At 39.8% G+C, this 72,089-nt stretch overlaps 1 protein-coding gene, 1 long non-coding RNA gene and 1 pseudogene across 3 annotated transcripts; 2 read left to right on the top strand and 1 right to left on the bottom strand.

Annotated features, from left to right (window-relative positions):
- Positions 1–22,566: 22,566 nt before the first annotated feature.
- On the bottom strand, positions 22,567–31,540 carry LOC107794090 (phosphatidate phosphatase PAH1). 2 transcript variants are annotated; one of them, XM_016616550.2, is made up of 12 exons: positions 31,318–31,540; positions 31,138–31,215; positions 29,316–30,884; positions 28,587–29,197; positions 28,412–28,485; positions 27,965–28,049; positions 27,110–27,196; positions 25,497–25,569; positions 25,007–25,050; positions 23,278–23,406; positions 23,086–23,184; positions 22,567–22,835 (listed from the first exon to the last, which is right to left on the bottom strand). In XM_016616550.2, the coding sequence occupies exons 3-12, from the start codon at positions 30,721–30,723 to the stop codon at positions 22,776–22,778; spliced, it is 2,670 nt and encodes an 889-aa protein (XP_016472036.1). In that variant the 5' UTR covers positions 30,724–30,884; positions 31,138–31,215; positions 31,318–31,540; the 3' UTR covers positions 22,567–22,775. The 2 variants fall into 2 exon arrangements, with proteins under 2 accessions (XP_016472036.1, XP_016472051.1); XM_016616565.2 differs by having other exon boundaries at positions 28,587–29,185.
- LOC142165604 (U6 spliceosomal RNA) lies at positions 26,917–27,011 on the top strand (annotated as a pseudogene).
- A 6,097-nt stretch (positions 31,541–37,637) lies between the features above and the next one.
- LOC107794085 (uncharacterized) lies at positions 37,638–38,418 on the top strand. The gene is made up of 3 exons (XR_001649868.2): positions 37,638–37,813; positions 37,913–38,028; positions 38,176–38,418. It is a non-coding gene; the product is annotated as an uncharacterized LOC107794085 (long non-coding RNA).
- Positions 38,419–72,089: the final 33,671 nt, after the last annotated feature.

Here is a 72,089-nt window from a genome sequence, read left to right as displayed (position 1 = left end):
CCAATCCAAGCCTAAACCTTCCACGGACTTCTAAAATGCATTCCGATCACGCTCCTAAGTCCCAAATCACCTAACGGAGCTAACCAAATCATAAAAATTCCCATCCGATATCAAATACATATAAGTCAAATTTTGGTCAACCCTTTCAAATTTTAAGCTTTCAACTGAGACTGTTCTTCCAAATTCATTCTGATTAACCTGAAACCCAACACAAACGATTTACATAAGTCATAATACACCACACGGGGCAAGTCATGCCCGAGAACTGGCGGGCGAAATGCAAAAGCTCAAAGCGACCGGTCATCTCGTTACATCCTCCCTTACTTAAACATACGTTCATCCTCGAACGTGCTAAGAGTTGCTCCAAAAGCCAACCAATTGCTGAATAACTTCACCATGCACATGCCCGGGGGTGATCCCACGTCACCCTATCTCGCATAGGTTCGATAACACAATATAACGGAAATTTCACCATCCATCCTAGTCCATGAACTATGGAACCACATTTCCTTTTTTAAAATCATCGACACGATCAGAATTTCACATTTATACTATGAATAAGTCTGAACAAGCGGTAACAAACCATATATGCTATCTCCGGTGCAATCACATGATATACCACATAACTCAACACTTGTAGTGATAACTTCTAACCACAGCAATTGCACACAACATCCGCATACCGATAGAAAAACTCTTATCAACTAAAGTCTCATCCCAACACTTTCATATACTGCCAATGATCACTAAGACACGCGGTAAGCCATAACCATTTTCCAGATCAACCATTCATGAAGCCACTTCTTCCTTGGCAAATACCACAGCAAATTCCCGAACCGAAGCTCGATACTATCCTTCCAACATGCTGAAATCACATTCGTTCGTATTTATTAATAATCCCCAACGATCTCCTCTATTCTAACACATTACTCTGGTGACATGACACATCCATACAGGCCTAAGCCACAACTTACACAATACACGCATCAATACGCAACAGTCCGAACATACTCAAATCATGAAAATGACTCAAATGAAAGAGTTATACCTCAAGCTCACCGGTACCACCACAACACAAGGCTGAGAACCCGTCTCACATCATAGGAACAAAATACACAAGTCTAATCCGCAAGGTCATACCTCCACATAACTTCGCTACGATGTGTGATCCTATGCAATACTGCCCCACATGAACCACCTTAAGTCACTAGCTCGAAATTGACAACCATGCACAATTTGATATCTGGAACCAAAGCAATTCATCAGACTCACGGTGAAGTAAATAACATACACCATGCAAACCCGAAAGGACATAACCGATACGCTATTCACTGAGCAACACCCAATTACTCTTCCGCTCGACTTCCACTATGAGACCCCAATAGAACCGCACCACATGTACCTATAACCAACAAATCATAACATCTCGCAACACAGAAAGGTAACTCATGGATCTCCCCATATTACTAATAAGTTCAATAACAATTGAATCAATACACCCCTCAACAGTACAATTCAGAGCCAACCAAGCCGGCTCAAATTAGAACACGCATCCACATTGACCTGCAACGAGCTCCTTATAACAAAAATCCTGGAGTTGCTCTTCAACTCCTTTAACTCTGTTGGTGCCATACGATACAGTGCCCGACATCAAATCAATATCGAAATCAACAACCTTGCCCGACGACATGCCCAGCCACAAGAAACATATCCGAAAAGTCCCTCACCACCGGAACTAAATCAATGGCAGGAGCCTCTACACTAACATCCATCACGAAAGCCCAAATAAGGAAGACAATCCTTCCCAGCCGTCCGCTGGGCCTTCGAAATATAAAACCACTCCACTAGGGAATAATCCTACGGACCTCGCCACTTAATCCGTGGCATTTCCAGCATAGCCAACAATATCGCGTTAGTGCAATAGTCCAGAATGACACAATATGGAGACAACCAGTCTGAACCCAATATTACATCCAAAATCTAACATACCAAGCAACAAAAGATCCGCTCAGGTCTCCAAATCCCAATAGTCACTAAACAGTGCTGATACACAAGACTCGCAACCTCCATATAGCCTGAATATGAGAACTTCCCGTTTCCAACTCCATATGGCCCATGAATCCACATATTTGGTTCCAATTCCGCCGTCTGAATGCATACCATACCTCGAACACTCAATTATTCCATGAGAGATAATCTAGAATTCTTCTGTGCCACCAAGAAAACACGAGTATCAGCAGTCGTTCTAACCAGAAAATGCCACAATACTACCAAATTATCACCAACTTAATCACATTGCCCTTTCTGAAACATATGCCCTCGTCAAATCACCCCAAATTAGCAATACAATTTCCTTAGTCATTCGAAGACCCTTCCTCTAATTATCTAAAGCTCGTTCCTCTAATTATCTAAAACTCGTTCCTCTAATTATCTGAAACTACCCGTGCTGCCTAAGAATTATATGACTTTCCATTCAAAATTAAACTGCAACCTTACGCACACAATTCCCAATCATTTACAACATATTGCATAACCCATACCACTCTAGGATAACCACGAAAAATTCATATCCCTTCCGAACCGCAAGCCACTATGCATTCCACTAGCCAAGAACTTTCCATTGATCCCATCTAGCAAAGAACCACTATACATCCCATGCTCCTTATGCCCATAGAAAATATACATCTCCAACCAAGGTAGAAACCATCAAGGACTCTCCGAGTTCCCCTTGCACAAAGCAGACCTGCTAGGACTGAATCTTCTAACTCATTCAAGCTACGCAAGCCATCAAAACCTAAGAGCATTGCCGCGAAATACCTGTAGGAACTCATTACCCCGTACACACCCAAAGAACTAATCATATCTTTGCCATACTGATCCAGCCTACTATCAAGCTACCCCATCTATCTAAATTTCCTTCTGATTCATTTTCATCTTGATATTCTCTCTTAAATATTCCCAAAAGCACTACATTCGAAATACTTCGCTCTGAAGAACTTCCTGTGGATCTAAATCTGTTACCTCCTAATATTAATACATAGAATCCCACAATTAATATAGAAAACACCACAAGTCTTGATGTTTTCCAAGGAAAACTCAGTTCGTAACCACACATATAACTTGAAAATATCTAATTGTTATATGTAAAATTTTGAACACAATAGGACCATTCTCTAGAGGCATCCACTCTACTCAAACCGCAGTTAGATTGATTAAACGAACCGAATAACCTGTGCTTTATTTGCGCTCCGACACTGCAGAATGTGACCTCATTTTAATATAACCAAGCAACTTCTTACCCTATGCACCGAGCATTCCTTACCAACCACAACTCAAGTCATTCCCCGATTCTCGTACACTCATAAGGCATAACATAACCTTTATTGAAATTTCCTTTACACGAGCCATAACTGATTCACAAATACGCCTCAAACTGGAACCATTAGAGCACATAACCATGCAATCAACTATTCAATAGCGGACTCCCCCACTTGGCTCAAGGCCATAGATCAAAACACGCACCATAACTTATAACGCGTATACTTTGTTGCTTCCATGATACCATAGTGAGATTAGACTCAGTCATTCATAAGCTCTTGAAACACCAACCATCGGGTACTTTAACTCTATGCAATTCTCGCATTCACTCTCGTAACAGTTAAGCCCACTCTATCAAGTGACCCAAATTTAAATTTAAACACATATGTTTCACTTGTGAATGAGATCTTCTAACAGACAGCATAAGGATCACACAATCTCAGAACACCGCAGGAGACAACCCGCCTGCTTCGCCTCAATATAACATTTCTGTATACCTTCCACCGTCATACACATTACATAGTTACTTAATTCTTTTTTTTCCTGAGTCTGAACTCATACCGCAACATGAAATTTACTTCACTCCCCAACTAGGAGACATGAAAAGATTCTTCACGCGCCCATAACTCGGGGCTACACATCCAACCACAATGGAAATGAAACACTTAATAGTTCATCTATCATCCATCAGACTTTCCTCGTCACTTCTAAGTCATATAGATACCTCTCGCAGTACCAACATACTCATCACATAGTTGTCAGCCATCGCTTCTACTAATAGGGACAATACTGCACATATAAGTTCAAAATACTTGCTCACACAATCAGCACCTCGGTGCTCAAGCCATAGGCAAAGATCCAGCACCAAGTCCTCTAGACTGGCCCAACATCAAACTCACAAAGATCATATCTCGCCCATCGATCAGGGAATCACAAGCCATTAAGGCATATCTGATATTAAGCGCTCATTCGCACATACGAACGCGTGGAAGGAATTTAAGAGTTACTTTTCAAGCTGAATCAAGGACGCACGATAAGAATTCAAGAATGCAAAGTTTTCCTAAAGGTTCTGCAGCCTCTCGATGATAAATACAGACATCTCCGTATCGATCCGTGAGACTCTACTAAACCTACTCATGACTCGTGAGACCTGTGTAACCTAGGCTCTGATACCAACTTGTCACGACCCAATCCCCGAACCTAGTCGTGATGGCACCTCTCGTGAAGACAAGGCCAGCCAGACTAAGATGGAACACCTCTTTTAAATAGTTAATTATCATAAACGGTAATAACATATAATATAATATTCATAAATTGCATAATTTAATGATAATAACCTCAAGAACCATCCCGACACATGCCCAAACTGGGGTGTCACAAGTCATGAGCTACTACAGAATCTGCTATAGGTCTACAAAGTACGGAATCCGATACAACAGTCTAAAGAAAACATAAATGATAGAGGATAAGAGAGACAAGGGGTTGCGGACGTCAACAGCCACCTCGTAACTCCAAATCACTGCCTAGCTTGGAAGGAATCAGCGCTTAGGTACAAACTCTATTATGCCTGAATCTGCACACACGGTGCAGGGAGTAAAGTGAGTACTCCGACTCAGTGAGTAATAATTATAATAATGGTTGAAAGCATGAAAACACGTAAAGACACAAAGCAATTCCATATCAAGTAGTAAAATCACTTAAAGCAGTAAATCAGTGAAGAAATCAAATGATATTCCTTTTAAAACAAGTAAAACCGGTAATTTAACAGGTAAATAACAAGTAGAAATCCGCCTCTCGAGCACAGTATCAATCGCTCAGCATTGTATCAGCCCCTCGGGCTCACTCTCAGTACAGTATCAGCCCCTCAGGCTTAGTATCAATCACTCAGAACAGTATCAGCCCCTCGGGCTCACTCTCAGAACAGTATCAGCCCCTCGGGCTACCTCACAATCACTCATATCAGCCCCTCGGGCATAGCATCAATCACTCAGAACAATGGGTACCCGCGCTCACTGTGGGTGTGCAGACTCCGGAGGGGCCCCTTACGGCCCAAGCGCTATATCAAGCCACCTCGTGGCATCATCACTCAGCATATCCTCATATCACTCAAGCCACCGCATGACATATAAAGTATCTCAGGCCCTCGGCCTCATATCACTCATCCTCACATCACTCAAGCCAACGCGTGGCATAAATAATAACTCAGGACCTCAGTCTCATATCACTCAGCATATCCTCACATATGGCCGTCGGCCTCACTCAGTCCGGAAATCATCATAAGCCCCTTGGGCATTAGTAAAACAGTACTTCTCAGCCCAAAACATGATGTAGGAATATCATTTAAGTTTCAAATCTGAGTAAAACTGTCTGAGTTTGTAAAACAGTAGATATAAACAGGACTGAGTTCAAAAAATAAGTCAAGCAGTGAGGAAACAGTGATAAAAATCCCCGAAGGATTCAAATAGTTGGCACGAAGCCCAAATATGGCAATCAACCCAAATCATGATGATAACAATGAATTTCAGTCAAATATTCAGTAAAATCATCAATCGAGATGGACCAAGTCACAATCCCCAGTAGTGAAAGACCCCACGCTCATCATCCAGCGCGTATCTTGCCTCAATATAGCACTACGATGTGCAATCCAGGGTTTGAAACCCTCAGGACATCATTTACAATCATTACTCACCTCGAACTGGCTAATTCTCTAGCTCGCGATGCCTTTGCCCCTCGAATTGGCCTCCACGCACGTCGAATCTATCCAAATACAGAACGAATACGTCACAATATGCTAAGGGAACAAAGCCCAAGCAAAAACATTCGAAAAATATCAAAAATCCCGAAATTAGCAAAACTTGAGCCCCGGGCCCACGTCTCGAAATCCGGTAAAATTTACATTTTCAGAATCCTCATACCCTCGCGAGTCTAACCATACCAAAATTATCCAATTCCGATACCATTTGGTCCTTCAAATCATCATTTTACATTTTTGAAAGGTTTCACAATTTTCTTCCTAAATTCCATCCCAAATCATGAATTAAATGATGAATTCAGTGATAGATTCATGTATTCTAGTCAAATCTGAGTTTAAATCACTTACCCCGATGAATTTCTTGAAAAACCTTCGAAAAATTGCCAAAATCCGAGCTCTCTAGGTCAAAATATTAAATAAAACCCAAAACCTCATATTTATAGGGTACCCCTCAGGTTCCAGCCTCCGCACCAAAATGACCACGGTCCGCGCAAGCCAGTGCGGTCCGCACAAACACAACCGCGGCCGCACAGGCCTTCCTCTGTAGTGACAGGCTTTAGTATTTTGGCCATAACATTTGCTAAAGATGTCCATATGACAATATCTTTATCTTTCTGAAAACAAGACACGAAGGGCTACAACTTTGGTTTTTGAATCATCTCAAAATTCCTTATGAATCAAAAGATATGAGCTTCCGAAGTTGGACCGACGATCTGCAGATCTTCATGACCGCGGCCGCGGTCACTTTAACGCGGCCAGCGCTAACAATTCTGCCCCTATCCATTTTCTAAGTTATGAAATGTCCGTACTCGCTCAAAACTCACCTGAAACACACCCGGAGCCATCAGACCTCAACCCAAACATTCCAACACCTCCCATAACATCATTAACACCTAGTCGAGTTTTCGAATCACTCCGAACAACATCAAAACACAAAATCAACTTCGGATTCAAGCCTAAGAACTCTTAAATTACGCTTTCGATCAAAAAGTCTATCAAATCTCGTCTGAATGACCTGAAATTTTGCACGCACATCCCAAATGACACAATGAAACTACTGGAACTCTCGGAATTCCATTCTGACGCCTATATCAAAATCTCACCTATCGACTGGAAAGCGGCAAAATCTCAATTTCACCAATCCAATCCTAAACCTTCCACGGACTTCTAAAATGCATTCCGATCATGCTACTAAGTCCCAAATCACCTAACGGATCTAACCAAATCATAAAAATTCTCATCCGAGATCAAATACACTTAAGTCAAATTTTGGTCAACCCTTTCAAATTTTAAGCTTTTAACTGAGACTGTTCTTCAAAACTCATTCTGATTAACCTGAAACCCAACAAAAAAATTTATATAAGTCATAATATACCACACGGGGCAAGTCATTCCCGAGAACTGGCGGGCGAAATACAAAAGTTCAAAGCGACCGATCGGGACTTTACAGAAGTTTTAAGGATTTAAAGAAACTAATTAATGATTGATCACGAGGGTATCGGGTTTGTATGTTGGTTCCGAAGCCTGGTACAGGTCCGAAATAATATTTAAGACTTGACCGTAAAATTTGGTGCCAAATCGAGTAGTTTAAGGGCATTTTGGCCCATTAGTAGAAAATTAAGAACTTGAAGTTCAAAAGTTTGATTCAATTGGTTTTAGGGGTGATTCTTAGATTTAGCGTTCTTTCGGGCATTTTGAAGGTTTGAGTACATCTGTTTCGTGATTTTAGACTTGTCGGTATGTTCGGGTGGGGCCCGGGAGCCCCGAGCGTCAATCAGACGAGGCTCGAGTGAAATAAAATTTTTGAGAAGTGCTGAAGCTGCTGCTTCTGTCATAACCGCACCTGCGGTTGGTGGACCGCAGGCGCGGTCCATCTATCGCAGATGCGGCCTAGGGAAGGCTAGGCCAAACCACAGAAGCGGCTCTAGAACCGCAGAAGTGGCCTCAAGACTGCAAAAGCGGTCCCGGCCCTTTTAGTCCCTTTCGCAGATGCGGTCCTTTCTCGCAGATGTGGTCCCCTAACCGTAGATGCAGAAATCGCTGAAGCAGTGAGCTTCATTTAATACGTGTTCTAAGTCATTTTTACCACTTTTCACTCCTCCATTGGCGATTTTGGGAGCTTTTGAGAGAAGACTTCCACCTAGCATTGTGAGGTAAGATTATCCCACTAATTCCTAGTTTAATACTTGTGTCGTAGGTAGATTAAACACTAGAATTTAGGTAAAATCAAGGGGTTAGAGCAAAACCTAGGATTTTAATAAAAGCTAGATTTAACCACGAAATTTGTTATGGAATGAATTAGAAATCATATATTGTTGATCCTAGGTTTTAAGGAACAACTTCCTTCGAAAAGTTTCGGAATCCGGACACGTGGGCCTGGGGTCGGATTTTAGGATGTTTTAAAGGTTGGGAAATTGCTTAAATAGATAGAATTCTATCTTGTGAGTCTATATTGACTAGTTTCTACATCATTTAACTAGTTTGGGATCTTTCGGCTCCGAATTGAGGGCTTGGACTCGTTCTTGGTATTGGAAGTGCACTTTGGAGCGAGGTGAGTCTCCTTTCTAACCTTGTAAGATGGAATTATCCCCATATGTGTAATAATTGAAATAATTGCTATTATATGTGGGGGCTACACACACAGTAAGTGACAAGAATCCGTGCATAGCTACTATTATATTAAGTCCGGGTAGTCTAGGACCCAAAAGCATGCTCTATGTAATATTCTTGTAACTTGATGATAAATTCGGATTTGTATAAATTATGTTGATTAAGGTAAATGGGACTAGTAAAGGAATCTTATCTTGCTTGGTCTTGTAAAAGAGAATTTGAATATTCTTGTGAATAACTACTCCTCAGATATACATTATTTTCTGCTTGTTGATGAGTTTATTTATATTTGACCATGTCGCACATGTGATTCGCGAGCGGGGTGATAGATGCATCTATGGTTCGAGTCATTCGACCCTCGACAGTGCACAATTTACTTTTATCTTAGATCGGGCCGTACGTCCCTCGGTGTTACTTGCGCATGCTTTACTTAGTATTTCTCTGTGGACTGAACTTCATATATGCCTTGAAACGTAAATGGATACCCATGATATTATTTGGAAAAAGAAATGTTATTCCTTGCCATATAATGCTAATAAATTGTGCTATCCATGCTTATTATAAACTCTTTCTCATATTATTTGGACCTAGTAAGTATCAAGTCAACCTCTCATCTCTACTTCTTCAAGATTAGATGGGATACTTACTGGGTACATATTGTTTATGTACTCATACCACACTTCTGTACTTAATTGTACAGGATCTGAGGCAGGTATATCTAGCTATCAGTTTGGTGCACATCCCTGAGTGGAGTTCGAGACTTCTACGGTGAGCTGCTTCCCTTCCCGTGCTGTTCAGCAGCCTGAATGAGTCTCTCTTATGTATTTTTTTTGCTGTCTATTATGTTACGGACAGTAAAATAGTGTGATTCTTTTGTATATTCTACTAGTTGCCCATAGTTTGTGACACCAGGTCTTGGCACACACATTAGTAGACTGTATTATTTTTTGGGATTGTATGATTATTTTTGACTTAACTGATCATCTTTTATTTTAATTCAACTTAAAGAATCATTGCAACTATTTTGGGTAAAAGTAAATGAAAGTTTATTTAGTATTTTTCCGCGTTGGCTTACCCGACAAGGGTGTTGGGCGCCATCACGACCTATTATGTAAATGGTTCATGACAACATGGTATCAGAGCACTAGGTTCACGTAGGTCTCACAAGTCATGGGCAAACCTAATAGAGTTTTGTGGATCAGTACGGAGACGTCTATATTTATCTTCGAGAGGCTATAGGGTGTTAGAAAAACTACTCTTTATTCATTTCCTATTGTGCAGTGGTTGGTATACTAAATTTCCCTCTTTTATTCTCTCACAGATGGTGAGGACACGCACAGATGATGTTCTAGACCCGGGCGGAGCTGCTCCCCCCGTTGTTAAAGGCCAAGGCAGAAGCCGGGAGAGGGCATCGGCTCATGGTAGGGGACTAGGGCATCCCAGAGTTATCCCAGCAGTACCACCAGCAGATCCCATGGGAGATCCTATCATCGAGGAGCAGGGCGAGGTGCCCGCAGCTGAGCCTACCCCGGCGGACTTTATGACAGCACCAGGATTCTAGGAGGTCATGGGCCGTATGCTACGGTTCATGGATTCTATGACTCAGACTGGTTTATTTCCAACAGATCCAGCTATATCACAAGCAGGAAGGGGACCACATACCCTTATTGCTCAGGCTCCTGGACATGCAACTGCCGTGTATCAGACTCCGGGTGTGCTACCCGCAGATGGGGCCCAGACTGTTGCTGCGGTGGCGCCCTAGCTCAGACCAACTGTGGATGGTGACTCGCAGAAGTTATTAGATAGATGGACTAGACTTCACCCTCCTATCTTCGGGGGTGAGAGTCATGAGGATGCCCAGGATTTCATTGATAGGTGTAGGGACAGGCTGCACAACATGAGGAAATTGGAGTCGCATGGAGTTGACTTCACTACTTTTCAGCTGGAGGGCAGGGCCCGTAGATGGTAGCAGTCCTATATTCTTGGTAGGCCAGCAGGTTCTCCTCCCTTAACCTGGGGTCAGTTCACCCAGATCGGTATATTCCACCCTCAGAGAGGGAAGAGATACGGTATCAGTTTGAGCATCTTGAGCAGGGTCAGATGTCTGTGACCAATTATGAGGCGAGGTTCTCCGAGTTGTCTCGCCATACACTCATGATACTTCCCACATATGCAGAGAGGGTGCGGAGATTTTTTGCGGGGTTACACCTCGGTATTTGAGCTAGCATAGCCTGGGAGGTGGAGATGGGTATTGAGTATCAGCTAGTGGTAGAGATTGCTCGCAGGATCGAGGGGTATCGCCAGAGGGTTAGAGAGAAGATTGAGCAGGACAAGAGGGCCCAATTTTTAGGAGAGTTCATAGGTGCCTCAGCTAAGGGTAAAGGTCACTTCGGGAGGGGCCATCCCAGCAGGCCCCCATATTCAGCACCACCACCCCCTCCCTAAGGTGCTCTAGTGAGGCCTTATTTCAGTGCAATGACGGAGAGTTCTTACCGCCCACCAACTATTCAGGGTGCCTCTGGCGGGTATTCTGGTCATCAGGATTCTTCCAGTGCTCACTTCAGTGCCATGTCAGAGAGTTCATATCGCCTACCAGCCATCCAGGGCTCTTCCAATGGGTATTCGAGTCAGCAAGCTCAGACTTTAAGGCAGCAAGCTATGGTACCGAGAGTATGCTACAAGTGTGGAGATCCGGGTCACATGAAGAGGACCTACCCCAGATTTTGGGGCAAGGTAGTGCAACAGGGTCAGCAGCCTATGATTTCAGCACCGGCTGCCCCGCCACCAAGAGGTGGAGGGAAGACTGGTAGGGACCGTCCTAGAGGTGGAGGCCAGGCAGGGAGAGGTCAACTAGCTATTGCTCAGTCAGGTGGAGGCTAGCCAGCCGGCGCTCCAGCCAGATTCTACGCCCTTCCAGCCAGGCCAGATGCATTGGCCTCAGATGCCGTCATCACAAGTATTATTTCCGTCAGCGGTAGAGATGCTTCAGTATTATTTGATCCCGGGTCTACTTATTCATATGTATCATCTCTGTTTGCTCGTTTCTTGGTTATTTCTCCCGAGACTTTGGGCACTCCGGTTCATGTGTCCACTCATGTGGGTGATTCTGTGGTTGTAGATAGGATCTACCGATCCTGTGTGGTCACATTCTGTGGTTTTGAGACTAGAGCGGATCTCCTATTGCTTGACATGATCGACTTTGAGGTCATCCTGGGCATGGATTGGTTGTCTCCATATCATGCCATCCTAGATTGCCATTCCAAGACTGTTTCATTAGCGATTCCAGGGTTACCGAGGTTAGAGTGGAAGGGTTCCACAATTGATACATCTAGTCGGGTTATTTCTTTCCTGAAGGCTCAGCATATGGTCGAGAAGGGGTGTTTGGCTTATCTAGATTATGTTCGGGACACCACTGTAGAGTCTCCAACGATTGATTCAGTTCCGGTGGTTCGAGAGTTTGCCGATGTGATTCCTTCTGATCTTCCTGGCATGCCACCGGATCGTGATATTGATTTCTGTATCGATTTGGCTCTAGGCACTCAGCCTATACCTATTCCACCGTACCGATGGCTCCTAAGGAGTTGAAGGAGTTGAAGGAGCAGCTTGAGGAGTTGTTAGTGAAAGGGTTTGTTAGTCCTAGTGTATCACCTTGGGGTGCACCAGTGTTATTTGTGAAGAAGAAAGATGGGACTATGCGGATGTGCATTGATTACCGCCAGTTGAACAAAGTCACCATCAAGAACAAGTATTTGTTGCCTTGTATCGATGATTTGTTTGACCAGTTGCAGGGTGCTAGGGTGTTCTCTAAGATAGACTTGAGGTCAGGGTACCATCAGTTGAGGATTTGGGACTCGGATATTTCGAAGACTACATTCCGGACTAGATATGGCCATTAAGAGTTTTTGGTAATGTCATTTGGCTTGACTAATGCCCCAGCAACATTTATGGACTTGATGAACAGGGTATTCAGGCCTTATATTAATTCATTTGTCATCGTCTTCAATGATGACATCTTGATATACTCCCGTAGCTTGAGGGAGCATGAGCAGTATTTGAGAGCAGTGCTTTAAACTTTGCAAGAGAAGAAGCTATATGCTAAGTTCTCCAAGTGTGAGTTTTGGATGGAGTCAGTGGCCTCTTGGGGCATGTTGTGTCAGGAGAGGGTATTAAGGTAGATCCCAAGAAGATTGAGGCAGTTCAGAGTTGGCCACGTCCTACCTTAGTGACCGAGATCAAGAGTTTCTTGGGGCTAGCGGGTTATTACTGGCGATTCGTGCAGGGCTTTTCATCTATTGCATCACCTTTGACTAGATTGACCCAGAAGGGTGCTCCTTTCCGTTGGTCTAATGATTGTGAGGAGAGCTTCCAGAAGCTTAAGACAGCTTTGACTACAACACCAGTTCTTGTGTTGCCTTCCGGTTCAGGGATGTATACAGTATATTGCAATGCTTCGCACATTGGATTGGGGTGTGTATTGATGTAGGAGGGGCGAGTTGTTGCCTATGCTTCGTGCTAGCTGAAGGTTCATGAGAAGAATTATCCTGTGCACGATCTAGAGTTGGCCGCGATTGTTCATGCTCTTAAGATATTTAGGCATTATCTGTATAGGGTGTCATGTGAGGTTTATACTGATCATCGCAGCTTACAGCATTTGTTCAAACGGAGGGATCTTAATTTGAGGCAGCATAGGTGGCTTGAATTACTGAAGAATTATGACATCACTATTCTTTATCATCTGGGCAAGGCAAATATGGTCGCAGATGCCTTAAGCAGAAAGGCAGAAAGTATGGGTAGCTTGGCATTCATTCCAGCAGAGGAGAGGCCACTAGCCTTGGACATTCAGTCCTTGGCTAACGGACTTGTGAGGTTGGATATTTCAGAGCCCAACCAAGTTCTCGCGTGTGTGGTTGCCCAGTCTTCATTATTGGGGCAGATCAAGGTCCGACAGTTCGATGATCCACATTTGGCGGTTCTCATAGAGACGGTGCTTTAGGGAGGTGCCAAGGAGGTTACTATTAGTGAGGATGGTGTTTTGTGACTCCAGGGTCGTTTATGTGTTCCTAATGTTGATGGAATGAGGGAGAGAATTTTACAAGAGGCACACAGTTCGCAGTATTCTATTCATCCGGGAGCTACGAAGATGTATCGCGACTTGAGGCAGCATTATTGGTGGTGGGGGATGAAGAAAGACATAGTAGAGTATGTGGCTAGGTGTTCGAATTGCCAGCAGGTCAAGTATGAACACCAGAGGCCGGGTGGCCTACTTAAGCAAATGCCTATACCAGAGTGGAAGTGGGAACGCATATCATGGATTTCGTAGTTGGGTTGCCGCAGACATTGCGGAAGTTTAATTCAGTATGGGTCATTGTTGATAGGTTGACCAAGTCGGCCCATTTTATTCCAGTGGCAACTACTAATACAACAGAGAGGTACGCTCAGATTTACATTCGGGAGATAGTTCGGTTGCACGGTGTGCCTATTTCCATCATATCAGATAGGGGTTCTCACTTCACTTCCCATTTCTAGAGAGCCGTTCAGAGCGAGTTGGGGACCCGTGTAGAGCTCAGCACAGCATTCCATCCTCAGACCGACGGGCAGTCGGAGCGTACATTGCAGATTTTAGAGGGCATGCTCAGAGCATGTGTGATTGACTTTGGAGCGCAGTGGGATCAGTTCTTGCCCTTGGCGGAGTGTGCATACTACAACAGCTATCAGTCCAGCATAGAGATGGCTCCAAACGAGGCTTTCTATGGTCGTCGTTATCGTTCTCCTATCGGCTGGTTTGAGCCTGGTGAGGCTAAGTTATACGGTACAGATTTGGTATAAGATGCCTTGGATAAGGTAAAGTTGATCTAGGAGAGGCTTCACACAGCTCAGTCTAGACAGAAGAGTTACGCAGATCAGAAGGCACGTGATGTATCATTTATGGTTGGCGAGAAGGTCCTCTTGAAAGTCTCGCCAATGAAGGGTGTTATGAGATTCGGGAAGAAGGGAAAGCTGAGCCCAAGGTTTATTAGCCCATTTGAGGTGTTGAGGCGAGTTGGGGAGGTTTCTTACGAGCTGGCTTTACCCCCCAGCTTATCGGGATTTCATCCGGTTTTTCATGTATCGATGCTTCGGAAGTATCATGCTGACGTATCCCATGTGTTGGACTTCAGTACTATTCAGCTGGATGAGAGTTTGGGTTATGAGGAGGAGCCAGTTGCCATTATTGATAGACAGGATTGCTAGTTGAGGTCAACGAGGATTTTTGCGGTAAGGGTCCAATGGAGGGGCCAACCAGTCGAGGAGGCGACTTGGGAGTCCGAGGAGGACATGCAGAGCAGATATCCACATTTATTTGGCAGCTCGGGTACTTTTCTATGTCCATTCGAGGACGAATGTTTGTTTAAGAGGTGGAGAATGTAACGACCCGACTGGTCGTTTTACCTTTTAGAACCCTGTTCCCTTAAATAAAACTTCTCGCGCTTGCTTTAGCTAATTTATGACTTGCGAGGATGGTTAGTTTGAGATTTGGAAGAGTTTGGAGTGAAATATGCCCATTTGATTCCTTAGGATTTTCTTAAAAGACTAAGTTTGACTTTGGTCAATACTTTGAGAAAACTGACCCGAATTCATGATTTGATGGTCCCGAAGGGTCCTTAGGAAAATATGGGACCTAGGCGTATGCCCGGAATCGAATTCTGAGGTCCCTAGCCCGAGGAATGAATTTTCATTAGAAATTGTTAATTTGAAGTTTTAAGGATTTAAAGAAATTAATTAATGATTGATCACGTGGGTATCGGGCTCGTATGTTGGTTCCGAAGCTCGGTATAGGTCCGAAATAACATTTAAAACTTGTCCGCAAAATTTGGTGTCAATCCGAGTAGTTTAAGGGCATTTTGGCCCGTTAGAGGAAAATTAAGAACTTGAAGTTCATAAATTATTCAATTGGTTTTAGGGGGGTGATTCTTAGATTTAGCGTTGTTCCGGGCGTTCCGAAGGTTCGAGTAGGTCCGTTTCGTCATACTCCTATCATACTTCCCACCGAGAGAGAGGGTGAGGAGGTTCATTGATGGACTTATTCAGCCGATTCGTCTTCAGATGGCTAGGGAGACTGGGAGTGGGATATCTTTCCAGGAGGCGGCCAATGTGGCCCGGAGAGTTGATATGGTTCTTTCCAGGGAGGTGGTCATGGGTCAGACAAGAGGCCTCGTCATTCAGACAGATTCAGTGGTACCTCGTCACAAGGTAGAGATTCGTATGGTAGGGGCCATCCTCCTAGGCCTTTTCAGTCAGCACTTCAGGTTTCTCACGGTGCCTCAGGTGGCCGTGGTTGTCACATGCAGTATTCTGATCAACAACCCTACAGTGCACCACCAGCTCCTATCAGTGCATCGCCGCTCCAGAGTTTTCGGGGTGGTCATTCAAGTCGCCGGGGTTAGTCTCAGTTTCCTCAGCCGCAGCACTTAGGTGGATGTTTTGAGTGTGGAGAGTATGGTCATATCAGGAGGGCTTGTCCGAGAATTGTGGGTACCCAGTCATAGCAGTAGGGTTCCCGTGCTATGGTTCAGGCACCAGGTGTTCCACAGCCCGCCCAGCCAGCTAGAGGTGGGGGTAGAGGTGCTAAAGGTGGAGGTAGAGGTGGAGGCTAGCCAGCTGCAGGCCGTCCTAGAGATGTAGTCCAGGGTGGTGGGGCCTAGCCCCAATGTTATGCTTTTCCAGCTAGGCCTGAGGCTGGGGCTTCCGATGCAGTTATCACATGTATTTTTCTGGTTTGTAGCAGAGATGCTTCAGTTTTATTTGATCCGGGATCTACGTACTACTATGTGTCATCTTATTTTGCACTGTATCTGGTCATGCCTAGTGATTCTCTGAGTGCCCTTGTTTATGTGTCTACACCGATGGGTAATTCTATTATGGTATATTGAGTACATTTCTCTTGTATAGTCGTGATTGGGGGTCTTGAGACTCGTGTAGATTTGTTTCTTCTGGACATGGTTGATTTCGATGTCATATTGGGGATAGACTGGTTATCACCTTACCACGCTATCTTGGACTTTCATACCAAGACCGTGACCTTAGCCTTGCCGAGTTTACCTCGTTTAGAGTGGAGAGGGACTTCTGGTCATTCTACCCATAGTGTTATCTCTTATGTGAAGTCTTGGTGTATGGTCGAGAAGGGGTGTTTGGCCTATTTGGCATATGTTTGTGATTCCAGTGCCGAGGTTCCTTCTATTGATTTTGTGCCTGTTGTTCGTGAGTTCCCTGAGGTATTTCCTTCGGACCTGCCAGGTATGCCACCCGACAAGGATATTAACTTCTGTATTGATTTGGCTCCGGGCACTCAGCCCATTTCTATTCCGTTGTATCATATGGCCCCGCCTGAGTTGAAAGAGTTGAAGGAGTAGTTGCAAGACTTGCTTGAGAAGGGTTTCATTAGACTTAGTATTTCGCCTTGGGGTGCGCCGATGTTGTTTGTTAAGAAGAAGGATGGATCGATGAGGATGTGTATTGATTACCGGTAGTTAAACAAGGTTACAATCAAGAATAAGTATCCATTGCCAAGGATTGATGATTTGTTTGATCAGCTTCAGGGTGCCAAGGTATTTTTGGAGATTGACTTGAGATCTGGCTATCATCAGTTGAGGATTAGGGCATCTGATATCCCTAAGACAGCTTTCCGAACTCGGTACGGGCATTATGAATTCTTGGTGATGTCATTCGGGTTGACAAATGCCCCAATAGCTTTTATGGATTTGATGAACCGAGTGTTCAGTCCTTACTTGGATTTGTTCGTGATAGTCTTCATTGATGATATTTTGATCTATTCCCGTAGCCGAGAGGAGCACGAGTAACATCTTAGGGTGGTTCTTCAGACCTTGAGGGATAGTCAGTTGTATGCTAAATTTTTGAAGTGTGAGTTCTGGTTGAGTTCAGTTGCATTCCTGGGTCATGTTGTATCAGCATAGGCTATTCAGGTTGATCCGAAGAAGATTGAGGCAGTCAAGAACTGGCCTAGACCAGCATCAGCTATAGATATCTGGAGTTTCTTAGCATTGGCGGGCTACTATTGTCGGTTTGTGGAGGGGTTTTCATCTATCGCAGCCCCGATGACCAGGTTGACCCAGAAGGGTGCCCAGTTCAGATGGTCAGACGCGTGTGAGGCGAGCTTTTAGAAGCTCAAGACAGCTTTGACTACGGCACCGGTGTTGGTTTTGCCTACAGGTTCAGGGCCTTATACAGTTTATTGTGATGCATCTCTTATTGGACTTGGTGCGATGTTGATACAGGATGGCAAGGTCATTGCCTATGCTTCGTGGCAGTTAAAGATTCATGAGAAGAACTGTCCAGTTCATGATTTGGAGTTGGCAGCCATCGTCCATGCGTTGAAGATTTAGAGGCATTATCTGTATGGCGTGGCACATGAGGTGTTCATGGATCACAAGAGTCTGCAGTATTTGTTCAAGCAAAAGGAGTTGAATTTGAGGCAAAGAAGGTGGTTGGAGTTGTTAAAGGACTATGATATCACAATCTTATATCATCCGGGAAAGGCCAATGTGGTGGCCGATGCTTTGAGTAGGAAGTCAGCCAGTATGGGCAGTCTTGCTTATATTCTAGTCGTTGAGAGACCGCTTACTTTGGATGTTCAGGCTTTGGCCAATCAGTTCGTGAGCTTGGATGTTTCTGAGACTAAACATGTGTTAGCTTGCACGGTCGCTCGTTCTTCTTTATTGGAGTGTATCCGTGATCGGCAGTATGATAATTCCCATTTGTGTGTCCTTAGAGACACGGTGCAGCACGTAGGTGCCAAGCAAGTTACCTTAGGTGATTATGGAGTTTTGAGATTGTAGGGTCGAGTTTTTGTGCCTAATATGGATGGACTCCGAGATTTGATTTTAGAGGAGGCCCATAGCTCCCGGTACTCTATTCACCCGGGCGCCGCAAAGATATATCAGGATCTGCGGCAGCATTATTGGTGGCGGATGATGAAGAAGGATATCATTGCATATTTGGCTCGGTGTTTGAATTGTCAGCAGGTTAAGTATGAGCATCAGAGGCCTGGTGGTTTGTTCCAGAAGATTGAGATTCCTGAGTGGAAGTGGGAGCGGATCACTATGGACTTTGTTGTCGGACTCCCACGAACTCAGAGGAAGTTCGATGCAGTACTGGTTATTGTTGATAGGATGACCAAGTCAGCGCATTTCATTCCTGTGGCAGTCTTCTATTCTTCCGAGAGGTTAGCTGAGATCTATATCCGGGAGATTGTTCGTCTTCATGGTGTGCCCGAGTCTATCATTTTGGACCGAGGTACGCAGTTTACCTCACATTTCTGGAGAGCAGTTCAGCGAGTACTGGGCACACGAGTTGAGTTGAGCACAACATTTCATCCTCAAACGGACGGGTAGTCCGAGCGGACTATTCAGATTTTGGAGGATATGCTCCGAGCTTGTGTCATCGACTTTGGAGGCCCGTGGGATCAGTTTTTGCCTTTAGCAGAGTTTGCCTACAACAACAGCTACCAGTCGAGTATCCAGATGGCTCCTTATGAGGCTTTATACGGTAGGCGGTGTCGGTCTCCGATTGGATGGTTTGAGCTGGGAGAGGCTCGGTTGTTGGGTACGGATCTGGTTTAGGATGACTTGGACAAGGCCAGAATTATTTAGGATAGGCTTCGTACAGCTCAGTCCAGGCAAAAGAGTTATGCCGACCGCAAGGTTCGTGATTTGGCATTCATGGTCGGTGAGCGGGTATTGCTTTGAGTGTCGCCTATGAAGGGCGTGATGAGATTTGGGAAGAAGGGCAAGCTTAGCCCTAGGTTCATTGGCCCGTTTGAGATTCTTGGTCGAGTGGGAAAGGTGGCTTATAGACTTACATTGCCGCCGAGCTTATCAGTCGTGCATCCAGTGTTTCATGTGTCCATGCTTCAAAAATATCATGGCGATCCATCCCACGTGTTAGATTTCAGCTCTGTTCAGTTGGATAAGGACTTGTCTTATGAGGAGGAGCCGGTAGCTATTCTAGACCGGCAGATCCGTCAGTTGAGATCGAAGAGCTTTCCCTCTGTTCGTGTTCAGTGGAGAGGTCAGCCTGCTGAGGCATCGACCTGGGAGTCCGAGTTCGATATGCGGAACCGTTATCCCTATCTTTTCCCCGACTCAGGTACTTCTTTCTTCTGTCCATTCGAGGACGAACGGTTGTTTTAGAGGTAGAGAATGTGATGACCCAAAAGGTCATCACCTGTTTTTAAAATGAATTGTGTGTTCTGAGGCCTTAAAAACCTCTTTCTGTCTCACCTCGATTTGTGTGCACAGTACGGGCGCGTAGCCGGAAGGCTGATATGTGAAAATATATGAAAAATGATAATTTTTGACTATAAAATGAATTAATTCGACTTCGGTCAACATTTTGGGTAAATGGACCCGGACCCGAAAATATGGGACTTAGGCATATGCCCGGAATTGGATTCCGAGATCCCAAGCCCGAGAAATGATTTTTTAAAGAAAATTATTTTCTGAAATTATTTATGAGATTTGGAAATGAATTGTGATTAGAACTCGATGGTATCGGACCCGTATTTTGGTTCCGGTGTCTAGTACAGGTCTTATATGTGATTTAAGCTAAGTCTGTGAAATTTGGTAAGAAACGGACTTGAAACGACGTGAATCAGATCATTTTTGGAAAAATTGGAAGTTTGAAGTTCTTAAGAAAATTTCATGATTTTGATGCTAAATTCATAGTTATTGATGTTATTTTAGAGATTTGAATGCACGAGCGAGTCCATATGATGTTTTTAGGTTAGTGTGCACGTTTGGTTTGGAGCCCCGACAGCTCGAGTGAGTTTTGGATAGGCCACAGGGTGGATTTTGGACTTGATGGATTGCAGGTTTTATAGCTGGTGTGTTCAGGCCTGCAGGCTTCGCATTGCGAGGGCCTTGTCGCAATTGCGAAATCAGCCCAGGCCAGCTCCATCTCGCAAATGCGATACACCCCTCTTGGGCCTGTTATCGCAAATGCGATCCTTTGTTCGCATTTCTCATCTCGCAAATGCGAGAACCTGTTCGCATTTCCCATACCTGCGACTTGCAATTTTTATACTTAGCCGAAAATCAACCATTTCTCGCATCTTTTTAAAACACAAACTCCCTAGGGCGATTTTTCAAGAACAACTCTTCTTCCAAATCGATTGTAAGTCAATTTTAACTCGTTTTTTTCAATCATTAACATCTTTTCACATGATTTCAACTCAAAATCAATGATTTTCATGGGGGAAATTGGGTGTTTCAGGTAGAACCTATGTTTTTCAAAAATTGGGGATTTGGACCTCGATTTGAGGTCCGATTTCAAAACAAATTATATATTTGGGTTCGTGGGGGAAGGGGTAATTGGGTTTTGGTTCGAACCTCGGGTTTTAACCATGCGGTCCCGGGGCGATTTTTGACTTTTTGGGTAAAACTTTGGAAAACTCATTTTTATGCATTGGGGTTGATTCATTTAGCGTTTATTGATGTAATTAAGAAACTTGTGGTTAGATACGAGCGAATTGGTGGTGGAATCAAGGGGTAAAGCGATAATTGAGACGTGAATTGTGTTCGTAGCATCGAGGTAAGTGTTTGGTCTAACCTTAGCTTGAGGGATTAGAAGTTGTGTCCTATTTGCTACTTGTTTCTTGTTGAGTACGACTTATAGGCATGGTGACGAGTATCTATACGTTGGTGTCGAGCATGACCGTGAGTCTTAAATTATGATTTATTATGTTCTTGAATAATACTACGGATGCTTAAATTGATGATTCTCTGTGTTGAGCAAGGATTATGATTTTTCTCGTGGAATTACTTATGATTGAGTATTGGTGTTAGCTGAGGTAGTTAGATGTTGGAACAAGTTTGGTTATAGCTGTTTCTCCCTTGCCGGGACGTATTTACTGATACTGTCGATTCCCTTGTCGGGATAGTGTAGTTCTTTATTGATCCCTTGCCGGGACTCTTGTTATGATTGTTGTTGATTATATATGTGGATCGGATTGCATGCCGCAACAATATTATATGTGGATCCGGTTGCACGCCGCAACTGTGATAAAAGATATGGATTGGGTTGCTCGCCGCAACAGCGTTATATATTGGGATCGGGTTGCGCGCCGCAATAATTTTTGATACAAAGTGGTTATAGATTGGATACAAGTTTCTTGTTGTTTTGCCGTGAATTCTAAGTTGTCCTTACGCCGTTACTCTTGATTTACTGTTGATATTGATATACTCCTGCAACACGTACCCCCCTCCCATCTTTACTTGTTTATTCCTGTTTTATTTTCCGTTGTATATTATATAACTGCACAGGTTCATTTGGTAGTCTGGTCCTAGCCTCGTCACTACTTCGCCGAGGTTAGGCTAAGCATTTACCAGCACATGGGGTCGGTTGTGCTGATACTACACTTTGCACTATGTGCAGATCCCAAAGCAGCTCTTGGACCATAGTATTTGGGTGGCTACCTTCAGTCCACGCGGAGATCCAAGGTAGACCTGCAGGCGTCCGCAGGCCCTGGCGTCTCCTCTATCCTTTATTTCCTGTTTCATTTCCTTGATTCAGAAACAGTGTACCTTTTATTTTCAAACTTTGTATTTAGCACTCTTAGATCATCCGTGGTACTGTGACACCAGTTCTGGGTGATTAAGGCTTAAACAGTTGTAATAGATTCATATTTAAGATATTTTACTATATTTCTTCCGCTTAATGAAATTTCCACTTTTTTTTCACATTATTGCTTTATCAATGCTAAAAAGGTATAAAAATGGATAAAGGTAATATGTTCAATAATTGGCTTGCCTATCTCACATTAGTAGGCGTCATCACGACTCCCAAGAGTGGGAAATCCGGGTCGTGACAGCAGTGAAGACAAGCAAATGATCTAAGAGAAATAGAAACAAAATTTTTATTCAGTGTTATGCTTTGAGTACAATATGAATTAATTATGACTACTTAACTGAAATTTTACACTTAAAAGAAACATGAATGGCAGTTCCCCTTCAAAGGAAACTGCAGTAGTTATACATATACCGACTAAACATGTCATCGGCCTCCCAAATCGACAAAGATCCATCGCAATGGGAAGAAATCTCTACAAGTTATCGACGTCTGCCAAGGGCATTTTCCAATAGTTCCACAAGTTAAAATCTTCCTGCAACAATGAAAATACAATATAATTGAGTCAAAGCTCCAAGAAAACCACCCCCTTTGTAGAATTAAGAATGTCCACCCCCGGGGAAGAAAAATAGTAAAGGAAAGAAAAAGACTATGCTTTAGTTCTAGAAATTCTTGAATAAGAAAGAAAATGTATATCTAAAGATAGGAAAACATGATAATATGAAAGTGCCGATGATGTTAGAATTACTACAAACGAACGAAAAAGATATTAGAGTCTTGCTTACCTGCTCAACCATAGATGTAGGAGGGAACATGTCATTAACTAGAGTGTGCAATGAAGTATAGGATTTCACGTCAATTTGGTGGTTAATCGCTACCTCCCCCTGTAAGTCCAATTCAGCTTGTTAAGCAAGAGTGTAACTTGACAAATTGTACATTCCATTTTTACAATAAAGCAAAGGAAAGAGATTGAGAACCTTTGGGTTTATTATAAAGATTTTGCCTTTCGGAATTCCAATTTTTCTGTAACTGAGCTCATCGGTGTCCCTATTCCCAAAACCCGCATAAAAAGGGTTGTAATCTGCTGGGAAAAGTGCTTTGATGTCCTGAAATGTAGAAGAATATATTAGAAGGTGGCAAACTATTAGAGAGATACAAGAGGATTGAATCCACTGTCGTTTGGTTTGTGGGATGAGGAATAACAATCTTGGGATAGACTACGGGAATATTTTATTCCCCGTTTGGTTGAACTTTTGATTCTGGGATTAGCAATCCTGAGATAATTTACCACAAATATGGTATTATATTTATCCCACTCAATGTAGGATAACAAAATAACAAAAAATGCCGTTCTCCAAAGCTCTTTTTGCAAAGTTCTTTAAAAAATTCAAGGTTAAAATTGAAAATAAATGTTCATCCCAATTTAACTAGTGTAAAACCAAACACATGTTTTATATTATAACCCGTAATTCCATTTTCAGTCAAATGAACCAAACATATACCAATAAAAATATATCCACTAAATAATTTCATCATTGTCTGTGTATACACTACCCTCCCCAGACCCCACTTGTGGGATTATGTTGGGTATGTTGTTGTTCTTGTTGTGGTAATTTCATCAGAATCTAATCCACGTATTACAACCCCAACAACTATAATCCCCGTATAAATTGTTCACCAACCAAATGACCCCTTCAGGACTAGGCAAAAATAAGACTTAAGGTCCATTTGGTGCAATATTTGACTCTCTGGAAAAAACAAGACTAAATCACAATACAGCAATGGGACATATCTTAGAAATAGTTTCAACTGGACGTGTGAGACTATAATGTTGTCATTACCCTCCGACTATGTTAGAGAGCAAAATGTCGCTTCTAAAGTTCCAACCTGCTATCTATAAAAGGTTAGGAGAAGGTTGGATCTGTTCCATCTTTTTTTCTTGTTCTTCTTCTATCTTTTTCACTTTCTGGAGTATTTTCCCCTTGATTTTTCTGCTACAAATTTGTCAATTGGGAAGTGTATTTTCTTTTTTCCCTTTTTAAAAGGAGTATCAGTTCAGGATAACCTGCACACGCCTCTATCCTGAACACGCCTCGATTGATCCACTACAAACATGCTACCTCCCACCAGCACATATACCAAATAACTCTGTCGATCAAAGCTTAGCCAGATGGGAAGAATTACCTAATGTTGCTTATGCTGGAATTCGAACCTTGATTTTCAAGATTACCACTCCAACTCTTAGACCATCTGGTGACAAATTAGGGGCTTACATGCGGTATCTCTTGGATTTTTCTTCTATTTGTCCATTATTTCTCCAATTTCTTTTTGTTTAACTTTTTAGCTTAAAAAGGTTAAACTTTTGAAGCAACTTGTTAAAGTAGTGGACATTTGTTGTAGTTTACCAGACAAAAAAACTGAATGATAAAATATTATTATGGATTTTTGCGCTTTAAAGAAATAAAATTTGTGTAAATGTATTTGGTGCAAAATTATAATCAATATTGTACCAAATATAGAATCAGATTAGACTAAAATGCTGATAAGTTATCAGATATTTGATCTCGAAACCAAACATTGGTCAAGGATTTCAAGTCAGCCCTAAATCCCCTAATTAAAATCCCATCTAAAGAAAATAATATCCACTTTATCCATTCATTCGTACCAAGATACACGTGAAAGAACTGTCAGTCTTGGAGTACTTACCTCTAAGCAGGCAATCTTGAATTCATGAGGAGCTCTTCTTATAACTGCCACGACATAGAAGAGAAAAGGTAAATTTTGTCAGAGATCAAATTTATGCCAATTCCTTCTTAAAGGGGGGAAACAAATTGCACAGAATCATGCATGCAAAGTGCGACTCAAAATCTGAAGAAGATGACATGGCACCAACAATAGATCAATGGTCTTAATATGGAATCAAAAACCAGAGCTCAATGGGAAATTGGGAACGGAGGCATATAGAACTGACAGAAAAACCCTAGTACCAAGACAACATGTGTTGCTTCAACTACTCTTTTTATCATATCAGTAGGAAAAAGTCAGTCGACTTGCTATGGGCAAAGAGCTGAAGTTTCCGGATAATTCTCATTGAAACCAAACATCAAGAAACATGTGTAATTCGCATGCACAGATAATGCATTTCGACTCAGACTAAGGCAAAAGATGGACTTATGCTAAATATGTACTTACTTACCTTCTCTGTACAACGAGGGAAATAAACCATCAGGTGAAATAACAACAGGTCCAGGTGGTAAGGATTTCCCATCCTGCAGATTGTTACACGTTTCTGGTCAGTGAAATCTGTTACACAATCAGAATTCTACAAGAACGGACAAACAAACAGAGGCCAGATCCAAGAATTCTTTAGGTGGTGTATATAATCACAAATAGCGGTTAGACAAAATGCATCCTCCAAACCTCCTTTCCCCATAAAAGAAAGAAAAAAAAACACATGGAAGGTCTGAGAACAAAGCACAGGAGTCGGAGAATAAGAAATGAAAAGAACAGGTAATTAAAGCTAAATCTTCACCCCAACACCATGAGTGCCCAAAACATGTAAATACGGCAGTACTCTATTAGTCAGTTGGCTTTGAGCAAATTCTGTTCAGATTATTTGATTTTCTGCTTGTAGATTGGCAAACCAATCAACAGATCTATTTGTGCCTCTCTTCCTCAGCTAATTCATTTGTAGCAACATGTTTTACACCCAAGCAGGAAATAAAGCCAAAACTTTAAAACTCAGAACAACTTGCATAAGAAAACGCTAGATATAAAAAGCGAGAAAGGCAAGTTGAGAACAAGGCTGCTTATAGTTGTTCAATTTCCCAAAACTATAGAAATCCACAAGAGTGAAAGGCTCTACTTCACAAAAATATCTAACGGAGATGATTTCCTGTTGTCTCTTATCTTTTTCTTTTTATAAATATAGCAACCTTAAAAATCAAGCTATGCATCATAGGTCCCAAGCCTGATAACAAAGTTTGGATAGTTCACGGTCGATGAAAAAATAGTTTGGAATTGATGAGTAGTTGATTGGATTTTGATTGATATAGCAACCATCAATTAAATGAAAATAATCGTCATTTTGAAGTTTCTAGCATAACCATGGATATAAGCTTATGGCATGTCCCACCTAACCAAATTTGGAAACAGCTTCTTGAAGCCGTTCTGAGGTAGTATATTTGCTAGGACCGGATACAAAAAAAAAAAAGGTTTATATGGTTCACAAGGCCATTGGTGTTTGAATCTCAGACTACCAAGGTCTAAAGACATTTCTAGATATGTTCATTTGATCTCATTATATTCTCGCCTTGAAGTGTGGAGAAGAGGCGAGAGAGACAGAGGTGGAGTGAGGAAAGTGGAGACAACAACTGAACCCCTAGTAAACTATGGATACCTACCCTCACCCCCTAATTTCAGTTTTCAGTTTTCTCATTTAAAAAAAAAAATTCTACTCGTTGGAAACCTCACTGGAAAACAATGTTTCCCTGCACCGAGAATCAAAACAAACCGAACCGGAAAACCAAAAAATTTGTATCACACAAACCAGAATTTTTGGTTTGGTCAGTTTTCTTGGTTTAAACCAAATAATGCACAGCCCTACATGTAACAGAGTGCCTTCGGGAACATCTTATAAAATAGTAACGATATAGAGAAGATCAGCATGGCCTGTGCGCAAGGATGACATCGAGAAATGGTCCTACATGTAACAGAATCCAGCCAAAATGCTCCCTAAAATCTTCTGTATGTTTTAGAAAACTAAAAATTAGTGTCCTCGGTATTTCATGTATATGGGACTATGTTTACCTGTTTGAGATTGAACAGAAAACTTTTGGTCAGATAAGCTTGAACAATTGCCCGTGCGCTGAGAAAGAGTAGCTGATACCCATTTTCCTGCAATTACAAGACAGCACATCCATTATAAAATATTGAAGAAATATAGTTCAACATCAATGAAAATGGAAGTGAGAGTTCATAAATATTTGGCCAGCTTCGTGTTAGTCAATCATAGTACTTCGTAGTTCAAAAATAGCAAACAAAGAACAAGGAACACGCAGGGAATGGAGATATAACAAGTCATACTGTATACATATTACTCTTCAACCCAACTTTTGTACATTGTATAATGTCCGGCATGTTGAATCAAATACTCCGCCATGAGGTATGTAACTTTGCCAGGTCTCACCTAAGCAAGTATCTTATATAGGAGTCTTGTCATCCTGTATGAATGGGTCTGCGGATTAGCCCGCGACACTTTGTCTAAAGTTATGGCAACTAGAATACAGGGCTCTTCTATCTAAATCTTAAAATTCTTCCATGCTCATTTATGAACACCTTGGTTTTCCCCAGTTTTCCTAAGGATAAACCCTATATGATATCATCAAAGTTTTTCCTCTCTTTTGAAGATATATACGTTAAATAGATTTCCTGCTCATCTCTGGCAGATATGTTTATCATATCACATTAAATGTCATAGGCATAGCTCCCCCGCAAACATCTTTCTCGTGCTGAAGCATCAAATCCAGAATTGCCACACTATTTGAATTGGAGGAAAGTATTGGTTGTACTTTGTCTTAAGGAATTTTATCAAAATACAAAAGAATTGATGTGATGACTTGAAGACGAAGAAACATTAAAATATAGGACAGAGAAAAGGAATACCTTGATTGCAGAGAAAAGTCTAGCGATTCCGGAGTGGGTCCAGTCCTTTCCAACCAAAGGCATGAACTGACCAAGAACATCAGACCTAGACATAAATATGAACTTTTTAAGTACGTTATAAAACATGTGCTCGTCCACTCTACAAACGATAGTTACATAGTACGCTACCAGAATGAGATAATGTTCCAACAAACGGTCCTATTCTCACAATTCCAACTTATAATATTATTTTATGCTCTCAAATCAGGTTTCTTTATAATGCTTTAAAATTTATTAAACGAGGGGGCAAAACACGCCCATATACAAGAAGTACACTATAAAGTAGAAAACCTTACAAAAAGATATTGTTTTCTCACATCAGCTTAAAGATGAGAAATTTGGACATCTGATCCTATAGAAGGCTAACAAAATTTTGCAGCTTGAGGTTTAGTGATCCAAAAAGCTTACTTGGTAATAGTCCCATCAACATCAGAAATTACAATCCGAGTATTCCACTTCCACAAATATATATGGGCTTCAACCTGTTTTAAAAAGTTCGTTCAGCATTGCGATACGAACCAAAACAATAAAAAGACTACTATTTTTTTAAGTAAACATATTTGGCACAAGCAACACAACAAACCTTTTGCTCCCCTAGGACTCGAGTGGAAAAAATGAAAGTCACCAAATTCTGCCCCTCCTTCAGTTTTAAAGAGTCGATTTGATCAGAAGAAGGGACATTTGTTCTCACAAGTTGCTTGCGAGGAGATTCCTTAGCTCCTCGTGGTGCTGCTGTTTGTTCTGTAGGCTGGTTCAGTGAGCTTGATTCAGAATCAACAAACACCTCTTCATTTGATGCATTGCTACTTGTGTGTTCAATTGTCTTAACTCTTCTAAATGGAATTGGCCAAAGCCTCCATCGTCGTCCAGAAGGAGTTGAAGGCAACCCACTATCATCCTCTCCTGTTTTTAGGTTCTTCTCCTGCTCCACGGGTATGAAATCAGTAGATTCAACTGGTAGTTCCGTATTATACGCAGCCATCCCGAGAACGATTGGAGCAGCTTTGTCCCACTGTAAATAGTTTCCTTGAATTCGGACAACTAAATTTGGATTAGTAATTATTGAATTTGCAGAACTTCTGAATTCCTCCTCAGAAATGCGATTTGCATCAAAGGCTTCTCTAGCAGCAATGGAACCCATTCCAGCATGAAGAAAGTTCCTACAAAGAGATATCTCTACTCCTGCAGATATCACTAACAAAATGCGTGAACATAGTGAGAAGTAGAGCTAAATCGAACAACTAAATGAGACACTATAATTTTAATCAAAAACAAGAGGCATGCCGGCTTGTGCTTGAATCAGTTTCTGTACCTTTAAGCAAAGCTGCAGTCTGATCCTCCAAATTGTCACATTCAGTGCATTCACCTGATCCTTGCTCGCCATTTTGTGTCTCCTCTACTGCTAGAGTTACATCAGTCTGTTCCTTTGTGTCTGAAGCATTATGATCCAAGTCCAAGTCACTTTTCTGAAGGGTTACAACTTCAGGCTGTAAATCTCGTGATAGAGAACTGCAGGGAAGGTCGGAATCAGGAGTTAACCCATTTTCAGCTTCACTAATTGCAGGAGGACTCATGTGAGACTTCACTTCTACACCTTCAACGACTCCCTGAATCTCCGACTGAGAAACGGTATCTGACCGATTAACCTCATCCTCCGCCTGCATGGCTAATGCTGATAGCTCTAAACAGCTCTTGAATACGTCGTCCTTCTTAATGCTGCATGATGTGCTCTCCACAGTGCTATTCATGCAAAGATCTGATTCTCGGTGCTTCAGGTTATTTTCTGGAGTTTGATCAAGGTGCTTCCCATCAACTTCAGAGACTTCTACCTTGTGCTCGACTGTCGTGCTCTCGTTTTTCAGGTCGCAAGTATCTGCCGAGGCAACTTTAGATGTGTTCAGATCGCTGAAATAATCGTCAGCCCATGTGCCATCGCCTGAATTGAACTCTGAGCTATCATCACAAAATTCAGTACCCTGACCAGGACCCAGATGAAACTGGGGTGTGTCTAATTCGACATCTTCCGTATTCCTTTCAGACGACGAGATGGGTGCTGTCAGTATATGACCATCAACGCTTACTAGAACAACTTCAGAACCCGAATCCTGTGATTCTAAAACATGCTCCATATTTTCTAAATTATCATATCTACTGGATCCGTATTCTGATAAATCATCAAGAGAAGGCTGCTCATCCGGAAACTCGTAATATCTTCGGTCAGCATCCGAATCTGTCCTATTTAATCGATCCATACCCAATGTCACACGTTCGTCTCGTAATGGCAAATCAGCTGCAGCATTATACTCATCCTCCTCATTTTTAGACAGCACATCGTCTTTTCTACTTTCTTTATCGTTAACATTACCAAGATTACTACCATCCCCTTCACCTTTCAGGCTATCGGACTCCTTGAAGCCACCATTTTCCTCATTCTCATTGTCTCCGGTGACCTCTTTGATAAAATAAGCTTCACCGGAGTTATCAAGATACATGTGAAAATTGGCTTCTTTGCCATTAACTTCTATTCTAACTACCTTTTCTGCCCCCTTAAGAACACCCTGAAACTTACCAAATCGAACGTACCAAGGCGTGCTCCTAAAAGTCCCATCATGCTGTTTCACCACAATTATATCAACTGCTCCACCAAAAGGGTGAAATGGGGTGGCAACTGAGTATACACCCTGTGTTATAAAGCTACTAACTTTACCTACAACATTCATCTGTTCAACTACCAATAGACTTATATTCCCCCAAAAATACAGAATAATCAACAATTTAACCAAAACCTAAATGTTATACTACAATCTAAGAAACTGTCAAAACCAAACAGCTTCAGAATGATCCAATTGAATTGATCCCACAGATTACCAATCAAGAATACCTGCATGCAACAGATAAAAAAGGAAAAAAAATGTGAACATGCAGAGTATTGCAAATGACAAATTCAAGATCATATAAGAAGAATTTTAAAACCATAAAGAACAAAACTTTACATCAAGCATCTTGAAATTACAAAAACCCAAATGAGAATTCAATCCATATAATGCATGAGAACCAAAGAAATTAAGACCCCCCCCCCCCCCTCCACCTCCCCCTTCCCCCCTCCAAATTAGCAGAATAAATCATATACTTACAGATAGAAAAAAGGTGTATTCTTGAAAATCTTGGAAGCTCCAACGATCGATGGATCAAAATGAAAGTTAATCTCAGAGCTGAAGAGGGTTGAGACAAAAAATAAATTAGAAAATAATATCAAGAATTTTCTCCATTCAATTTATTTGTCTATATTATGTTATATATACAAAAAAGAATACCAGGAATATTATGAGGGTATCTTCTTTTTTTCTTTGATTTTCCTCTCTCTAGAAAGTAGGTGACTTCTGTTGATTTTTCTAATATAAAATATTTGTTAAATACAGCAAAAATAAATTCTGGAACAAAAGGGGATAATGAAGAATTAAATGAATTTTGGATAACAGACACAGCCAGAGTCAATAAATTCCTTCCAACTTGCCCAAAATATTACTGTCACCTCTCAAATCTTTCCTAAATGCACAATGTGAATAAATAGGTATTGTCCTTTCAACTGAAGACTACTGTTATTCCATAATTACCCTTGGAATTTATTGTAAGATTGGGTTGGTGAGGAGGGTATTTTTGGAAATTCAGTAACTGTGGTGAGGAGGGTATTTTTGGAAATTCAGTAACTGTTCGGTTCCATGGTGAAACGAGGTAAAGACAATTATTGGACTCTGTTGCAGTTCGAATGTAAGTTGGGGCGTTGGGCCTTCATTTTTTTTCGTTTGTATTAATAAATATTTTTAAATTATTTATTTTTTATAAAGTTAATAGTACTACTTATGTTTTCTGGTTCTCAAGAAAGGGTTTCTAGGTTGAATAAGGAAAAAAGAAAATAAAGGACTTCTAGAACAAGATCCTAACTTCCTAAGAAGTATCGCCTTCTCATTTTTTTAATATATCTTATGAGAAGCCATCTCTTGGCCAATGCAAATTGGTTTTACAATTTAGACAATTTATTTAAATTAATTGCTCTTATTTTATGAGTATGAGGGTCGTCCAAAATAGCCTATTTGCCTTCCAAGGTAAGATTAAGGATGCATACACATTACTCTCCCAAATCCTACTTATGGAATTATATTGAATTTTTTTTATTGTTGTTGTAATTACTCTTATTTTATGTGATATATTTTTTATAGTTTATGTTAAAATATTATTTATTTAATTATTTGAAAAATATTTATTATTATTCTTATTCAAGTTTTACCTATAATAGCTTAAAAAATCAAATTTTCATCGGAACAGAGTGTATGAAAATACATGAATGAAATTGTCACCCACTCTTAATGTAATAATAAATAAAATTTTGATACTTTACATATATTTAGTTCATGTGTCAAAAATCTTTTTTTATTTTTGAAAATATCATGTCCAATCAAACATCGTCACATAAAAAGGAATAAAAAATATAACTCTATCAAAGTGATACGGGGTTATAATTTATAAAAGCAATTTTCATGCTCACTTACTGAAAAGATGCCATAGGCGAGAAAAAAAAAAGGACATATCGGGAGTGTTATAAAAATGGAAAAGAAAGAGGCGAAGTTAGTGGTTATAGCGGCTAAGATTATGGTATTTGGACGTCTGTATGAGGAACACGGCCGCAAAGGCAAGGGCAAGAAGTTGTACCTGTTGTCCAAGGTGAGGGAGAGGAAGGCCCATGACTTGCACCAAGTCAAGTGAATCAAAGACGAAGATGGCAAAGTATTGATGGATGAGGCACATATCCCGGTAAACAAATTAAGGTAGTGGCGGTGGAAGGGGCAATGCATTAGATGAGTAGGGACAGAGCAAAATCCCGGTAGAATTTTGGAAGAACGCAGCCCGAGGAGGTTTGGAGTGGCTCACTGAGTTGTTTAATGTTATTTTTAGGATGAAGAAGATGCCCAAATAATGGAGGTGGAGTATAATAGTTCCATTATATAAGAACAAGGGTGATATCTAAAATTACAATAACTATAATGGTATAAAGTTGTTGAGTCATACTATGAAGGTTTAGGAGAAGGTGGTGAAAGTCAGGGTCAGGAGGAGCGTGTCTATTTTCAAGAACTAATTCGAATTCATGTTGGGATATTCGACTATAGAAGCGATTCATCTGGTGAGGAGACTAGTGGAGCAGTATAGGGAAAGGAAGAAGGACTTGCATATGGTGTTCATAGACCTTGAAAAACGTACAATAAAGTTTAGAGGTTAGTGGCGTTTTGGTGGCGTACATTAGGGTGATTAAGGATATGTATGATGGTGCTAACACTTGGGTGAGGACTATGAGAGGTGACTCAGAGCACTTTCTTGTTGTGATAGGGATGCACCAGGGATTGGCTCTTAGCCTGTTTTTATTTGCCTCGGCGATGGATGCATTCTATTTGCCGATGATATTGCATGATCAACGAGAGTGAGGCGGGATTAACGCAAGGTTGGAGGTTTGGAAACAAACCTTGAAGTCTAAAGATTTCAAGCGGAGCAGGACCAAAATAAAATATTTGAAGTGCAAATTCAGTGACGGGACTCATGAAACAGACGTTGGATGTGAAGCTTGATACTCAAGTTATCCCCAAGAGAGGTAGCTTCAAGTATCTCGGGTCTATAGTCTAAGGTAACTGGAAAATTGACGTGGATGCCGCATATCATATTGGAGCGAGATGGATGAAATAGAGACTCAGATCCGGTATTTTATGTGATAAAAATGTGTCGTCAAGACTTAAGGGTAAATTTTACATAGTAGTTATTCAACCAATTATGTTGTAATAGGGATTGGTGTTGGTCAGTCAACAACTCCTATGTGCAAAAGATGAAAGTAACAGAAATAGGGATATTGAGATGCATGTGCGGGTGTACCAGGAGAGATAAGATTAGGAATGAAGCTATTCAGGACAAAGTGGGAGTGGCCTCCGTGGAGGATAAGATGCAGAAGGCAAGACTGAGATGGTTCATGCATGTTAAGAGGAGAAACGTTGATGCTCCCGTTAGGAGGTATGAGAGGTTGGCCATGGCGGGTTTGAGAAGAGGTCTAGGAAGACCAAAGAAGTACTGGGGAGGGGTGAGTCGGGACATGGCGCTATTTCGGTTTATTGGGGACATGACCCTTAATAGAAAGGTGTGCAAGTCGAGGATTAGGGTAGAAGGTTAGTATGTAGTTGAAAGTTCTCATTTTCTTACCAGTAGTTTTAGTAGCATTCATGTTCCTTCATATTCTTAGAACTTTATTATGTTATGTGGTGTAGTTTGCCTCTGATATTGTATTCCTTGTTGTTACTAATTGGCAATACTACTTATTCTTTTTCTTTCTCTCTTCCTTTTCTTTCCTTTTCTTCTACTCCTCCTCCCCCTCCTTCTTCTTCTTTTCACCCTTTTTGAGACGGGGGTCTATTGGAAACATCATCTCTATCTTCATTAGGTAGAGGTAAGATCTGCGTATACACTACCCTCTCCAGATCCCATATATAAGAATATACTGAATTTGTTATTGTTGTTACTGAACCTTAATCAAAGTTAATAGAGTTAAGTAACATGATAATCTTCGAAATACAAATTATTCAAACCTATATTCTGCTACTAAGCAGCACATTCACGCACTGATTAAAATAACAAATAGTCTTAAAATATTACCACTTGTTTTTTACAAAAGAGAAAACCCCTCAAAACTACTGTCTGTCTCTTTCACCATAAGCAATCAAGTTTGTATGTTTGTTTTCACGCAAAGCTCATGGAGTTAGCTATAGAAAGTTCATTTTGTTAACTTATTACTTTAAAGTTACCCCACGTTTCTAGTCACTGTGTTCTTAGAAATGACTGTTTCATAATTAAATATGGTTTAGGAATTTTGCATGAAAATAATTTTGATAGGGTTCATATTCTTAACTATTTTCTTCCTTAATTTCTTAAATGTTATCATCAATTTTCGTTCTCTGGGACAAGATGTGGGGATAAGTTGAATTAAATTGTTTTAGTGTTCTATGTTCTATTCGAGGTAACATAGATTCATCGAGGGATTTTATTTTATCATGAATTCATTAATTCTCAATAATTTATTATTTTTTCTTCCGCACTTTATTCTTACATGGAATAGGGTGGGAAAATATTAATAAAAATGATACTCAATATATTAATTTTTTATATAATTGTGATGTTCGAATCAGCTTACACGTAATACATATCTCGACTATTTTCTATCTTTTTTGTACTAATATGGTGTTTTCTTCATAAAAAGTCGAAATAGTATTTTTGGATTAGATCTCGTAAACAAGAAAGTCAGAAAATGTTCAAAAATGTGCAATGACAAGAAAGATTTATGGGATGTCTATGAAAATTAAGACAACTTGATTTTGGGGAGGTGATGTGTTTCAAGAAAATAACTATCCAGCTCATGTATAGTTGGGAGAGCACAAGTTCAACGTTATTTATTAGTCACCGTCTGTGTGTAATGTTTTAATCATGCATAAAAACAATACTTTTTGTTTGATTAAAACGGCTCTAACGATACTCTTCACATAATATGATATTGTGCGTTTTAAGCTAAATTCGCACGGTTTCCCCCAAAAGGCCTCATGCTATTAAGAGTATCCAACTCCTTATAAGTATTTTATTTTGTTGTTCTACTTTTCATATGGGACTTTGTTCACACAACCAATAATCTCGCTCTTGAGTTCCAAAATAGTTTTAAAAATTAATTCAAATTAGCTATAATGGATAACAATGGTGGCAATAGCTACCTAAATAGCTACAAATTCATTGCTACAAGTAAAATTTTGTAGCTAATCATAAGTTTTTGTCATACACCAATAGTTATTGTAGCAATAGTAACCTTTTAGCCACAATAAATTATTTAAAATAAAATATTATAGCTAAATGAATATTTTTGCTTCAAGTTCTAAAAAGTTGTGGCAGTAATTAGATGATATAGCCATAGTATAATTAAATTTCGTAGCTAATCATTAGTTTTTTTGCCAGGAGTTGAAACTTACTATAGCTATAGTAACCTTTTAGCCACAACAAAATATTTAAAATAAAATATTATAGCTAAATGAATATTTTTGCTTCAAGTTATATAAAATTGTGGCAATATAGGTTAAATCAGCCACAGATTTCTTGCTATAATAAAATTTCGTAGATCATTAATTTTTGTCATGAGTTGATACTTAATATAACAATAATAATCTTTTAGTCGCAATAAATTATTTAAAACAAAAATGATGCTAAATAAATGATTTTTCTTCAAGTTCTAAAAAGCCATGTCAGTAATTGGATTAATATCTACAATTATTTGTCATGATAAAATGATATAACTACGGATTTATTTGTATGATAAAATTTTATTAGTTTTTGCCATAAGGTAGATTTGCCGCAACAATGACAATCTTCTAGCCACATTTTATTTTATTGCAACTTGTTATTTTGGACATTAATTATGTAAATATGGTGTAAAATTCAAAATATACTAATATTTATAGAGAATTTATGTACGTATGGTACTTTACTAATTTTTTATAGGTACTTAGAGTAATTTCTTTATTTAAGTATTTATTTTTAAACAAGTCTTCATATATATATATATATATATATATATATATATATATATATATATATATATATATATATATATATATATATATATATATATATATATATATATATATTGATAATAATAAGGACCAATGTTTTACTATCTTGATAAGTTTTCAATTATCATAAACTAAATATACATTGAATATAAGAATTGGGAATTAAATATGATAAAGATCGTGTTTTCTCTTGTGACTATTATTTGATATTTTATAATGTTTAAATAATTCGATGTTATTAAATTTCACATAAACATTTTTTAAAGATTTTATATGGTTAATATAGGAGTGTATAACAATACTAACTAGCATTTCATAATTCATATAAAACAAAATATACTTGTAAGTTTCAATACAATTAAATAAGTATGTAACTAATTTTCATTAGATTTGAATATCTCAATATCAAATTTAAACGATATGTTTATATCTATGTACATTTATCACTAATTACCCTCACTTTAGATTAATAGAAAAGTTTTTTTATTTACTGTTCTAATGCTAGTTTAATAACTTAATAACTATCATTATCTAATTAAATTCTAAAATTAAGAAATTAATACGATTGAAATAGGAGTATATAACAAAACTAACAATATCGTATATGCGTGCTAGCTGCAATAAAAAAAAGCGCTAACGAGCAAGAAAACGGATGCGCTAAGGCGCAACTTCGCGTAGCTGCTGCGCCCTTGCTTCTTGCTTTCGAGTCGGAGCTTGCTGCGTAGTGAAGTGGTCCGTGAAGGTTAAATAAGACTTGTATATGACGAATAAAGTTGTAAAGAATAAAATATATTATAAAATATCTTTATTTCATGCAAGTTGATTTTTTTATTTTACTTAGTGTGAAGTATGTGTTTAATCTTTTGCATTTTTCATAGATAATTTTCTTGCTGGGCTTGTATTTGTTAATACTTACATTTCTCACATTTATATTAGGTAATAGTGCAAATATATAGTAATAGTAATAACAAAACGAAGAGCGTAAAGGTTTGGCCCAAACAAAAATCTAGAAAACCTAATAAAGCTATCATTCTTCTTCCCAGACGCCAACCCCCCTTCCTCCCCCTTTCTTCTTCTTCAACAATGTCTTTTCTCTTCACATGAACAGAGCAAACCAACTGATCAATCACCGCTTAGATAGCCAGTCGCCTTCTTTCTTTCCAGATATGTTTATGTATGTATCTTAGGATTTCTGAATCCCCATACACCTTTTTTATTTGAATTTTTTGATTTATATTAACAAATTAATAGATATTGTGTTGTATTGTGATAGATATTGAGTGGAACCTTGGAGATTACAATATAATGTTGGAAGGACCCACAGTTCTAGGGAAGATATTACAAAATTGAGATGAAAATCCTTTCCAAAGTTTTTTAAAAAGTATACAGGTTTGTTTTCTTATCGCTTTACGTTTTCCCCTCTTGTTATATGCTAAAGTTTCTCTTTTTGATCGTTCTTTTAGCATTTTACAAAGTAAACTTGCATCTTTGTATTGATGTCTTTTGTACTAATTATTGTTTATTTTGAATTTATAGGGTACATTTTAGTCTATTGAATGCAAGAAGAGCAAGGTTTCAGCCTTGAGTGAAATTACTTTATCCTTGACTGCAGAAGATCATACATTTGCAATCCTCGTATCAAATACTTAGCACTTAGTTTTGTTTTGACGTGGAACCTTTCTGAATTTTATAGATTATAGTTAAATTACCGCCTGTACATAGTTTGTATTTTACTCCTATTAGTTTGACAAGAATGCAAGGTTGACTTCTTTCTTATTATCTTGCTGCGTATTAGCTAGTCTTTGGAAGTGTGGATATTATCTACTTTAGATAGACAATTGTATATTTTAGAATTAATGTTTAAAACTATTTTGGAAGTCAGTTTCTGTAAAATAAGTGATAGTCAAAGTTTTTTATTGCGTGTTTCTATGAATTGATCAAAGATGTATGGATATGGAATATTTGAAAATTTTAAAAATATTTAGTGAGGTAAAAAAGGAAAATAGCAACACATATGACAGAAAAATTTATTATCTCTAATAAATTAATTTTTCATCAATAAAAATAAAATGTAATAAAAATCTAGTCACTAAATAAATATAATAAAAAAAGCTAATCATGAATATTTTAACGATTTATTGCTATAAAATTATGGGTTGGTAGCTAAATATAAATACTATAATACAAATCTAATATTGCTACATATTTGAATTTGTGGCTAAATAAATAACATCTTTTGCCACAGTATGCCCCTTTGTGGCTAAAGTATAAAAGATAGCTACAAATTTGATTTATCGTGGCAAAAGAATAAAATCATTAGCTATAAATATATATTGTTCGTGGCAAAAGTTTTATTAATATAGCCACATCAAAAAAGTTCTTGTAGCAATAAGTATTAATCCTTAGCCATGGAAAATTAAAGTTTGTAGCTAACTTTTAGCTACGCTACTTCTAGCTACGAATGCTACGGAAAAAAATATTTGTGGCTAAAGTGTTTAGCCACAGAAATTTTCATATTTAGCTACGAGGTGCTTCATAGCTATATATGCGTAATGTTGTAGTAAAATTTGGAGATTAACTGTGTGCAACCCATATGATCCGAGTATTTATGGTCATCGAAGCCTAAAGATTGTGTATGCGTCTTCAAAGCTACGGGTAAAGGTCGTAAACCCCGAAGACGAGCAAAGGCACTAAGTTAGGCCCCCAACGCCACACTCTGCCATCTCCATAGTTCTGCCACTGATACTAGTTGTTGGACTAAAATGGTCCAACGATACTCTTAACATGGTGTGATATTGTTCGCTTTGGGCCAAACACGCACGATTTTTCCCAAAAGGCATCAAACCATTAAGAGTATCAAACTCCTTATAAGTAGCTTATTTTTCTTTTCTACTTTCCATGTGAGACACACCCAACACTTTTGATGCGAAGTATCAACCACTTCTTGCACTTAGAAGCGGGATGCAGTGTTCCGGTATTGGATTTATTCAAATTTGTACTTTTCTTACGGAGCATAAATTTATATGTAAATTTATAATAACTAATAAATATAAAACTATAATTTTTAAGAATACAATATATTAAATATTAAAAATCTTAAATGTTAAACTCTTGAGATTCATACTGATACTTTTCTAAAAACTTATTCATGCCAACATATGATAGGATGTCTGGTCTGGTAGTTGTCAAAGTAGTTGTTAAAGGAGTCAATAAATAGTCATTTTTCCAATAGCATTAGCTTGTCATTCTTTAAATGTTTTAGTTGTGAAAATAGAAGGCAATGGTTAGAGTGATTAGAGGCAGAGTTAAAAGATTTTATTTTATGGATTTTTAATTTTTTAAATAATGACTTCAAATAATAATAACTGGATTCAACATTTAATAAGTTACTGAATTCGACCGAATTCGTAACCGAGCTTCTAGCTCGCCCCTTAGTGCGATCACATTAACTTCTCCCATAAGTTTTGTGATAAATATAAATTCCCTTATAGAAGAAGTATTTTTGATTATATTTATTACCATCTTATATTCTCTTCTGAGTTAAAATGCATGTCACAAGTTATTTATTCAAGAATTATAGGACTGAAGTACAAGTCAAATGATCACTGGTGGTGCAGCAACTATGGTGATCTAACCTATGTTCTACTAAGAAAATTGAAAACTCGATCCAAAGTGATGTGAAAAATAGGGCATATCTTATTTGAATCGACTTAGTATCAAAATTAAGGGGGAAAACTGGAAATATGTATCTTTTTAGTATTTAAGAAAAAAATGAATGGACCGAAGCTGAATCAAATAGACATACAATTTTATAAAAAGTAAACAACAAGTAACAACAACAATATATCCAGTAAAATCTTACTAGTGGGGTCTGGGGAGAGTATACACAGACTTTACCCATACCCCGAAATGGTAGAGAGGCCGTTTCCGGGAGACAATGTGAACACATCATAGACCGCTAACAGACCTAGACAAAACTCTATCAGACTACTCTGCACAAAGAGGGAAAAACTCTCGACTACCCCTAGCCTACAACCCTAATGCTTGACCTCCACAAGTTCCTATCAAGAGCCATGTCCTCGGAAATCTGAAGCCGCGACATGTCCTGCCTAATCACCTCGCCCCAATACTTCTTAGGCCGCCCTCTATCTCTTCTCGTACCTGCCAAAGCCAATCGTTCACACCTCCTAACCGGGGCATCTATGGTTCTCCTCTGCACATGCCAGAACCACCTAAGCCTCGTTTCCCGCATCTTGTCGTCCACGGAAGCAATGCCCACCCTCGACAAGTTCGACTACCCTGCACAAAGAGGGAAAAACTCTCGACTACCCCTAGCCTACAACCCTAATGCTTGACCTCCACAAGTTCCTATCAAGAGCCATGTCCTCGGAAATCTGAAGCCCCGACATGTCCTGCCTGATCACCTCGCCCCAATACTTCTTAGGCCACCATCTACCTCTTCTTATACCTGCCAAAGCCAATCGTTCACACCTCCTAACCGGGGCATCTATGGTTCTCCTCTGCACATGCCAGAACCACCTAAGCCTCGTTTCTCGCATCTTGTCGTCCACGGAAGCAATGCCCACCCTCTCCCGAATATCTTCATTCCTTCTTATCCAGTTTAGTATGCACGCACATCCATCTCAACATCCTCATTTCGGCTACTTTTATCTTCTGGATATGTGAATTAAAGAAGACACATGCAAGTAAGGGTGTACAAAAGAAACCGACAAACCGTATCAAATCAATAATCCGAGAAAAAAAAACCCGACTATGGTTTGATTTGATTTTATTTGATGTTGGAAAAAAAAATCGACCATAATTGATTTGGTTTGGTTTGGTTTTAACTAAAAGAAGTCAAACCGAAACCAAATCAACCCGATATTATATGTAAAAATTTTTTAAATATATTTAATACATAAAAGTAGTTATTGTAGTGTAAGTTATAAATATTTCTTAAGCTTTTTCCTTATTTTATCTTTTTATTTACTATTTCAAGTTTGGACTTACAATTTTTGAATGCTCCAATAAGTTGTATACTCCATAAATGTTAATAACTCAAATAAAATCAAAATCAAATTCAAATCAATATTAATGCTAACAAAAGCATTCAATCCAATTGTACTAGAAATAAAAATATTGTTGAATCTCAATTTTTTAGTTTTTCCATGGTATAGATAAAATGCATAACTTTTTTTTAGTGTTTAGTCATGTAAATAATAGTACTTATTAATCGTACTTATTTTAGAAACGTACTAATTTTAGATTATGTTCATTTTTACTATGGTTTATTAATATTTTATGCGATTTTATTATCTTTATTATTGTATAATTAGTATAACATCATTACTCATCTCATATTTTATGTTATTCCCTTGAAAAATACATTATAGTTTTGTCTTACTTGGATTAAAGAAATATTTAGAGCATAAGTTCTATATGTGTATTATGAAAACTTTATGAAAAAAACCTGAAAAAACTCGAAAATCCGAGAAAAATTGAGATTTGAAAATCCGACTTTTATTGGCTTGGTAATTGAAAATCCGAACCAACTCGACCTATATACACCCCTACACGCAAGATTATTTTATTTTTATGGATTACTTTTTAAATTTTTTACTTTAACTTTTTTATCATCTTTTTCTCATTTCCTCCTTTTGGGCTTTGACCTTTCCATTGGGCTTATATTAGGAAATTTGGGTTCTGGCAATTGTAATGATCTACTCTGGATTTTTTGTAGTGAAAAATCTGACCGTTAGTCATTTCCTTTGTTTATACGGAAAAGGGCCAGAACTGCCCCTATCGTATCAGCTTCATCCTATAGACGCCCCTCGTTCACCTATTTTGTTAAGACTAACCCTACCATTAAAAATCTAGCATATTCGTGCACTTAGTTCTAACTAACTGCTTATCAATAAAATAAATATTTTCTAACATTAAATGTGGCATACCCTAATCCATATTTCCTCACACCCATTACCCATCCAGACCGACCCAACCCAATAAAAATACTTTTACCCTCAAAACACCTAATTTTAGGTCATTTTTAACCTATTTCATAAACTCTACTGAAAAAAGCGATATGGTCGGCGATTTTGGAGTTTGACAGCTTGAGATTTTCTGCTATGATTTTGTATTGAAGTTGACAGATTCAAGTTGTTCTTTAAAGTTAAAGAATTTTCTCCATTCAAGTAAGACTTTATTGTTGTTTTCATGCTTAGGGTTTTTGGAATCTTCCATCTCGTGTTTCTTTGATGTTATGTGATGTTTCAGTAGTGTCTTCAATATTAATAGATGTCTTTATGTAATAGTTTTTTATTTCATGTGGCCCCGCTTAGATTATTGCCGTTTGAACTTAGGGTTTTATTTTGTTAATATCTAGTTTATTTATTCGTATGTGGTTGACGTTTTTTGTCGATTCCAGTTGTTTATTCAAAGATTTTGTCTTTGTTTACTCAGTTTTTGATTACCTGTGGTCCTGTCCCTTTACTGTGTTGGTCTGACTTAGGGGTTCAATAGTTGTTGATGCTTGATTTTTTATTTATATGGGGTCTATTTATTTGTGTAACGACCCGACCTGTTGTTTCGAGAGCTATAAGCCCGTTTCCCCATTTACTGCCCATTTTGTACTTTGTAGCTGTTATGTGATTTGTTGGGGTAGTTGGTTCGGGTCCGAAGGAATTTCGGAATGAATTGAGACACTTAAAGGTTGGAAGCTTAAGTTGAAATGGTTGACCGGATGTTGACTTGTGTATAAACGACTCCTGATTGGAGTTTTGATGGTTCTGTTAGCTCCGTTGGGTGATTTTGAACTTAGAAGCGTGTTCGAACTGTGATTTGGAGGTCCGTAGTTGAATTAGGCTTGAAATGGCGAAAGTTGGAAATTTGGAAGTTTGACCGAGAGTGGACTTTGTGGATACCGGGCTTGGATTAGAGTTCCGGGAGTTGGAGTAGGTCCGTGGTGTCTTTTGTGACTTGTGTACAAAATTTGGGGTCAATCCAACGTGATTTGATAGGTTTCGGCGTCGTTTGTAAAAGTTGGAATTCCTTAGTTTTAATAGGATTCAATTGGGGTGAAATTCGTGTTTTTGATGTGGTTTGAGGGCTCGACTAATAGCCAGTTTGGCAAGCTTTTTTTTGGCCAAAAGTGCTTTTTTTTTTCAAAAGCACTTTTGGCCAAAAATTGAGATGTTTGACCAAGCTTTTGGATGGAAAACGTGCTTTTGAGGAGAAGCAGAGCAGTTTTGGAGAAGCAGAAAAAAGTAGCTTCTCTCCAAAAGTACTTTTTTGAAAAGCACTTTTGAGAAAAATATACTTAGAAGCAATTTTTTAAAGCTTGGCCAAACACTAATTGCTGCTCAGAAGTGCTTTTCAAATTAATTAGTCAAACACAAACTGCTTCTCATCAAAATTACTTTTGAGAAAAGCACTTCTCAAAATAAGCTAATTTTTGCAGCTTGGCCAAATAGGCTATAAGTTTGTATCATGTTTTAGGACTTGTTGGTATGTTTGGTTGAGGTCTCGGGAGCCTCGGGTTGATTTCGGATGGTTAACGGATCAAAAATGGGACTTAGTACATTGCTGAACTGGGAGTCTTCTGGTATGATCGCACCTGCGATGGGTTGGCCGCATGTGCGACTAGAGTGGCGCATAAGTGAGGTTGTCTTGAGCTAGGGGATTTTTCGCAGGTGAACTCGCACCTCCGCGTGGAGGACCGCAGAAGCAGAAAAGAGCTTGGGGAGGCTAGTCCGCAGAAGCAGATGATTTGCGCAGATGCGCACCTGGTTGGTCAGCATTAGTGACTTCCGCAGATGCGGATGGTTGACCGCAGAAGCGGCTAAATAAGCCGCAGAAGCGAAAAGGCTGTGCAGAACATTTAAATTCACGGGTTCGCGTCTTTGCTTCATTTTAAACATTTCAAGCTCGGGATTGGGCAATTTTGTGAGGATTTTCGAGGAATTTCTTGAGGCAAGTCACTTGTGCTCATTTTTAATCAATAAACTTGTTTCCCTATTGAATTTCCCACCTAATTTGTGCGTATTTAAGGTGGAATTTAGGAGTTTGAGGCTAGGGATTTGGAGAGCTGAATTTGGGGATTTGGGTGGTGATATGGTGTCAGATTTTGGTAAATTTGGTATAGTTGGACTCGTGGTTGTATGGGCTTTCGGATTTTGTGAGTTTTATCGAATTTCGAGAAGTGGGCCTGGTGGTCGGCTTTTGAGAACTTTTGGCTTTTGATTTATAACTTAGTATTTCCTTATGGAATTGATTCTTTTAGCCCGTGTTGATTGTATCGAACTGTTTATGGCTAGATTCGAGGCATTTGGAGGGCGATCCACGAGGCAAGGGCGTGTTGGAGTAGGGATTTGCGTGGTTTGAGGTAAGTAACAGTTTTAAATTTTGTTCTGAGAGTATAAAACCCTGTATTATGTGTCTTGTGATTGATTTTGAGGTGACACACATGCTAGGTGACGGGTATGTGGGCGTGCACCGTAGGAATTATGACTTGGTCAATTCCTTGGAACTGCATAGCTGAAAAATCTATTGTTATCCGTACTTTCTCCATGTGTTATAGAAATTGAACTGCAAATCATATTTAGACTATGTGTTGGCACTATAGGGACCCCAGAGGCCGCGTACATGTTGAATTATCTGCTAAATTACTATTTTGTACTCAGTCACAGTTTTACTTGCATATCATATCTTAGTCTCTATTGTTCTTTGTTGATACATTATATCATTTCGGTGTGGTCTGATTTTCATGATCATTGAGAACCCGAGATACTGGAGAGGTTGATGATTGAGTGCGATCGAGGGCCTGATTGTGAGGATATTTATGGAATCGGGATACACGCCGCAACATGTTTCATTAATTTACGCCATGATTGGCTTGTTATAGCGCGTGGGCTGAAGGAGCCCCTCCGAAGTATGTACACACTCCCAGTGAGCGAAGGTACCTACTGAGTGCGAGTGCCGAGTGCAAGTGTCGAGCGACTGAGAGGAATGAGAGACTGTGAGGAATGAGTGACTGTGAGGTTGGAGTGTATGGGAGGACTGAGGGACTGTTGATCCGAGATTATGCACTTGATTTCATTACTGTTGCACTTTAGCTGGCACATATCAGTGTCATGTAGTTTCTAAGAGATATTATATCCTGTTTCAATTGAACTTGACATGAGTTAATTGTTTTGGCCTTAATTGTCGAACTTGAAAGCATGTTTATCTTCTTATGTTGAAATTACTGTAATTGAACTATAACTGTGAAGCTCGTCACTACTTTCAGTCCATTACTTAGTCTTGTTACTTATTGAGTTGGTTGGACTCACGCTACACCATCCACTTCGTGTGCAGATCTAGGTATTTCCGAACACTGTGGGTGTTGATTTCTTTGCACAACTTGATCGTTTGAAGATTCTAAGGATGTTGCCTGGCATTCGCAGACCTTGTCTCTCCTTCCCTATCTTTCCGCTTTATGTATTTAGTTTCAGACTATTATAGACAGCATTTCCAGACTTGTGTTGTATAGATGCTCATGTACTCATTGACACCCTCTTGTTGGGAATTTCAGTATTAGGTTTTGAATTTCTATCCAGTTTTTGAGAGTTTTTGATGATTTAAACTTGTGTTATTTTATTTTTCATTTAAAAGTGTTGGAAGTATTTTGAAGTGTTGACTTTCCAAGTAACACGTTAGGCACCATCACGACAGGCTAAGTTTTGGGTCGTGACAAGTTGGTATCAGAGCCTAGGTTACATAGGTCTCACGAGTCTTGAGCAGGTTTAGTAGAGTCTTGCAGATTGGTATAGAGACATCTGTACTTATCTTCGATAGGTTACCGAACCCTTAGGAAACTTCACATTTTTGTCGTGCAGATTTGTTGATTCTGGCAACTAAACTTCTATTATTCTATTCTCTCACATATGGTGAGGACACATGCTACCGGGCATGACGGGCAGCCACCAGTACCACCAGCTAGGGCCGGCAAGAGGCCGGGGTCGCGGTAGAGGCCGCGGTAAGGGAAGAGGTGCAGCTCGTACAATAGCTAGAGCAGCGCCTGCAAACCCACCAATTGCTCCAGCTCAGGAGCAGGTATCCGATACGGCTGAGCCAGTGAGGCCAGCTCACGCACCAGTTGTGCCCATTGTGTTTCCAGGCCTTCAGGAGGCTTTTGGATCATATTTTGACTATGTGCACCAGCCTTGCTCAAGCGGTCTCTGTTCTGGCCGCAACAGCCACTTCTCAGGTCAGGAGAGGTACTCAGACTCCCGCCACTCGTACTCCAGAGCAGGTGATGCAGGGACTCCAAACATCGGGGGTACTACCAGCCCAACCGGTTGTAGTTGCTCAATCCTAGGTGGGCCCCATTATGAATGATGATGAGCAGAGGAGAATAGAGAGATTTGGGAGGCTTCAGCCTCCATCATTTAGCAAGGCTGAGTAAGAGGATGCTCAGGGCTTCTTGGATAAGTGCTAACGGATTCCCGCACGGCGGGTATTCTGTAGACCAGTAGGGTCTCGTTCACTACTTTTCAATTTACTAGGGCTGCCTTCAGATAGTAGGAGGCATATGAGAGATGCAGACGGGTTGGTGCAGCACCACTTTCATGGTAGAAGTTCTCTGTTCTCTTCTTGGAGAAGTTCGTGCCGCAGTCTCGCAAGGAGGAGCTGCGTAGACAGTTTCAGCAGCTATGTCAAGAGGGCATGTCTGTGACCCAGTACGAGATGAGGTTTTCAGAGTTGGCTCGTCACATAGTTTGGTTGGTTCCTACTGATAGGGATAGCATTAGGAGGTTCATTGATGGCCTTACATATCAGTTGTGGTTGCTTATTACTCGGGAGAGGGTATATGGTACTACTTTCAATGAGGTGGTTGATATCCTTTGCCGTGTATTGATGATTGATTTGATCAGCTTCAGGGAGCAAGAGTGTTCTCTAAGATTTATTTGAGGTCTGGGTATCACCAATTGAAGATTAGGGACTCAGATATTCTAAAGACGGCATTCAGGACCCATTATGATCATTATGAGTTCCTTGTGATGTCTTTTGGGCTGACCAATGCCCTAGAAGCATTCATGCATCTGATAAATAACGTATTTCAGCCTTATCTTGACTCATTTGTTATAGTATTCATTGCTGATATCCTGGTGTACTCTTGTAGTTAGGAGGAGCATGCCCAGCATTTGAGGATTGTGTTGCAGCAGTTGAGTGAGGAGAAGCTTTATGCCAAGTTCTCCAAATGTGAGTGTTGGCTTAGCTCGGTGGCATTCTTGGGGCACGTGGTGTCTAGTGAGGGGATTCAGGTGGATCCAAAAAAGATAGAGGCAGTTCAGAGTTGGCCCAGACCATTCCCATCTACGGATATTCGGAGCTTTCTCGGCTTGGCCGGTTATTATCATCACTTCGTGTAGGGTTTCTCGTCTATTGCATAGCCTTTGACCAAATTGACCCAAAAGGGTGCTTCTTTAAGCTGGTTGGATAAATGTGAGGGGAGCTTTCAGAAGCTCAAGACTGCCTTGACCACAACTCCAGTTCTAGTTTTGCCTTCAACTTCAAGCTTTTATATAGTGTATTGTGATGCTTCTCAAATCAGTATTGGGTGTGTCTTGATGCAAGAGGGTAGAGTAATTGCTTATTCTTCGTTCTAGTTGAAGCCTCATGAGAAGAACTACCCCGTTTACGATTTGGAGTTGGCTGTCATCATTCATGCATTGAAGATTTGGAGACATTATCTCTATGGTGTATCTTGTGAGGTATTTACGGATCATCGAAGTCTCCAGCACTTGTTCAAACAAAAAGATCTAAATTTAAGGCAGTGAAGATGGTTGGAGCTGCTAAAGGATTATGATATTACTATTCTGTATCATCCCGAGAAGGCCAATGTGGTGGTCGATGCCTTGAGTTGAAAGGCTATGAGTATGGGTGGCCTTGCATTCATTCCTGTTGGTGAGAGACAACTTGTAGTTGATGTTCAGGCCTTGGCCAACCAGTTCGTGAGATTAGATGTTTCGGAGCCTAATCGGGTTCTAGCTTGTGTAGTTTTTTAGTCTTCCTTATATGATCGTGTCACGACCCTAAACCCGGATCTGATCGTGAGAACGCCTCTCGTGAAGACAAGGCCAACCGACACTTCCCATATCCAATTATTAACAGTTAAACCATAAGAAATAAATCTAAAGCATGATAAGATAATCCAAAATTAACAGATAATGGCATAATTCGCGAAAAATAACCCAACACAGCCCGATACAGGGTGTCACTAGTCATGAGCATCTAAACAATCCGGAATACTCCAAATCAAACTACAGAGTTTAATACAGAAAACCAAGAACATGAAGAAGTAAGATAGGGAAGAGCTTCGGGCTACGAACACCAACTTCTACCTAGAGACTCCTTGGATCCGCCAGAGCCGGAAATGATCAGCACTCGGGAGCGGGACCAGATACACCTGAATTTGCACACAGGGTACATGGAGTAAAGTGAGTACTCCAACTCAGTGAGTAATAATCATAAAAAAAGACTGAAAGCAGGAAATCACGTAAGGCACAAAAGCATGCTATAATAAAACAGTAAAACCATTAAAAACAGTAAACCAATGAAAGATAGGTAAAAATCCTTTAACTCAATTTAACTTCATGAAAAGCCTTTTTCAACAATTAAGCAGGTAATTGACAGTTAATTATGAAAATAAACACATAAAGGTTCGCCCATCGGACACAATATCAACAATTCCGCCCATCAGACAACATCTCAGAACAATACCAGTCCCTCAGACAATAACATAGAACAATACTAGCCCGTCGGGCTCAATCTCACATCACAATGGGTACCCACACTCACTGGGGGTGTACAGACTCCTGGAGGGGCCCCTTACGGCCCAAGCGCAATATCAAGCCACCTCGTGGCATCATCACTAGGCCCTCAGCCTCATATCAATCAAGCCACCTCATGGCGTACATATCTCAGGCCCTCGGCCTCATAATCAGTATTAAATGTATCCTCACAACATAGGCCCTCGGCCTTACTCAGTCAAAATCTTCACAAGATCTTCGGGCAACAGTAAAACAGTGATTCTCAGCCCAATTATCATTTAAAATATTATTTAAGTATTTAAAATAGAGTAAACATGCTTGAGTAAGAAAACAGTGAAATATATCATGACGGAGTTCAAGTATAAAGTCAAAACAATGAGGAAATAAGAGTAAAAATCCCCGAAGGGTTCAAATAGTTGGCACAAGCCCAAATATGACATTCAGCCCTGTTGATACCCAATTTTTTCCTATATATTTTTCATATGCAAAATACTTTCAAAATAGCATATGTATGCATATATAAGTGTGTCCAAATGTTTTAGTATTTTTTCTAATATTTTAAAATATTTTTTAAATCTATTTATTGCCCTATTTTATCACAAAAAAACCCAATAATTATCCCCAAAATTATCATTTTGGGTGATTCACTTATTGGATTCTCATATATATATATATATATATATTAAAATATAGCCGGCATAATTGTTGCATATTTTTACAAATTTATAGCTTGCATAATTTTTGCATATTTTTACAAACTTATTTAGTATTTTTAAAGCTAAATTGCGTATAATTGCGATATTAGCCTATTTTGAGATTTAATTATTTTCATAATTATAAAATTGACTCCAGTGTTTTTAATTTGATAATTACGTATTATTAATCATTTTAGTACCTTTAATTTATTTTCAAAAATTATTTTACTATTTTTTATAAAATAAATAAGGGAAAAGTGGCTATTTAAATACTAGCCCTATTTCATTTCAATTGTAGCCCAAATCAACCCCCCAATTGAACCCAATTGCAATCTCAATTCCCTAACCCAATTTTAATTTAAACCCGCCCATGACCCGATTAAATCCTACCCGACCCAGACCCCTCTCATCTTAGCCGTTGATCTTAGAGATCAACGACCCCTATTCGCTCTTACCTTTTTTAACCCAAATGACCACCCTAACCTTCTCATTTCTCACCTACCATCTGCCTCTGAACTCTCAAACCCTCTCGAACATTCCCAAACCCTAACCACCTCTTACCATCACTTCTACCTTGAAACCCTCCGGAATCCATGGCTTCTCAGGTTGTGGGAGTCTTATACTCACCTTCTCTTGCTCCCACGCGCCTGATACCTGAAGATTCAAGGCCTGACCTCGAAGGTTTTCACCCAGACCTCTGTCGATTCAAGGTTCCACGGCCATCTCCGATTTTACTCCGGCGTACCATGGTGGTTTGAGCCTGATTCCAACCTCTCCGACTTAGATCGAAGCCTATCTCACTTCTAGGGTTCTTTTGAAAGCCTAACCCTTCGAGGTTTTCTCCGATTTCCTTAGATCCGTTGTGTATCTGTGCTCTCCTTGAGTTTTCAAATGATTTCCCTAACTTTTCTTTCAAAAATTACTTTCAAAACCGCTTCGTTTCCGATCTAGGGTTTTCTGAAAATGCTTAAGTGTTTCTCTGACTCTCCTTTCCTTTTCTTTTGTACGTATTTGCCTCTACTTTATTCTATGTTTTCCTTCTACCTTGTATGTTCTTCTACTGAGTTTTTACACTCCGCTCTTGTATATTCTTTTACTGGGATTTATATACTCCATGCTTGTATGTTCTTCTACCATGTTTTCCATACTATGCTCTCATATATTTTTCTACCGTGTTCTTATATTTTTGTCTTCTACTATGTTCCAGTATGTTTCTCCTACTGTATTTTCCTGCTAAGTTCTTAAGTTTCCTTATTTTCCTTCTATTAAGCCCTGTTTAAGTTTGTTCTGAAAAATCTCTTAAGCATGTTTCTTTTACTGTTCCTATCAGTGTTTTTCTTTTGAGTGCTTCTATTGTGTTCCGTATGTTACTTTGCTATCGTGTTTTTCTCATGAGTTTCTGTTGATGAAAGAAGCATGTGTCACACCTCCTTTTCACCGCGCCCGCGGGGCGCGTGGAGAGTTTTCTCCAATTGAAGGACAGTCGAAACGGGATTTATTTAGTTATTTCAGAGTCGCCACCTGGGAATTTTAAGGCGTCCCAAGTCACCATTTCCAATCCCTGAATCGAGGAGAATATGACTCTGTTTATTATTCTGCGAACCAGAAATCCTGAGTAAGGAATTCTGTTAATCCGGAAGAAGGTGTTAGGCAATTCCGAATTCCGTGGTTCTAGCACGGTCGCTTAACTGTTTTTATTATTGGCTTAATTATCTTGATTTTTATTAAACATATTGATGTTACATGATTTTTTGCTACCGCTTATACTTACTGTGTTTGAGGACCCTTCTTTGAATCGAATTACGCGTACGTATATTCGTGTTTTTTTTTTAAAAAAAAAAATTGCGGACTTGTGTCACGCGTATGTGTACACAATAACTTTTGATAATATATTTATTAAGCAATCATTTTTCAAAATTGTGTCGAATCAAGAATGTTTGTTTTTCTTGAATAGTGAACCGTACATCTCGGGTTTTTATGAAATTGATTTAACGCCTTTGGATAAATCCTTTTATTAAATATTCGTTCGAAATTGCGCGTACGCATAATCCGAATTTTTACTTTTAAAAATATAATCAGGGTACGCGAACGTATCCCTAATTGCGCAAAATATTTGTAATGGTTTAGGGATTTTCCACAAATTGTTTATTATATTAATGTATTTCTTTTATGTGAAAATCATGAGAAACTCCTATTTAGAGGCCTATGAATTCTTTGAAAAGAATTCGCAATCTATTAAAGGTTGTTCGTCGATTATGATTTCCGAATATAATATATTCATTCCAACTATTCAAATTCAAAGAACAGAATAAAAATATGATTAATACTATTTCTAAACAAATATGACATATATATATATGCCAAAGAATAAATTGCATATGAAACTGAAAATAAATGATTCATAAAGGAAGGAAATATTTTCCGAGAATTTTCATGATTTACTTAATGCAAATTCTATCTCTAATTATCATTGATGTAAAGTGTGGCAATTTATGCTTGTACATCTCTTTTCATTCTCATATACTCGCTTTTAATCTAATAGGCCTAATTATTTGGCCACTTTGTTTTGTGAAGATAGATAAGCATCGAATTTATAGAAAGGGAATTATTATACAAGTTAATTCAACAGAGTTACCTTACATGCAACCTAACTGTATATCATAAACATTCATAACGTTTTAACATTGTAACAAGCTATATCATATTACCTTTCGCCAACGTTTATACCCACATCTATTATATTATAAAATCAACACCATCTTAACCTTATTTAACAATAAATATCATTATTGTAGTTTTATTGGTACTTCTACATCACTTCTTACTTAGCTAACAACAAAATTAAATAATGACCAACATTCATGCCATATTCCCTACTTGGACAATTTATTAAACTAATGAGATAATGAACTAATATTGTTACAAACCTTTATACGAACTTACAAAGTAAGACAATTAGCTCATAGCTATCAAATTGAATTCACTACTAATTAACTAACATGAAACAAAAAATGAAATTTAAATTGATGCACTTGGACAAATAGAAAATAGACTTTCAATTCAAGCTTCATTGATGAGTCATGTTGAATCTCTTTCCAACTTAATATTTAAAAGACATGTACCTGAAAATGAAGGTGGAAGGAGTAAATTTCAGCAGTAGCAGCAATAACAAAATCAGTAGAATATACCAATAACAACAAGTCTGAACAAGACCCGTTGACCCAGATAAACAGTGACAGAGACTTAGAAAAAATTTCAGATTTGGACTGAACAACATTCACAGGCAAACAACAGATTTCAGAAAGAATGCATTTCAGATTTCATTTTTCTTTCTGTTTCGGATTCCTTATTTCTGATTTTCTGTTTCTGCTTTTATATCTGTTTCAGATTGTGTGTGTGTGTGTGTGAATGTTCTCTTTTCTATTTCTCTTTCTGTTTTCTTCCTCTCTTTCCTTTTAAACAAAATCTGAGTTCTTTTCTTTTCTTCAAAATCTCAATCCTAAAAATCTCTCCTCCTAAAATCTGTCCAGCTTCCTGTATTTATACAGGTCTTCCCCTTTCTTTTTAAGTGCTGCCTGGACCCCCTTTATCTTTTAAAAACAGAAAATTTCCATTAAAAATCTGTTTTTCCACTTTAAATCCCATTAGGCTAACTTTTCCCTGATTTTCAGCAGTCCATTATCCCTTGTTCCCCATTAGTATCATTAACTAATAGTCACTAACATTACATTATAATACACTAGCATTAATACCCTGTTTTTTACTGTTTCATTCCCAGAAGTGCCCCTGAAATCCTAATGTTATTACTGAAAAATCAGAACCTACAGCAAAACAGATTCTAAAATCTGTACAAACTTAGTTATCTTTCTGATTTACAGCTAAAACCAATCCTATTAACCTCCTAACACAAATGTATTTGACCAACTTTTGTAAACTTGAATTCAAACTGGACATTACAGCAATATTACACTGAATTCAGAACTGAAATTATCATAACAATTCAGACTGGATTAATCATTGAACCAAAATCAGACACATACAGGATCATTGCCAATACTGACAATGCCCTGAAACTTTAATGTTCAGACAATAACATATATACAACACTTATTTTGACAGATTCATATAAACCAGGATGATTTAACTGATGATTATCCACAATATCTTTCAACAAACAGTACATAATAATAGAAAACAGGTTGTTTCAATCAGTATTATTATGAATGAGAATTCATAATATAACTAATCGACGAACTTAATCGAGTCGATTACACACATTGTAACTAAGCACAATCAACAGAAACAATTCACATTTAAAATTAGGTAGACGGGTAGGAGACAGTATGATAATAAAAGATGGGAAAATTACACAGACTAAAACAAACAACAACAAAAAAAATACATGTATAATACAAAAAATAAATAGAAAAAATACCTTTGAATCTTCAATTTTATTCTGACTCGAACTCAACTTGGATTTCGGATTTTTTTATTTGAAATCAAACTGACCTTAGTCGAAGTATTTTCCACTGAAAATACTTCGACTAAGGTCGATTAAACCTCAATCTTCATCATAATCTGAACAGAATCCGGAAGTTTGGTATTTTTAGGGTTCTTAAAAACTCAATTTGGGTTTTAACCATTTCTGGTCAGATTCGAGAAGAACCAAACATGACACAATGGTGAGGGTATCCTAGGGGTCATTTGGTGTTAGTTTGAAATGGATCTGAGTTCGTCCTTGTTTGGTCCGAATCTTCAAAAGAAGATTCGAGAAGTTCAGAGTTGATTCGAACCAAACTAACTTCAGATCTATAACAAGGGTTGTTAGGGGAAGCCATGGTGTTAATTTGGGGCTGATTGGTTTAGATCAAGTTTTCAGGCCAACCTTCGATTTAAGATTCGAAGAGTTGGGGCCTGATTCGAAGGAAACTAAGGTCGGATTTGTATAGGGGAGGTTCAGGAGGTCCTAGGGTGTTAAGTTGGTGACTGGCGGCGTTGATGCCGCCGGGTTTCAGGCGAAGGGGAATAGGGGCGGCTAGGGTTAGGGGTCTATTTGGAATGATGATGAACAGGAGCGGAGAGGGGGGGGGGTGCTTAGTTAGGGGGCCGGGTAAAGGATTATGGGTTTATATAGGGGAATGGTGGGTGGATATGGACCGTTGGATTAAGCAGGATGGATGGCTGAGATCTATTCACTTAACCAAACGGTGTCGTTTGGTTTAAGTTAGGGGGACGGGTTGAACCGGGGCAGTGGGTCGGGTAAGGGTCTTGGGTTAGGGTGATGAGATCTTGGCTGTTGGTTGGATTTTATCCAACGGCCTTTGATGAGGGGTAACCAAACGACGTCGTTTGCTTCTGCTTTGAATTGGACCGGACATGGTCATTTGGATTGGGCCTGATTTTGTTTAGAAATTTCGGCCCAGATCCGTTTTTTGCCCACTTAATTCCATTCTTTTTAATTTCTAATTTAATTCTTCAATTATTAAAAATAAAAAATTACTCCTTCAAAATATTAATCAACCTTTAACAATTTAACACATAGACAAAAATATTAATCACATAGTGAAGCATTAAAATTAGAACAAACGCATATTTTTGTAATTTTATTTAAATTAACTTAATTAAATGCATACTTAAATCCTAAATATGCATGAAACATGTATTTTAATTTTAATTTTGTTTAATTATAACCAAGCAAACATTTTACGGACATAAACAAATATTTAACACCACGCAAATTCAGAAATTACACAGTAAAAGAAATTTATTTTGATTTATTTTGGAGTAATTTTTCGTAAGGCAAAAATCACGTGCTCACAGCTGCCCCTCTTTGTGCGGAAACTCGAAGAGTTTTCGTACAAAGATAAAGTGAGCGGACACGAGCGATTTTTGCCCGTTCGAATACTCCGTGGGAAGCATTTTTAGAAAGATTTGACCGAACCTCTGCTTCAAAGGTTTCCTACATATCCTTAGCTAAAAAGGAATCATGTCAATGTAGTTCGGGAAGTTTTGGGTAGCTGGGACTACCGTGGGACTGTGATGTTACTGCTGCTTCGTGCTGTTTTTACTGCTTGCTGACCTCCTTATTACACCTTACTTTAAAGGAAATACAAAATTAAACTAGACTATGGTACATGAATTATAACATCTTATCTAGATCATGCTCTTGCGTTTCTTGTTGTCTTGATATCTGGGTGACTCTTGGGCATTGGTCTTATTCCGTATTCCTTTTGGAACTCTTGTTGTTTCTTGTTGGGGATTTTGTTGGACTCCTCTGCTTTATTGATTCTAAGTGTGCTCCTTTTTCATATGAGCGGGCTTTTGATTTCAACACTTCAATTGCATTCCCTCGTTCTTCAGGTGGGTGCCTCGACTGCTTCTTTTCTTTCTTCATCCTCATTTTCCAGGTGGACGCCTCATTTCTTCTTTTTCTCATCCTCATTATCCAGGTGGACGCCTGACTTCTTTAATTCTCATCCTCATTCTCCAGGTGGACGCCTGACTTCTTTAATTCTTTCATCCTCATTCTCCAGGTGGACGCCTGACTTCTTCAATTCTCATCCTCATTCTCCAGGTGGACGCCTGACTTCTTTAATTCTCATCCTCATTCCCCAGGTGGACGCCTGACTTCTTTAATTCTTTCATCCTCATTCTCCAGGTGGACGCCTGACTTCTTAAATTCTCATCCTCATTCTCCAGGTGGACGCCTGACTTCTTCAATTCTCATCCTCATTCTCCAGGTGGACGCCTGACTTCTTCTTTTCTCATCCTCATTCTCCAGGTGGACGCCTGACTTCTTCTTTTCTCATCCTCATTCTCCAGGTGGACGCCTGACTTCTTTAACTCTCATCCTCATTCTCCAGGTGGACGCCTGACTTCTTCTTTTCTCATCCTCATTCTCCAGGTGGACGCCTGACTTCTTCTTTTCTCATCCTCATTCTCCAGGTGGACGCCTGACTTCTTCTTTTCTCATCTTCATTCTCCAGGTGGACGCCTGACTTCTTCTTTTCTCATCCTCATTCTCCAGGTGGACGCCTGACTTCTTCTTTTCTCATCCTCATTCTCCAGGTGGACGCCTGACTTCTTTAACTCTCATCCTCATTCTCCAGGTGGACGCTTGACTTCTTCTTTTCTCATCCTCATTCTCCAGGTGGACGCCTGACTTCTTCTTTTCTCATCCTCATTCTCCAGGTGGACGCCTGACTTCTTCTTTTCTCATCCTCATTCTCCAGGTGGACGCCTGACTTCTTCAATTCTCATCCTCATTCTCCAGGTGGACGCCTGACTTCTTCTTTTCTCATCCTCATTCTCCAGGTGGACGCCTGACTTCTTCTTTTCTCATCCTCATTCTCCAGGTGGACGCCTGACTTCTTTAACTCTCATCCTCATTCTCCAGGTGGACGCCTGACTTCTTCTTTTCTCATCCTCATTCTCCAGGTGGACGCCTGACTTCTTCTTTTCTCATCCTCATTCTCCAGGTGGACGCCTGACTTCTTCTTTTCTCATCTTCATTCTCCAGGTGGACGCCTGACTTCTTCTTTTCTCATCCTCATTCTCCAGGTGGACGCCTGACTTCTTCTTTTCTCATCCTCATTCTCCAGGTGGACGCCTGACTTCTTTAACTCTCATCCTCATTCTCCAGGTGGACGCTTGACTTCTTCTTTTCTCATCCTCATTCTCCAGGTGGACGCCTGACTTCTTCTTTTCTCATCCTCATTCTCCAGGTGGACGCCTGACTTCTTCTTTTCTCATCCTCATTCTCCAGGTGGACGCCTGACTTCTTCTTTTCTTATCCTCATTCTCCAGGTGGACGCCTGACTTCTTCTTTTCTCATCCTCATTCTCCAGGTGGACGCCTGACTTCTTCTTTTCTCATCCTCATTCTCCAGGTGGACGCCTGACTTCTTCTTTTCTCATCTTCATTCTCCAGGTGGACGCCTGACTTCTTCTTTTCTCATCCTCATTCTCCAGGTGGACGCCTGACTTCTTCTTTTCTCATCCTCATTCTCCAGGTGGACGCCTGACTTCTTTAACTCTCATCCTCATTCTCCAGGTGGACGCTTGACTTCTTCTTTTCTCATCCTCATTCTCCAGGTGGACGCCTGACTTCTTCTTTTCTCATCCTCATTCTCCAGGTGGACGCCTGACTTCTTCTTTTCTCATCCTCATTCTCCAGGTGGACGCCTGACTTCTTCTTTTCTTATCCTCATTCTCCAGGTGGACGCCTGACTTCTTCTTTTCTCATCCTCATTCTCCAGGTGGACGCCTGACTTCTTCTTTTCTCATCCTCATTCTCCAGGTGGACGCCTGACTTCTTCTTTTCTCATCCTCATTCTCCAGGTGGACGCCTGACTTCTTCTTTTCTCATCCTCATTCTCCAGGTGGACGCCTGACTTCTTCTTTTCTCATCCTCATTCTCCAGGTGGACGCCTGACTTCTTCTTTTCTCATCCTCATTCTCCAGGTGGACGCCTGACTTCTTTAATTCTCATCCTCATTCTCCAGGTGGACGCCTGACTTCTTTAATTCTCATCCTCATTCTCCAGGTGGACGCCTGACTTCTTCTTTTCTCATCCTCATTCTCCAGGTGGACGCCTGACTTCTTTAATTCTCATCCTCATTCTCCAGGTGGACGCCTGACTTCTTCTTTTCTCATCCTCATTCTCCAGGTGGACGCCTGACTTCTTCTTTTCTTATCCTCATTCTCCAGGTGGACGCCTGACTTCTTCTTTTCTCATCCTCATTCTCCAGGTGGACGCCTGACTTCTTCTTTTCTCATCCTCATTCTCCAGGTGGACGCCTGACTTCTTCTTTTCTCATCCTCATTCTCCAGGTGGACGCCTGACTTCTTCTTTTCTCATCCTCATTCTCCAGGTGGACGCCTGACTTCTTCTTTTCTCATCCTCATTCTCCAGGTGGACGCCTGACTTCTTTAATTCTCATCCTCATTCTCCAGGTGGACGCCTGACTTCTTTAATTCTCATCCTCATTCTCCAGGTGGACGCCTGACTTCTTCTTTTCTCATCCTCATTCTCCAGGTGGACGCCTGACTTCTTTAATTCTCATCCTCATTCTCCAGGTGGACGCCTGACTTCTTCTTTTCTCATCCTCATTCTCCAGGTGGACGCCTGACTTCTTCTTTTCTTATCCTCATTCTCCAGGTGGACGCCTGACTTCTTCTTTTCTCATCCTCATTCTCCAGGTGGACGTCTGACTTCTTCTTTTCTCATCCTCATTCTCCAGGTGGACGCCTGACTTCTTCTTTTCTCATCCTCATTCTCCAGGTGGACGCCTGACTTCTTCTTTTCTTTACCAGGTATTTCCTGACACAAATATTGTTTTTGCCCCTGTTTTAAATCAAAGAAAACTTCGTTAGTTTAAAGTAGGGTGGCTGGCTGTGGTATTCTTGCAGATGGTGATGTTTCTTTTCATCTCTCTTTATTGCCTTGGAATGATTGAAAAGACTATTTTGTCTTTGTAATTGAGCCTTGACTATAGGATTCCCCTCTGTGTGTTTTCCTTCAAAACCTTTCAACTGTAATCATGTGCCTCTTCTGACTTTGCTGATCCACTTTTGATTTCATCTTTCTTACACCCGTATTTTATCTCCCACCTTTCGTGGCTGTATTTTGTAACCTTGAATCTTGGTAGTATACCTTGACATTCCTTCTTATTTGTTTGGAATAAAACTTATCTCAAAGCTTGGAGAAAGTAAGATTATTAGTAACGAAATACGCTGATTTCGACAATTATAGAATGAAAAGAAAAATCCAATTTTTTTTGGATGACTGTTGGAAAAGGAATAAAGGACTTATCTGATTGGAATTACTGGCACCAATGATCAGGGTGTGCATTTCGGATTAATCAACCCAGTCTTTTAATCAATCTCCTCTCAATTGTCTCAAGGAGTTTTCACCGATAAATTTTCCTCGTTTTTCACTTCTTCACTTCCTTTTCGCCTTATGGTGCATGTGTGGGTTTTCACCTATAAGACTCTCTCATTTTACTTTTCTCTCAACTTCCGTCGCCTTATGGTGCCCGTGTGGGTTTTCACCTATAAAACTCTCTCATTTTACTTTCTTTCCTTGTTTGTACCAGAGTGTTATGAACCACTTCATTTGCTTGCCTCAGCATTTTTCTAAGATTGATCGAAAGGTCTTTTTGGTATTAAGGTTAGGAATGGAAAAGGTATTAAAAGCTAAATAGCTTTAGTATGGGTTTAAAATTACAACTCTTGGAATCTTTTCTTATTTCCAATACAATTCCTGCTCCAGTTTCTTGATTGGGGTCTCTTAATATTTCTTTTCCGTGAACATTGTGCATGTTGTGCACCCTATGACCGAGCCGTGAGGCGCCTACGTATCCTTCTTTGAGGAATCAGGTCAAACGTAGTTCACTACATAATAGTGAAGATTTTGATCTTTTTTTTTATTTTTTTTATTTTATTGATTCCAAGAGAGGGTAGGAAAGAAACAAGTATGGCTCAAAGGGGAAGCAAATTGTATAGTGTTTGGATAGCAAAATAAATTGCCTTTGTCATTTCAATCTTCGAAATAGTGCCAAATACAAACATTCAAAAAGTTATGCATAATATCTCTTTACCGCGTCAGAATTGATCGCCATATCTATGCATTTGCCTTCAATATCTGTTAAACATAGTGCACCATTCGATAATACTCTGGTCACAATGAATGGTCCTTGCCAATTCGGAGCAAATTTGCCTCTTGCTTCAACCTGATGTGGAATAATACGCTTCAGCACATGCTGACCTACTTCAAACTTCCGGGGACGCACCTTTTTGTTGTATGCTCTTTCTATTCTTCTTTGATATAATTGACCATGGCATACTGCGGTCAATCGTTTTTCGTCAATCAAGTTTAACTGTTCTAGACGGGTTTTGACCCATTCATCATCATCAATCTTTGCTTCGGCGATGATCCGAAGGGAAGGAATCTCAATTTCTGCAGGAATTACTGCTTCAATGCCGTATACCAACAAATAAGGAGTTGCTCCTACTGAAGTGCGAACAGTAGTGCGGTATCCCAATAATGCAAATGGTAATTTTTCATGCCATTGTTTTGAACCTTCTACCATTTTCCGAAGTATCTTCTTTATGTTTTTGTTGGCTGCTTCTACTGCTCCATTCGCCTTGGGCCGATATAGGGTAGAGTTACGATGTGTAATCTTAAACTGTTGACATACTTCTTTCATTAAGTTGCTGTTGAGATTAGCACCGTTATCTGTGATGATCACCTTCCGGATTCCGAATCGACATATGATATTTGAGTGGACAAAATCGACCACAGCTTTCTTGGTTACTGATTTGAATGTCTTGGCCTCAACCCATTTGGTAAAATAATCAATAGCTACCAGAATGAATCTGTGTCCATTGGATGCTGCCAGCTCAATTGGGCCAATCACATCCATGCCCCAGGCAACGAAGGGCCATGGTGCCGACATTGTGTGCAACTCGGATGGTGGAGAATGAATCAAATCTCCGTGTATTTGGCATTGATGACACTTGCGTACAAAACTGATACAATCTCTCTCCATGGTAAGCCAATAGTAACCAGCTCGGAGGATTTTCTTTGCCAACACATATCCACTCATGTGGGGTCCGCAAACTCCTGAATGTACTTCAGACATGACAGCTGTAGCTTGTCTGGCATCTATGCATCTTAATAATCCAAGATCTGGTGTTCTTTTATACAAAACTCCTCCGCTCAAGAAGAATCCATTTGCTAATCGCCTAATGGTCCTCTTTTGATCTCCTGTGGCTTGTGCGGGATATATTCCCATTCTGATATACTCCTTGATGTCGTGGAACCATGGTTCACCATCAAATTCTTCTTCAACCATATTGCAATAAGCGTGTTGATCGTGGACTTGAATATGTATCGGATCTACATAAGCTTTGTCCGGATGGTGCAACATTGATGCCAGGGTAGCCAATGCATCGACCACCTCATTATGGATTCTTGGAATATGTCGGAATTCCACTGATTGAAACCGCTGACAAAGATCATGTAGACATTGTCGGTATGGTATGAGCTTCAAGTCTCGGGTTTCCCATTCTCCTTGAATTTGATGTACCAAAAGATCCGAATCTCCCATGACTAAGATTTCTCGGATACCCATGTCTGCAGCTAGCCTTAACCCCAAAATGCAAGCTTCATATTCAGCCATATTATTGGTGCAATAAAATTGCAACTGAGCCGTAACAGGATAGTGATGCCCTGTTTCAGAAATGATTACAGCTCTTGTTCCGACTCCTTTCATGTTGGCGGCTCCATCAAAGAAAAGTTTCCAGCCAGGTTTTTCAATTTGTTCCACCTCGTCGATATGCATTGTTTCTTCATCAGGAAAATATGTCTTCAACGGCTCATATTCCTCATCGACCGGGTTTTCGGCTAAATGATCGGCCAGTGCTTGAGCCTTCATTGCAGTTCGAGTCACATAGATGATGTCGAATTCTGTGAGCAATATCTGCCACTTTGCAAGTCTTCCTGTTGGCATAGGCTTTTGAAAAATATATTTCAATAGATCCAACCGAGAAATGAGGTAAGTAGTGTAGGATGACAAATAGTGTTTCAATTTTTGAGCTACCCATGTTAGGGCGCAACATGTCTTTTCCAGATGAGTATACTTAACCTCATAAGCTGTGAACTTCTTGCTAAGGTAGTAGATGGCCTGTTCTTTTCTGCCCGTGAGGTCATGTTGCCCCAATACACAACCAAATGAATTCTCCAAGACCGTTAAGTAAAGAATCAAAGGTCTTCCTGGCTCTGGCGGGACCAACACGGGTGGTTTCGACAAGTACCCTTTTATCTTATCGAACGCTTCTTGACACTCATCAGTCCATTTGACCGCATCATCCTTTTTCAACAATTTGAAAATTGGCTCACAAGTTGTTGTGAGCTGAGCAATAAACCTGCTGATATAATTTAACCTTCCCAACAAACTCATTACTTCAGTTTTGTTTCTTGGGGGTGGTAGTTCTTGGATGGCTTTGATCTTTGATGTGTCTAGCTCGATGCCTCGTCGACTGACTATGAATCCCAATAACTTTCCAGATGGAACTCCAAATGCACACTTGGCAGGGTTAAGCTTGAGGTTGTACCTGCGAAGTCTTAAGAAGAACTTCCTCAAATCCCCAACGTGGTCGGCCTGATGCTTTGATTTTATGATCACATCGTCCACGTATACCTCAATCTCCTTGTGTATCATATCATGAAACACTGTGGTCATTGCTCTCATATAGGTTGCTCCGGCGTTCTTTAAACCGAATGGCATTACCCGGTAGCAATAAGTTCCCCATGGTGTGATGAATGCCGTCTTTTCTGCATCTTCTTCATCCATTAGAATTTGATGATATCCGGCATAACAATCCACGAAGGACCCTATATCATGCTTGGCACAATTGTCGATCAAAATATGGATATTAGGTAATGGGAAATTATCCTTTGGACTTGCTTTGTTGAGATTGCGATAGTCGACGCATACTCTAATTTTGCCGTCTTTCTTTGGTACAGGAACGACATTAGCCAACCAAACAGGATATCGAGTAACTCGAATGACCTTTGCTTCCAATTGTTTGGTGATTTCTTCCTTAATTCTCATACTCATATCAGGCTTGAATTTTCTCAGCCTCTGCTTGACAGGAGGTACCGTTGGATCGGTGGGCAATTTGTGGACCACTAAATCAGTGCTCAAGCCTGGCATGTCGTCATACGACCATGCAAATACATCTTTGAATTCTATGGGTGCTTTAATTAACTCTTCTCGGATCTTTGGTTCCAGATGGACACTTATTTTAGTTTCCCGGACATTACTCGTGTCCCCTATATTGACGTCCTCGGTATCACTCAAGTTAGGTTTGATTTTTTCCTCAAAGTGAATTAACTCTTTACTAATCTCTTCAAAAACCTCATCTTCATCATATTCTGATTCATAATCACAATATATTTCTTGAATTAATATTTCGGAACCAGATTGACTTTTAAGACTGGGCTGAGAATTCCTCATGCATGCCATATCACTAGAGCCAGCGTAAAAGGAACTGTACAAGAAAAGAAGAAAAAAAAAGAAAGCTATTAGGAATGATAATAAAAAGGAAACTGCTTTTTATTGGATGATGAAAGATAACAAGGTTTTGCACACTTCAAACCAACTGTAAGGTAAACTTTGGGATTACAATCTTGCAATAACCCAAAACAAACTGAAAGAAAATCAAAATAAACTACCAAGACTCCTTTCGAATTGGGAGAGGAGTGACTTTCCAATTATTGAGCTTTGTTTCTGGCCCAACGAATTGAACTTCTACGTTGCTACACCCTTCTTCGCTTTCCAACATATTCACATCACTAAACAATTTCTCGAACCTTTCAATTAATTCCTTCTCAGGATTTACCCGGGATTTAGGAATTGTTGTTATCGGGCGATTTTTAGCGTCGGTCTTGACAAAAGACTTTGACAGATGTGGTACTGGTTTTGGAAGAATCCATGCTTGGTGTTTCAACTTCTTGGCCCTTATTACGTCGTTGGCGGTGGGTATGAACCCTAAACCGAATGTTCCCCAGTTCTCGGGAAGAGATACTGGTTGTACAATTCCTTGCAGAGATAAGCCTAGACCTTTGCCGGGTATAAAGCCATTCTTCAGCATTTCATAAGCTACCATGACTGATGCAGAGGATATCTTTGGATTCGAAAGGTGTTTCCCTTCTGGAATTTTCTCTACCGACACTGTGTCGGACACTTGGTATACCCATGGTCCTTGGTCAATTTCTGTTCTCTCGACCGGTACAATGGTGCTGTTATGAGCATTTAAATTTTCTTCCCCATGCACGACTATTTCTTGATGGTCCCATTCAAACTTGACAGCCTGATGTAGTGTTGACGGGATTGCTTTAGCAGCATGGATCCATGGTCGACCCAATAACAAGTTGTAAGAAACAGATATGTCCAACACTTGGAATTCCATTGTGAATTCAACTGACCCTATAGTTAGTTCCAATACTATGTCGCCAAATGAATCTCTACTTCCACCGTCAAATCCTCGTACGCAGATACTATTCTTCTGGATCCTCTCCTCTTTAATTTTTAATTTGTTTAAAGTGGAGAGAGGGCATATGTTTGCACTGGACCCATTGTCAACCAATACCCGGGTTACTACGGAGTTTTCACATTTCACGGTGAGGTAAAGAGCTTTGTTGTGCTCGGTACCTTCCACAGGTAATTCATCATCAGCAAATGTAATTCTGTTTGTCTCAAAGATTCTGTTGGCTATTTTGCCCAAATGATTTACAGAGATATTTTCAGGAACATGAGCTTCATTCAGGATTTTCATCAACGCCAGACAGTGTTCCTCTGAATGGATCAGTAATGACAACAATGAAATTTGAGCGGGGGTCTTCTTTAATTGACCCACAACAGAATAATCATGTAGTTTCATTTTTCTTAAAAACTCCTCTGCCTCTTCTTCCATCACGGCTCTCTTTGTTGGCATTGGATTGTTTTTAGTTTTTCTCAGCTCTTCGGGAGTAAAACATCTTCCCGAACGAGTCAAGCCTTGTACCTCGCACACTTCTTCCTTGATTTCTTTTCCCTTGTACATTACAGTCACTCGTTCGTAGTTCCATGGGATGGCTTTGTTGTTGATGACTGGCAGCTGGATTACAGGTGCAATAATAACCCGATCTATACGTGCTCCTTCCACGAATACAATGGGTTTGTTAGCAACCCCTGGTACTATCACTTTCGGCCTTTCTTGTCTTGCGGCAACTTTGCTTGATGATACCTCATCGACTATCATAGACGGTTCGTCACCATTCTTGTTCTGCTTAGACACCGGCTTCTCCCCCATTAACTGTTTATCTGGCTTGGTTTCATGAGACTTGATCATCATGACAGTTTGTGACGGCTTCTTTGTCTCTCCATCAGCTTGTATGATTTCTATCATGTTAGCCTCTTGATGGGCTGGCATTGGATTTCTATTGATATTTGGAGCTTCGGGGGTTTGAACCTCGATTTTATTAGTATCAATCAGCTCTTGTATTGCATTTTTCAAATGCCAACATTTCTCCGTATCATGGCCTGGTGCACCGGAGCAATATTCACAGCTAATGGTGTAATCCAGATTCTTTGGTGGAGGATTGGGTAGTTTGGATTGTATTGGTCTCAGCATGTCTAGCTGTCTCAACCTGTGGAACAGACTAGTGTAAGATTCTCCCAATGGAGTGTAAGTTTTCTTTTTCTGTTCCCTTTCTCCCCTGAATGCTGGCCTAGGCTTGAAACCTGGTCCAGGATAAGCTCTGGGGTAAGTATTTGGTGTGACAGGAGAACGCCATTTGGTGTGAACGGGTGGCTGATTGTATGCTTGAGCATGGTTAATGGCAAAATGAGGCTCTGAAGGGTGATAGTAGTGTTGGGATGAATCATGGTGGTAAGCTGATTGGCGAGGTCGTTGCTGATTATAGTAAAGCGGTGAACCCCTGGGTCCCGGCCAAATTCCTGAATCAACTACGGCTGCTTCCTCCCTCTTCTTTCCTCCGATTCCTCCTACCCCGCCTTGAATAGCTTGAGTAGTTGCCTTAATTGCTGAATATCTCATGATTTTATTTGTCTTGAGGCCTTCTTCCACCATACCTCCCATCTTCACTACCTCGTTGAATGATTTTCCAACCGCTGAAACCAAGTGGGCATAGTAAGTTGGTTCCAAGGCTTGGAGGAAGTAGTCTACCATTTCGCTCTCCTTCATAGGAGGATCCACTCTTGCTGCCTGTTCTCTCCACCGAAAACCATACTCTCTGAAACTTTCATTGTGTTTCTTCTCAAATTTGGTCAAAGATAATCGATCTGGGATGATTTCCAGATTGTATTGGAAATGGTATGCGAATGCCTGTGCCGGGTCATCCCAGGTGTACCATCTTCCATGGTCCTGGCGTGTATACCACTCCAAAGCTGATCCTCTTAGACTTTGACTGAAGTAAGCCATCAATAATTCATCCTTTCCCCCAGCTCCTCGCATCTTGCTACAGAAACCCCTTAAGTGGGCTACTGGGTCGCCGTGTCCGCTGTATAGGTCAAATTTGGGCATCTTGAAGCCAACTGGCAATTGTACATTAGGGAATAAGCATAAATCTTTGTATGCTACACTGACTTGCCCACCTAATCCCCGCATGTCTTGGAACGATTGTTCTAGACTTTTGACCTTCCTGAACATCTCTTCTTGTTCAGCATTTTTGGCTGGCTTGTCAATTTCGGTTGGGAGATCAAACCGAGGAGCAGGTGAATTGATTTCGGAGGCTTTGAAGGTGGGCTCCGGGGGTAATATTGGTTGTCTTGGGCCTGAAATGTAGGCTCACTAGGAGATTTGTGAAATGTAGCAGGGGGAGGTGCTACGAAAACAGGAGTCATAGGTGGAGGAAGGTACGGAACTGGTTTTGGAGGTGGAGACTGTGGTGTCTGAGAGGTGGTGCCTCGGTAGTGCTGATAAATGGGGAAACATGGGGATAATTCAGTGGTGATATTATCCTGAGTTTGGATCATTGATGGAGCAGGGTTATTTGGGTAAGATGGGGGTAACTGTCCTGTAGACCAAGCTTGGTACATTTCAGTCATTTGCTGCTTGAGCTTAAGCATCTCTTCTTTCATTTTCCCGACATCCATCTCTTCTATCTCCATACCTGTGTCAACATCTGGGATAGACATACTTTCGGGTATTGATCCTTTTGATCTTGTGTGATAGTGATAATATGCCAGTATACTCTTTAGAAAAACTAACTGGTTGAATTCTGAAAATGAACAAACTTGTTAGTTTTGAGAGTTTAACACATATATAATCATACGTTGAGATGCAATGCTCCTAGACAAATAATCCCTTTCTATTATGCACTTGCTCGGCTGCTTGTGTCATCCCAGCCTTCTTAATTTTTTTTATTTATTATATATATTTTTATCGTGGTGGTCGAATCTTAGAGATTGCCTACGTATCAGGCCAAACATGAATCAGACCTTGCGTAGTTTGGACTAAAGTCGATCATGTTTATTTATTACACAAAGATGGAATTACATTTGAAAACTTTAAGAAAATAGCTTGAAACACGCACACTTAAATCAAAATAAAAGATACAATTCATAACATCTCACAACATGCCCCACTTTCCACTTTTGTTTTCTAATATTGGATTATCTGCTCAATGTGGGGCTTGACCTGGATGGCCTCCCAGCGTACGATACATCCTTTCCAACTCCGTTGCTAGATGACGAGCAAAAATGGGCGCATGCTCCGTAAATCTTTCATAATCCATTCCTTGGCAGTTTACATAACTTTGGGATGTGAAGACTGCCAAGTCGTGAATTTGTGCCCTGAAACCTTGGAGACGTTGGTCTTGGTCTTGCAATTGCTGCTGACGAGTGGTGGCTATATCTCTGACACGGTTTTCACGATCTAAAGCTGATTCTAATAGAGCTCGGAGTCTGGCCTGCTCTAATCTTGCTTGCGATCTTTCCCTGTCGAGGTCTGTTTGTTGATATTCTCTGTTGCATCTTCTAGCCTCTTCTAGTTGTGCACGAAGCTGGTCTTCTGATCGCATCCAATAATCTTTTTCCTTCTTGAATTGAGCCTTGTCTTTTTCGGATTGCCTATCTTGGCGTTCCTTGTTAGATCTGGCTTCTTCGTTTAATTGTTGGATCCTTTCTTTTGCTTTGCTCAATGCCCTTTCGATTTCCGCAAGAATGGAATCATAATCTTGCATTTTTTCGAAGAGATTGGCGATGGTTTTTTTATCCTTCCAGCTCCTCTTTGGCGTTTCAGAGATTCTTTTCATTTTTTGGACGAGCACGAAGATTTTCATTCTCCCAAGCTAAACTCTTTTTCTCGCCTTCGGCTTCTTGTTCTTGCAAATCTTTCTCTAAACTGAGGCTTCTTAGATTTTCTTTTAGGGCATGAATAGTTGCTTTGTACCCTTTTTCTTTTTCTCCCCAGATCAACCGCTCTTTGATTTTATCATTGAAGTTTTGAACATGGGGTCTTTTTGTTGGCCTTTTTAGCTCGGGTTCTGGTACATCATCCACGCGAGACCGCTTTTCGAACCACCTTGCATATCCAGGATTTATCTCACCCTTAGTAGTGTCTAGGACTTGAGTATCACTTTTCAAGTATCGGCACCCATTCCACATTTGCTGAAGTAAAGCTTCGGGAATAGTGGCTTCTGGGTGTAATTCGATTACTTGCATACTCAAATCTTCCTCATCAGGAACTATTTGATATCTCCCTAGTTGCCTTAGGACTCTTAGTGGTGCATACGGCTGAATGCTTCTCAATCCCAATAGTAGTAGATAACTATTTGAGGTTGACATATGTATTACTTCTCTCATCGGGAGCCATCCCAGAGTCCATTCAATTTGATTTGCAGTTAAAGCCTTTAGATGAGATACCCATGCTTCTATCCCTTCTGGAGCTTGATAATCTTTTGTTCTTTCCTCATAGCTCTCGATGCAATTAGCTTTGTTCGACCCATACTGTATGATCTTGGGCTGTTGTTGGAGATGTTCAATTACCCACATTTGCAACAAAATTTTGTATCCTTCGAAAACTTCCGCTCCTGATTTGCATAAAGTCAAAGCCCGATAAATATCTGATAGAATGATGGGGACAAGGGTGTGATTTTCTTTAGTGGTGAGGATTTGCACAACTTTTGCAGTGCGAATATCAATTGTTCGCTCTTTATTTGGGAAGACCATGACTCCTAGAAAAGCCACCATGAAAGCAAATCGACGGTGCATCTGCCAAGTGTCTTTGTTTTGCTTATTAGTAAGGCCTTTCTCATGAATTTCGAACCCATCTGACTTTCCAAACCTGGAATACAAAAAATTGAAGGAACAACATCCATTGATGACATTGTTTTTCCTGATTTGACTGCTGATGTTCAGAAGACCGAAGAATCGATGTATTGAAGGAGCCTTTGTGAATATCAAGCTTTGATTTCTTAAACTTCCGTCAAAACCAACATAGCCAGCTATCTCCTCTAATGTAGGAGTAAGCTCGAAGTCAGAGAAATGAAAAACATTGTGAACAGGATCCTAGAATGTTACTAATGCCGTAATCAGATCATCCCGAGGCTCAACTTTCATAATGTCCGTGAGATTTCCCAAATGTTTGACGACCCATTTTTGACCGTTTTCGCCTAAATCATACCACCACATTTGAAGCTGACATAGAAATTCCTCCGTACTTGTGGATGAGGGGCTTTGTGTAGTGCTCATTTTGTATCTGAAAGTTAATTTTAATAAAGTCAAAATTTATGCTAAAATTATTTTCGAAAATTTTCTTTTATTTATTGAATATCTTTATTTCAAATTTTAAAACTATATTTTTTTTCGAAATTTTTAAAGCAACCCATTTTATTCCTTTCTTCTTACCAAGATTTTATTTAAGCTGGTCAACAAGCATGTTCGAGGCGAATGAATGCACAAATAACAAATGGGATGCACCATGATGGTCTTTTAATTTTTGGTTCACCTGTCCTAGACAGACCCAACCCCTGTGTTGAGTCTCCAAGGCCAAATACATATGATGCAAATATTCGTTCCTACTAGGGATCCGGTACATGGCTGAGTTATTCTAAGTGTAAAACCTTAGGTTGATTGTTCTAAACCTGGCTTACCCAAACGGACAGTTTGAGCCGAAGTGGGGGTAATGTACCGGGAGTACGAAAGTCTGCCCGGCCTAGTTACTTGTCCCAACTCCGTCTTATTTGGTATGACTTTAACAAAAAGGTGGGTCACGTGCACGTGTACACCATAAATTCAGAAGACTCAGAAAGAAGGGGGTTTCGTAGCAATTGTATATATTCACAATTCAAATAATATTAAAGCGGTAAAAAAAATTTAGCATATTAGCATATAAACAGTTGAAAATTATATAGTAAATAAAGCCAAAAAGAAAAACAGATATTTTAAGCTCGAATTCTTTAAACCCTGAACCAATGGTTCTGGGTTATAGTAACAACCAATATAGTCCCCAGCAGAGTCGCCAGAGCTGTCACACCTCCTTTTCACCGCGCCCGCGGGGCGCGTGGGGAGTTTTCTCCAATTGAAGGACAGTCGAAACGGGATTTATTTAGTTATTTCAGAGTCGCCACCTGGGAATTTTAAGGCGTCCCAAGTCACCATTTTCAATCCCTGAATCGAGGAGAATATGACTCTGTTTATTATTCTGCGAACCAGAAATCCTGAGTAAGGAATTCTGTTAATCCGGAAGAAGGTGTTAGGCATTTCCGAATTCCGTGGTTCTAGCACGGTCGCTTAACTGTTTTTATTATTGGCTTAATTATCTTGATTTTTATTAAACATATTGATGTTACATGATTTTTTGCTACCGCTTATACTTACTGTGTTTGAGGACCCTTCTTTGAATCGAATTACGCGTACGTATATTCGTGTTTTTTTTAAAAAAAAAATTGCGGACTTGTGTCACGCGTATGTGTACACAATAACTTTTGATAATATATTTATTAAGCAATCATTTTTCAAAATTGTGTCGAATCAAGAATATTTGTTTTTCTTGAATAGTGAACCGTACATCTCGGGTTTTTATGAAATTGATTTAACGCCTTTGGATAAATCCTTTTATTAAATATTCGTTCGAAATTGCGCGTACGCATAATCCGAATTTTTACTTTTAAAAATATAATCAGGGTACGCGAACGTATCCCTAATTGCGCAAAATATTTGTAATGGTTTAGGGATTTTCCACAAATTGTTTATTATATTAATGTATTTATTTTATGTGAAAATCATGAGAAACTCCTATTTAGAGGCCTATGAATTCTTTGAAAAGAATTCGCAATCTATTAAAGGTTGTTCGTCGATTATGATTTCCGAATATAATATATTCATTCCAACTATTCAAATTCAAAGAACAGAATAAAAATATGATTAATACTA

Source organism: Nicotiana tabacum, chromosome 10, assembly GCF_000715075.1.
Source record: "Nicotiana tabacum cultivar K326 chromosome 10, ASM71507v2, whole genome shotgun sequence".
Classification (NCBI taxonomy): Eukaryota; Viridiplantae; Streptophyta; class Magnoliopsida; order Solanales; family Solanaceae; genus Nicotiana; species Nicotiana tabacum.
Note: the sequence above shows the minus strand (reverse complement) of the source record. Positions and strands in the feature narration are given on the sequence as shown.

What these genes read in the sequence shown, in the direction of transcription:
- LOC107794090 (XM_016616550.2), bottom strand. Translation starts at nt 30,723, where the DNA reads ATGAATGTTGTAGGTAAAGTTAGTAGCTTTATAACACAGGGTGTATAC. An exon ending in GTTGATGGGACTATTACCAA is followed by an intron (nt 28,050 to 28,411) that starts GTAAGCTTTTTG and finishes ATTTATGTCTAG; the next exon opens with GTCTGATGTTCTTGGTCAGT. An exon ending in TCCCTCGTTGTACAGAGAAG is followed by an intron (nt 25,051 to 25,496) that starts GTAAGTAAGTAC and finishes ATGTCGTGGCAG; the next exon opens with TTATAAGAAGAGCTCCTCAT.